The 53,265-nt window shown below is 38.2% G+C and overlaps 4 protein-coding genes across 4 annotated transcripts; 1 reads left to right on the forward strand and 3 right to left on the reverse strand.

Moving 5' to 3' along the window:
* The first annotated feature begins 497 nt into the window (after nucleotides 1-497).
* LOC117660299 (vomeronasal type-2 receptor 26-like) lies at nucleotides 498-10,194 on the forward strand. Its single transcript, XM_087893221.1, has 4 exons — nucleotides 498-659; nucleotides 3,884-3,946; nucleotides 4,242-4,368; nucleotides 9,004-10,194. The coding sequence occupies exons 1-4, from the start codon at nucleotides 498-500 to the stop codon at nucleotides 9,900-9,902; spliced, it is 1,251 nt and encodes a 416-aa protein (XP_087749347.1). The 3' UTR covers nucleotides 9,903-10,194.
* Nucleotides 10,195-17,303: 7,109 nt separating this feature from the next.
* On the reverse strand, nucleotides 17,304-24,631 carry LOC132709853 (vomeronasal type-2 receptor 26-like). Its single transcript, XM_087893222.1, has 4 exons — nucleotides 24,470-24,631; nucleotides 22,420-22,647; nucleotides 20,414-20,540; nucleotides 17,304-18,494 (listed from the first exon to the last, which is right to left on the reverse strand). Exons 1-4 carry the CDS (start codon nucleotides 24,629-24,631, stop codon nucleotides 17,596-17,598), a joined length of 1,416 nt encoding a protein of 471 aa, XP_087749348.1. The 3' UTR covers nucleotides 17,304-17,595.
* Nucleotides 24,632-30,617: 5,986 nt separating this feature from the next.
* Nucleotides 30,618-38,418, reverse strand: LOC132709833 (vomeronasal type-2 receptor 26-like). The gene is made up of 5 exons (XM_060684830.2): nucleotides 38,257-38,418; nucleotides 36,087-36,938; nucleotides 33,910-34,137; nucleotides 33,404-33,530; nucleotides 30,618-31,808 (listed from the first exon to the last, which is right to left on the reverse strand). The coding sequence occupies exons 1-5, from the start codon at nucleotides 38,416-38,418 to the stop codon at nucleotides 30,910-30,912; spliced, it is 2,268 nt and encodes a 755-aa protein (XP_060540813.2). The 3' UTR covers nucleotides 30,618-30,909.
* A 5,449-nt stretch (nucleotides 38,419-43,867) lies between these two features.
* On the reverse strand, nucleotides 43,868-51,816 carry LOC132709841 (vomeronasal type-2 receptor 26-like). Its single transcript, XM_060684835.2, has 5 exons — nucleotides 51,655-51,816; nucleotides 49,478-50,329; nucleotides 47,219-47,446; nucleotides 46,713-46,839; nucleotides 43,868-45,114 (listed from the first exon to the last, which is right to left on the reverse strand). The coding sequence occupies exons 1-5, from the start codon at nucleotides 51,814-51,816 to the stop codon at nucleotides 44,216-44,218; spliced, it is 2,268 nt and encodes a 755-aa protein (XP_060540818.1). The 3' UTR covers nucleotides 43,868-44,215.
* Nucleotides 51,817-53,265: the final 1,449 nt, after the last annotated feature.

The following is a 53,265-nucleotide window of genomic DNA, read 5'->3' on the forward strand; positions in this document are numbered from 1 at the left end:
AAGAATATTTGGTGAGCTGAACTATTTTATTTAAGATCTGCATTATGACTCCTCGCAAAATATGCAAGCAGTAATTGCATGATATTTGTTTAATTTGTTCATATTCTGTTTGTGCTAAACTGAAAGAAAATAAAAGTAGTCGCTTGGAAATAGCTTATTATCCTCTTGGCTATAATGCTTATTTATTGTAAGGCATGGAAATACATGGAAACACTCTATAGATTACTCCAGTATTTTATGATTTGCAATTCTCATTGTCTTACTTCCATCAAATAAAAAAATGTATATTATTCATTTGGAAATGATGCCAAATTATAACCATGTTTAAATGTATTAATCAATAGGATTTTTTAAAACTTATCTGCAGTGTAGTCACCAAATTCTATCAACACGCCCTCGCCTTGGCCTTTGCTGTGAAGGAGATCAATGAGGACTCCAAGATCTTACCTAACGTCACTCTTGGGTTCCATATCTACGACAGTTACTACAATCCAAGGATGACCTACCGAACCACTCTGGACCTGCTTTTCAAATCTAAGGGATTTTTTCCTAACTACAAATGCGATAACCAGAAGAATCTCATGGCCATTATTGGAGGATTAGATGCTTCTACTTCTTCCTGTATGGCAGAAAGTATAAATCTCTTCAAGATTCCGCAGGTAATTTGGGGAGAGCAGTAGGAGGTAAATTGGTCTTCTTTTGTAATGAACGTTAGAGATCATTCTCTAATATTTTTCCCTCCATCGTCATGAATAATGACTCTCTTTCTTTGTTAAGCTGACCTATGGCTCCTTTGCCCAAGAAGAGCTCCAGGTTACTAAGTTCTCTTCACTTTATTACTTGGTCCCAAAAGAGGAGCATCAATACAGTGGAATTATACATCTTCTTCTCCATTTTGGATGGACGTGGATTGGAGTCTTTACATTCGATAAGAATAAGGGAGAACATTTCTTGCAGAAACTGAATCCGTTGCTTTCCCAAAATGGGATCTGTTTAGCCTTCACACAAAAGATTCCACAGCAAGCCCCATTTGAAGACCTATCAGAATTTCTCGAACTAATCTTAACTATTTTTAATAAGCTGATAGATCAGAAAGCCAATGTTTTCCTTGTCTATGGTGAACCATTCACGATGCTGTGGCTCAGAACTATTGTCTTTTTACGTGATTTTGAAAGTAAAGAGAGTGCGTCATTTAGGAAGGTTTGGATCCTGATGTTCCCAATTGATTTCACTCTGACAGGATTTCAAAAGAGCTGGGATCTCCAGATGTTCCATGGGGCTCTTTCCTTTACTGTTCATTCAAGAGATGTTCAAGGCTTTAAAGAATTTGTTCAAGTCATCAAACCTTCAATCCACAAAGATGGATTTCTTCAAGACGTTTGGGAGCAATTGTTTGACTGTTCACTTTCAAATGAAGAATCACCCTCAATGATCAATGAAACTTGTAGTGGAGAAGAGAATTTGGAGAATCTGCCTGGTGCTCTGTTTGAGTTGCAGATGACTGGCCAAAGCTACAGTATCTACAATGCTGTTTATGCAGTGGCACATTCTTTGCATGAGGCAGTGAGATCAAAAGCCCCACACAGAGAAAGTCAAAGGTTTGAATTTCAAGCTTGGCAGGTGATGCCTACATGCTACATTTACATTGTACATCTTACTCAAATTTAATTTAACTCTTAATTTAAGTTATTGTTTAAACAAAAATCTATATTTTGAAAGACATTCTCCATAGCAGTACTATTAACGTCTTTTTTTATGTATCGGAAAATATTAATGTAAATTAGATTAGATTAAATCAGATCTGAATAAGCAACCTGGAATTAAGGGGAAACTTCCTAAGAATGAGGACAATTAACCAGTGGAAAAGCTTGCCACTAGAAATTGTGGGTGCTCCATCACTGGAGGTTTCTAAGAAGAGACTGGACAGTCACTTGTCTGCAGTGGTATAGGACCTCCTGCTTGAGCAGAGGGCTGGTACTAAAAGACCTCCAATTTCCCTTCCAGCTCTATTCTGATGAAAGATCAGACCAAACTAGATTGAGATAGATGATAGATAGATAGATAGATAGATAGATAGATAGATAGATAGATAGACGGACGAGGATGGATGGATGGATGGATAGATAGATAGATAGATAGATAGATAGATAGATAGATAGATGATAGGTAAAATAAGATTATGGATGGTGTAGACTTGATTCATTGTTTAAATAGTGAGTCTATATCATATTCAAAATAGATTGTTTTCATTTTGCTTTTATTGAATGATTCCCCCACCCCTATATTTCCTTAAAATCATTTCTAGAGAAGATCTATACAGTTCCATGCAATATAGATTATCAATTTTCCCCATGTAGTTATTTGCGCATTATTGCAAGAATGGGAATAATGAGTAAATAAAATTTGAATAGTATTGTTAGCTCATTCGAACTCCTCTCTTTCATTCTCTTTGAAGTAGCTCCATCCATTTCTTCAAGGCATTTCTTTCAACAATTCAGCTGGGGAGAGAGTGTTCCTGAATGAGAAAGGAGAAACAACAGGTGGATTCGACATCACCAACTTGATCACTTTTCCAAACAGATCCTTTCAGAAAGTTACACTTGGAGCCTTAGATCCCAGTGCTCCAAAAGGGAAAGAATTATTTATTGATGAAGATGTGATTGTTTGGCACCCAGCTTTTAACCAGGTATGGACACATTTTTTTTTTATAAAAAGTTTTTTTTTTATTTTTTACACAAACACACACACATACAAACATACAATGAATTTTTGCTGAACAGAATATTTGGCCGGTTAACAAATTTAAACAGTTTTTAGTCCTTTCAACTAAAATTACAATTTCTATAGCTCATTTTTGCCATAGTATTTATTTTCATCTATTTTTTTACCAATATTACCCTTCATTTTCATCTCTAATTTTAACCAAATTCCATTTTTCCCTTCTATTCTACATTAAACCCCTTCCCATTGTCATCTGTTTTTGTATCCATCATCAAATTAATTAATTTTGTGGTATTACAGTTGTTCAATTCTTATAGGAATAGTAAACCCACTTATTTTATAGCATACATTTCCTTAAATAATACAGTCCAACATTTTAATATAAATCAATTAATTATGTAACTATATTTTTCATTTATATATTCAAACAGGAAATAAAAATAATATAAATGTAGATATTAATCATTTCTACTTTCACCGCAATATGCAATCAAGGTATTTCATTTATTACAATTTCCTTAATTAAATTTAAAATATTCTAGCTGTTATCCTCTAATCATATAGCTTTCCCTATGTATTATTCCAAATCATTACTTAATCATTTCTACACACACCAACATAAACCATTAAAAGTATTTCAATTATTACAATTTAAACTTATTCATATTTCTAAAAAAACCCTCATCATTATCTAAATTTCAGAAATACAAATGATAATATTCCAATTATTATTCAATTCATTTTCACCATCATATGATTTACCATTATTTCTTACTACAATTCATATTTCAGTTCTAGTTATATGCATCATGCATCATTAGTTATATGCATCATTCCTCTTTCATTTTTTTCTCCTTTTCTCTCTTTTCATTTTTATTTTTACCTTTTTCTTTCCCCCTTTTTCCTTTTGTGCTTTAAAATCCTGATCTCTCCTGTTTTGCCCTATATTTCCCATTGTTTCCCCTCTCTTTTCTCTTTTTTTAATTTCACCACTATTTATCCCACCGTTTATCCCAGTATTATCATTCTGTATTTCAAAGTCCTTGATTCTCCTATTTTGCCCTATATTTCCTGTTGTTTTCTACCTTTTTTCTCTCTTTTTTATCTTTTCACTGTAAATCCCAGTGTAATCATTTAAGTTCTTTATATTCTTTCTGTTCAGGTATGGACACATTTAATGGATTATATTGTGATCGATTATGACATCGTGAAGATGCCTTTTTCCGTAAAGCCATATTGAACATAGTCTCTGTATAAATCTGTACAATTTATAAATGTAATTTCTGTTCTTTGAAAGAAGAAAGGCATTACTCTCCATATATATAAAAGTGACATTACAATGAGAACACATTTCATATTTGTGTTGCAATTATTAATTGAAAAGATGTATACCTTTATAAATCAAGTTTAAGAAAATTTAATAGCCCTTTGAGAAGTCAAATATTGCTTCCTGCCATAATGAAGAATTAGAAACACTTCTAAAAATCTCCCTTTGCAAAACCTTTCATGTTTATGACCAGGTACTTCCAATTTCTCTGTGTAATGACCGTTGCTCCCCCGGATACTGGAAGAAAGGAATGGAAGGAAAACAATTCTGTTGCTACGACTGTGTTCTATGTCCAGAAGGGAAGATTTCAAATCAAAAGGGTAAGTGAGACAATCCATCAACTTTTTAAAAGTTAGATTAAAGCAAATTGTAATGCACGATAGAGGTAGTCTTCCTAAATACAGGCCCAAATTATATATCCATTAAGCTGTAGAACGCAGAAGCACACTAAAGATTGGTGTAGAGTTCAGGCTAATATCTTGTCTTGATGGTAAATGTAGGCAATTCATTTTGTTCGTTTGACCCAACCTTTTATCTATATATATATATAAATGGCTCTCTCTGTCAGGGCATTTATTAATCCCATGTTTGGCTCTGGGACTAATGACCCTGGTTTAGAGAAGGAGATGAATCGAGGCTTATTCCAAGTTGCAATAATCTGAAAAGAAACGCGAGAAAGGTTTCTAATAAAACTCATTTATTTGTTATAAAGAAAATAAAACACCTCACTAACTAAGAAAAGTTAATTGTTACATTTTTGAAAGTAATTCTTGCCGGCTATCTGAGCCGGACCTCTGGCAAGAGAACAAAGGAAAGAGTGTGAAAAGGAATGTGGGTGGATGGACATGTGTAGTAGCTTACTGATAAGGAACTTGGCAAACTACAGTAAGTCTATTAGTCCAAAAATAATGAAGCTCAGCTGGGAAATAAAATAACGCAGTGACATTCCCCTTCTTTGCCAGTTGAGCGAATATCAGTTCATCATCAAATAAAGCACATCTTCTCACGCAGATATTCGTGTTGAGCTGCTGGAAGTGGTTTGTTGAGCATATCAGCAATTTGATCATGTGTAGATACATATTGCATTTTGACAAAACCTTTTTTCACTAAATGTTTTATGTTTTGGTAACGGATGTCAATGTGTCTGGACCTAGAACCTGTGAAATGAGATTCAGAAATATAAACCACCGATTCATTGTCTTCCATCACGGTGATCGGTCGGATCGGGTGTGTCCAGATATCTGTGACTAAAGCATCAAACCAAGTTAGAGAATTACATGCATCTGAAACACAAGCATATTCAGCTTCAGTAGATGAACAAGAAACAAAATTCTGTTTACGTACTTGCCAATAAACAGGACATCCATTTAAGAACATCATATAACCTGAAGTACTTTTACGTGATTTCTTATCACTTGCCCAATCAGAATCTGCATAACAACATAATTCTGCATAATCAGTATGTGTTGGTTCTAACAATAACTTCATGTGTTTAGTGTGTTTTATGTATTTCAATAATTTCTTAATACATGTCCAATGAAACTGTTTTGCCTTACCTACGTGTCGTGATAAGAGATTAACACTAAGTGCAATGTCGGGTCTGGTCCAACTACTAATGTATAACAGTGACCCAATGACTGAACGATAAAGCGTTTGATCCTCGAATTCAGGACTTGCTTCTTGTGTCAAGTTGTGAAAATCTGTTTGCATGGGTGTCTTTGTTGTGTTAGCATCTTTCATGTTGCAATGATGCAAAACTTGTTCAATTTTATCTTGTTGTGAAAGACTAAACCCCTTCTGTGTCTTTTCAATCTGAACACCTAAATAAGTGCTAATGTGACCTAATGATTTCAATGTGAAGTATCTCTGCAAAGCTTTGGCAAAAATCTCACTCATTTGCTTATTTGGACCAATATAAACAATATCATCAACATAAACAAGAACTATCTCATATGCATTGTTAGATCTTTTTGTGAACACGCACTCATCAGTTTCGGACTTAATAAAGCCCATTGAATTTAGTTTGTCAGTAAGACATAAATACCACATTAAACCAGATTGTTTCAGACCATAGAGACTTTTGTTTAGGAACCAGGTATCCCCTTCTTGTTGTCGGAATCCTGGAGGACTTTTCACGTAGATCTCTTCATCTAGGTCTGCATGTAGATAAGCCGTGTCAACATCAAACTGGAAAACTTCTAAATCAAGGATAGTTGCAGTTGCTAAAGCAATTTTTACACTCTCAGTTCTGACTGTCGGTGAGTAAGTATTTGTGTAGTCCTCAGGATAACGTTGAGCAAAACCCTGAGCTACAAGTCTGGCCTTGTACGGTGACTCACCATTTGGTTTCTTTTTGATTCTGTAGACCCATCGAGTGCCAATGACCTTTTTGTTTGCTGGAGGTTTTGCAAGTTGATGTTGACACGGCTTATCTACATGCAGACCTAGATGAAGAGATCTACGTGAAAAGTCCTCCAGGATTCCGACAACAAGAAGGGGATACCTGGTTCCTAAACAAAAGTCTCTATGGTCTGAAACAATCTGAGTGGTTATGTAAGACATGTATAACTTGATCAGGGAGACTTTCATGTGACGTATGCAGTGCTCTTTGCCTTAATTGGCCTGACACAGGATCCACCAGGGGGAGTGTCTTTGGCTCCGAGCAAGAAGACAATATGGTGCTTTTTGAAAAATTTAAGTTATCTCCCATATCTTGCTCAAGCATAGATATAGCCATTTTTGCCTGGGATAGCTGCTGTTCATAGAGTTTTATACGGTCACGAAAGGCTTTCATAGCCATCTCACGCTGGGTGAGCTCAGGGCTTTGAGAAGAGTAATGAATTGTTTCTCTCTCTGTGTGGGAGGAATTTTGCTCAGCAGTGTGCTTTGGCCTTGCATCGAGCATTACAAATTCAGAAGGTTCTGGGGAGACTTTTTCAGAGCTTGGAAGATCAGAAGAAAATGTTACTGACCTCAGTCGTAAATCATCATCTTCAAAAACAGCTTCTGTCTTATCTGTCTCCATTTCTGTTCCCACGGCTTTTTCTTGTTCCAGGCGTGTGGCTGTAGTAAGGGGCTGGAAATCTGGAAACCTCCTTTCTGCCACCTTCTCAGCAAAATACATTTTGTATTTGTTTTACTTCTGTTTCGGCATCTCAGCAATATAATTAGCGTACCTCAGTAGCTAAAAACTAATTGCCTATGCGCTCTTATCAGAAATAACAAAACAAGGAAAAAAAACATAAATCAAACCGTCCGAGAGCTACCAGAATGTCAGGGCATTTATTAATCCCATGTTTGGCTCTGGGACTAATGACCCTGGTTTAGAGGAGGAGATGAATCGAGGCTTATTCCAAGTTGCAATAATCTGAAAAGAAACGCGAGGAAGGTTTCTAATAAAACTCATTTATTTGTTATAAAGAAAATAAAACACCTCACTAACTAAGAAAAGTTAATTGTTACATTTTTGAAAGTAATTCTTGCTGGCTATCTGAGCCGGACCTCTGGCAAGAGAACAAAGGAAAGAGTGTGAAAAGGAATGTGGGTGGATGGACATGCGTAGTAGCTTACTGATAAGGAACTTGGCAAACTACAGTAAGTCTATTAGTCCAAAAATAATGAAGCTCAGCTGGGAAATAAAATAACGCAGTGACTCTCTCTCTCTCTCTCTCTCTCTCTCTCTCTCTCTCTCTCTCTCTCTCTCTCTCTCTCTCTCTGTGTGTGTGTGTGTATGTATGTGTGTATGTTCCAGCATAACTTTGGAATGCCACAAGCAATTTCAACCAAACTTGGTACACAGATGACTTACTCTCTGGAAAAAAATAATGTCAAATCACAGCATTTGTGACAGTGATAGCGTGAATTTTGGATTCAAGTTCTGTTAAGATACAGCCTGTTGTGCCTTAAAATGGTTTCTACTGTACAGCACAGTGGAGTTGCCATGGTAACGGCTTCACAGTACTCCATAAGGGGGCTCCCTCTGTTAAGGGGAATTGGTTCTTAAATACCCGTGCAATGCCAGGTTATCAGCTCATTTTCAAATAAAAAGACTGATGTTTCTTTAGGTTGCTCACATTTTAGAGTTTAAAATCTAGAAGAGGTTAACAAGATTACATTGATTTGTACTTCAGAGTTAGTACTTCTACTTCTTTTACCATCATAACAGTTTTCTTCTCTGTGCTTTGGAAAAATTAATAAAGCAAAAATGGTCCTTAATGAGTTCAATGTATAATTGACCTTCCCACCTTACTTACAAATTCTAAATGATACAGCAGAGGAAAAACCTTCTGAATGCAGCTCCAAATTATGTATGCAATGAGTGATAGATCTTCTATGATTGCATGATGTTCAACCTCATTTGCATTGGCTGTTCTTTTCCTAAGATTGTTCACTCAGTTAAAAAATATTGTAAGGATATATTTCGCATTTTTAAAAGCATTCTTTCCTGGTATTCCCTATATTTTGATGCAGAGGTGGTATTCAGCTGGTTTGAACTGGTTTGCCTGAACCGGTAGCGGAAATCGCAGGTGCCCCCCCTCCCCCCAGCTCTATGCCATCCTATTTAGGCACGTTTTTGAGCCTGGGCACATGCACAGAAGGTGCACATGTGAGCAAAGCATATGGCAGAAGGCAGGCACGCAGGGTGAACTGGTAGTACCATAATGTGAAACCCACCACTGTTATTATGATGTCATCTTGATAACTTGCGATCAGTATCTAATCATTGTAGCCCTGATAAATAATATCTGACCTAATAAATATTTGAGTGGGAGATCACCAGCTAATTTGTACAGTAGCTTGAGAATTAGGGGGGGGGGGAAACTGTGCTGGGAATAGAGAAAAGCAAAGAACATTAGTCTTACCAGAAAACCCACATGTACTTATCGCTCGAATCCATAGGCAGTGATTCAATTCAAAAACTTTTTTATCTGACAAATACTTATCTTTTCTTCCAGATATGGATGACTGTTTTGAATGTTCTCAAGATCATTATCCAAATAAAGAAAAGAAAGGATGTATCCTGAAACTGCTGGTCTTCTTAGCTTTTGCAGAAACCTTAGGAATTGGTTTAGCTTCAGCAGCTCTTTGTTTTTTCTTGTTAACATCTTGGATACTTGGAATTTGTATTAAGCACAGGGATACTCCCATTGTGAAAGCCAACAACCAGTCCCTCACCTACACCTTGCTTGTCTCTCTTCTGCTCTGTTTTCTCTCCTCTTTGCTCTTCCTCAGCCAACCTGGTGAAGCGACCTGCCTTCTTCGACAATCAACTTTTGGCATCACCTTCTCAGTGGCCATTTCTAGTGTCCTGGCCAAAACCATCACTGTGGTTGTGGCTTTCATGGCCACTAAACCAGGATCTCAGATGAGGAAGTGGGTGGGAAAAAAATTGGCCTTTTCTATTGTCCTTTTTTGCTCCCTCTTCCAAGTATGTATTTGTAGTATTTGGTTGTTCTCATTCCCTCCATTCCCTGAGTTGGACATGCATTCACAGTCCCAAGAAATGATTTTACAGTGCAATGAGGGGTCAACTTCATTCTTCTACTGTGTCTTGGGCTACATGGGTATCTTGGCCATCGCCAGCTTTATTGTGGCTTTTTTTGCCCGTAAATTACCAGACACCTTTAATGAAGCCAAGTTCATCACCTTCAGCATGTTGGCCTTCTGCAGTGTGTGGATCTCCTTCTTTCCAGCCTATTTGAGCACAAAAGGCAAAGCCATGGTAGCTGTGGAGGTCTTCTCCATCTTGTCCTCTAGCATTGCATTACTGGGATGCATATTCCTGCCAAAATGCTACATTATTGTTTTGCGTCCTGACCTCAACCACAGGGAGCAACTCATAAAGACAAAATAGGACCTCATATGATCTCTCTTGCTAAGAAAAAATGCTGACCAAAAAGATTAAAAGACCATTTGCTTTTTATAGGAACCATGTAGTTTGATTTTTGCCAAAGGATTTATGGGGGATTATTATTATTATTATGGTTTCTCACATGGTTAGATGTTCAAATTGACTTTGGCAATTTGTTCCCCATATCAAATCCTTCCCAAGGACCTGGGAATGGCGGATGTGAATGTTTGGTGGTGTTTAAATGTATCATTGCATGTTGTAAGCTTTTCTGAATAAAATTGTCTTTTGCAATTGACTGCTGGTGAATTTGTCAATGCCGATGGTGTTTAAGTGAATCTTCACGTGCTTTGGGATTGCACCCAATGTACATATTATTATTACTACTATTACCTTTGCTTTCTTTTGTCACAGACGTTCTATTTCTATTTGCATGTCTTTGTATTTTGCTGTCTTCTCCAGTTCCTTTTCTTCTATTCTGGTATCTCCTTTTGTTCTTTTTCACAACCCTGTAATCCCTTGCATCGGGGTGGAGTCAAGGCCACTTAATGGAGCTGACCATTTACTGGCCAGATGCTATTCCTGATGCCTATGCAGAGCTCACAGCAGATATTTTCTGTTTGTTCCCAGAGAGAGAAGTATCTGTGTGTTCTGAACCAGTTCCCCAAAGACGACAAACTTTCTGTATTTAAATCAATGATTCCTTTATTAGGAGCACCAGAAGCCCCAGCAAAAAGTTTATCTATGAACGCAAGCTAACAAGTCTGTCCGGCAGGGAGATGAATAGTTGTCTGGCACATCTATTCATCTCCGCCCCCTGCCTTTTATTCCCAGAGCTAGGGTGGCACTTCACTAGCAGTGGTGGCTCCTCCGTCCCAAGGATCAGCCCACAGATTTCCACTACTCTCCTCTCCTCTGCTTTCTGAGCATCCATGCTTCAGGCACTGGACTTAGCTGTTCCTCCTCTTCCTCATCAACCACCTCCAGACCTGGGGGCTGTTGACTCTCCATCTGAAGGCTGACGGATGGCCCAGGCTCCTCCTCTGTCTCTGTCTCTGCCAGCTCCATTTCCTCTTCCCCCTCAGAACTCCCAGGTTGCCTTGATGCTGGCCCTGACTCTCATGCCTCCCCCTCCTCTGATTTGGCTGCTGGAGGGGCCAGGAGCTGACAGGCCACAACACTGCCACTACCAATGATTGAACTCATAGCCCCCTGATGGTGATGTGAGAGATCCACCTCCAAGCCACCCTGCCTATTGTTGGCTAATAAGACTAATTTGCTGGTCAGTGGCAAATCCACTAGACCTGTGGATTTAGTAGTCCACAGTAGGCCAAAACCATCAAAGGTTCTCAGCAGAAGGGAATAGGAATGGAGAAACAACCCATATAATTACTTCTAGAGCCACATGAGGGCACAAAGGGGTGACTTCATGAGGTTTATTTCTACAGATTCTCTTCCTCCTGTTTTATCTGCCAGAACTTCTCTTTGACTGAAGTATCAAACATTCTGTGCAGAAGGAAATAGTGCAGTTCAAAGTATTTGCTATTATTCTGTATGCTTAATTCCTTCTATAGGAATATATGGCTGTGTTGAGTTACAGGTAATCCTCAATTTATAACCATTCGTTTAGCGGCTGTGTGAAGTTTATTTATTTATTTATTTATTTATTATTTGGATTTATATGCCGCCCTATCCCCAAAAGGACTCAGGGTGGCTCACAACAATAAAACACACCAAGTCCAATCCTTCCTTTAAAAATACCCAATAAAACTATAAAAACCATTAAAATCCCCTCTAAAATCCCTTCAGTCCAAGCCAGCCAGGCGAAATAGCCATGTTTTAAGGCCACGGTGGAAAGAGCGAAGGTCAGGGGCCACCTGGAGCCCCAGGGGGAGCTGATTCCACAGGGTAGGTGTGCCCACAGAGAAGGCCCACTCAATAGGGGTTGCCAGCCAACATTGTCTGGCTGACGGCACCCCAAGGAGGCCCTCCCTGTGGGAACGCACCGGGCAATGGGGAGCTGTCACTGGCCGCAGATGGTCTGCCAAATACCCCGGGCCTAAGCCATGTAGGGCTATATAGGTGATTCCCAGCACCCTGAATCTCACCCGGAGGGCAACTGGTAGCCAATGCAAGTCCCACAGGAGGGGTGTAACATGAGAGTGTCAGGACACTCCCATCACTACCCGTGTGGCCGCATTCTGCACCAGCTGAAGCCTTCGAGTGGTCTTCAGGAGCAGCCCCATGTAGAGAGCGTTGCAGTAGTCAATCCAGGAGGTGACGAGCACATGAGTGACTGTGCGTAGGGCATCACGGTCCAGGTAGGGGCGCAACTGGTGCACCAGACGAATCTGGGCAAATGCCCCCCTGGTCACGGTCATAACATGATCTTCCAGAGTCAGCCGTGAATTCAGGAGGATGCCTAAGTTGCGCGCCTTATCAACAGGGGGCAACACTTCACCCCCTATAACCAGCGATGGAATATTCCCTTGGAACCGAGATGCCGGTATCCACAGCCACTCTGACTTGGCAGGGTTGAGCTGAAGCCTGTTCCTCCCCATCCAGAGCTGCACCGCTTCCAGGCACCGGGACATCACGTCAAGGGCATCACTGGACTGATTCGGGGTGGATATAAAAGGTTGGGTATCATCAGCATATGATAATACCCCACCCCAAAACCACGGATGGTCTCCCCCAGAGGCTTCATATAGATTTGAACAGAAGGGGAGAGAAGACTGACCCCTGAGGAACCCGGCAAGTGAGGGCCCTCGGGGCAGACCTTTGTCCCCCCGCCAACACCATTTGCAAACGCCCAGAGAGGTAGGAGGAGAACCACCATAGAACAGTGCCTCCCACTCCCAACCCCTCAAGGCGTCGCAGTAGGATACCATGGTTGATGGTATCAAAAGCCGCCAAGAGATCTAATAGGACCAGGACAGAGGAATATCCCTTGTTATAACAATCCTCAAAAAAAATGTGACTATACCCATTAAACCAATCTTTAGATTTCTCATATGATCTCTTACTTTCTTTCTCATTAATCACGTGAAGTGTTAATACCACTTTATAATGCCACACTTGGTAAGGCCACACTTGAAATACTGCATTCAGTTTTGGTCGCTACAATGTAAAAAAGATGTGGAGACTCTAGAAAGAGTGCAGAGAAGAGCAACAAAGATGATTAGGGGACTGGAGGCTAAAACATATGAAGAACGGTTGCAAGAATGGGGTATGTCTAGTTTGATGAAAGGAAGAACTAGGGGAGACATGATAGCCATGTTCCAACATGTCAGGGGCTGCCCCAAAGAAGAGAGAGTCAAGCTATTCTCCAAAGCACCCGAGGGTAGGACAAGAAGCAATGAGTGGAAACTAATCAAGGAGAGAAGCAATTTAGAACTAAGGAGAAATTTCCTGACACTGAGAACAATTAGTCAGTGGAACAACTTGCCTCTAGAAGTTGTGAATGCTCCAACACTGGAGGTTTTAAGGAAGATGCTGGATAACCATTTGTCTGAAGTGGTGTAGGGTTTCCTGCCTAAGCAGGGGGTTGGACTAGAAGACCTCCAAGGTCCCTTCCAACTCTGTTATTCTATTCTATTCTATTCTATTCTATTCTATTCTATTCTATTCTATTCTATTCTATTCTATTCTAAACTTTAGAATTACTTGGTCATTTGGGGGAGGGCTTGGGGAATTACATCCAAGGTTTGTACCCAATCTAGAGAAAAAAACATCGCTGCTGGAAATTATGTGACCTAATCCCAATGTACTATTTTAATTACTATTGTTTGGGGAAAAAGTAATAGTTGTTCCAAATGGTCTTAGATAAAAAAAAATCTTTATATCTGAAGACAATTCAGGAGAAATATGCCGTACATCTAGTGTGGTGTATGTTTGAGCATGTGTCTTAGGAAGGCAGATGAATGACAGCAGTATTTTCATTCAATGCCTGAGCCTTTCCCATAGGCATTGCGATGTTGTATTCATGTCCCATTACTTTTTTCCTTAAGTTGACCAGAAGGAGAGTGATGAATCTGATTCTGGATGCATAGTCAAATGCAATGAATAATCTTCCAGTCTGTTGCATGTTGTCTTGAGCTGACTAGTGATAAAATTAGTGGAAAATTAGTGAAAATGCGGAGGCAATGCTGCAGATATAAATTGCATTTTTTTTAAAAAAATTGATTTATATGCCGCCCTTCTCCGAAGACTCAGGGCAGCTTACAATGTGCTCAGCAATAGCCTTCATCCTTTTGTATATTTATACAAAGTCAGCTTATTGCCCCCACAAACTGGGTCCTCATTTCACCTACCTTAGAAAGGATGGAAGGCTGAGTCAACCTTGAGCCTTGGCGAGATTCGAACCCTGCAGTAATTGCAGGCAGCTGGTCTTAATAAGCTTAATAACAGGGTGCCTTAAACCCCTGTACTACCAAGGCTCTTTATAAAATAGGCATTTGATAAAGTAAGCCACAATCTACTACTTGATAAAAAAGAAAAATATGAGTTAGACAGCATCACCACCAGATAGATTTGTAACTGTCTGATCAACAGCACTCAACATGTAGTTCACAGTGTGGAAGCAGGGACTGGATTTGGGATTTTGATTTACCGAAGGAAAACCCAGAACTCTCAGATTCGGGTTTTCCCAGATGTGCCAGTATACCTACTGATAAATGGAAGATTTATTTATTTATTTATTTATTTTATTCAATTTGTATACCGCCCTTCTCCTAATGGACTCAGGGCAGTGCACAGCCAGAACTAAAACACATACCAATACAAAATTTAAAATTATTAAAAGAATTACATAACTTTGCCCCAAATTTAAAACAATTTGAATTAAAACCTGTTGACAATTTAAAAGCTAAAAAACTAAAAAAGACTAAAAAAGGCTAAAAAGGGGGAGGGCAGGGGCAGGGGCTCACCTTAATAGTTATTGGGACCTCAGTTGATATGAAAGAAAGGAATTCATCTTAAAAATTTTCCAGTTCAGAGAACTTACTTCTGCAAACCCTCTATATGTTGCCTCCTGGGGTCTGATGATAGCCTCAGTTATTTCTTAACATTTTTTCAAGTTTTGTTTTGGCCACAAAATTATTATATTTTTTAATGTATGTTATATTTAATCTAATATATATTTTATATATTTAATGTTTTAGACATGTCTTGAGAGTAAAACATAGGTGAAGTATTTGGCATGTAACCATATATATATATAGTTATAGTAATATTAACTATATATATATATATATAGTTAATATTTCGGGTTTCTTCCCGTGTAATTGTGGATATATCCCTAAAAGGGTAGAAGCGACGTTTCGACAGAATCCCATCTGCTATCATCAGGCTTATGTGAGGAGTCTTTTGCAGTAACTGCCATTACTATTTCAAATCTGGTGCTGGTATTCTGGGATGGCTCCATCTTTTCATTCTGATTGGTTGGGAGTCCCAGTATGTGTTTATTGGCTTGGTTTCGGGTGTATGGTCGGTTTTTCTCCACTAGGTGGCAGGGCTTCATCTTTGTGGCTGGTTTGAATATGATTTGGTTGGGATTTGTACATGTTTTTTGATTAATGCTTGATCTGATTTATATTTGGTGTTAAGATTCGTCCATCTATGAGAGCAGGTTTCCAAATAGTAGGCAGACGTGAAGTGTCATCCCGTTTATTCATGCAATATGGTCTTTTCTCTATTTCAATTGCTTCTCTGATTATTCTGCCATTGAGATGTTCTATTTTTGCAACTGTTTTTGTTTTATTAAAATTAATATTGTGTCCTGTTGTATTTATGTGTTGAGCTAATGATGATGTGTGTTCTTGCTTTTGTATTGAGTTTTTGTGTTCCTCGATGCGCACACTCATTCTTCTGTTGGTCTGTCCAATGTATGTTGATGGGCAGGAAGCACACGGGATTTCGTATATGCCTTGGTTTTCTAATTCTATTTTGTCCTTAGGGTTTCTCAGAATGGACGATATCTTTCTATCTGTGCAAAATATGGTTTTGATGTTGTGTCTATGTAGTACTTTGATAATTTTATCTGTTGTTCCCCTTATATAGGGCAAGATGGCTTTCCCATTGTTTTGTTCCTCTTGTTGTTTTTTCTTCTGTCTAGGTGTTGTATGTTGGATCATATTGATGACTTTATTTCTACAGAACCCATTTGATGTCAGTACATTAGTTAGTGTATATAATTCTGTTTGTAAATGTGCTTCATCAGCCAGACGTTTAGTTCTTGTGGTTAATGTTTTGGCAACTGAGTTTGTTTGTGCTGGATGGTGGTGTGATTTGGCGTTGAGATAGCGGTTCGTATGTGTCTTCTTTTGATAGATGGTATGTCCTAAGGTGCCATCAGATTTTTTATAAATTAATACATCGAGGAAAGGTAACTGGTTTTCTGGTTCTATCTCCATGGTGAACTTTATTTTGGGATGGAGGCTGTTCAAATATACTAAGAAGTTTTCCAGTTTATCTCTTCCATGTGGCCAGATCACAAAAGTATCATCAACATATCTGAGCCACAATTTTGGTTTGTTAACAGTTTTTTCTAAAGCATTGGATTTGAATTCTTCCATGAAAAGATTAGCGATGACTGGTGATAATGGTGATCCCATTGGTGCACCTTCTACTTGTTTATATCTCTGTCCTCTGTGTATGAAATATGTGTTGGATAAACAATGTTCTGTTAAATCTGTGATATGTTTTGGTAGTTGATATTTGTTTTTAATTGATGACAGGGCTTCTTTGACAGGTATTTGTGTGAATAGTGATACAACATCGAAGCTTACAAGAAGGTCATTTTCTTTTATGTGTTGCTTTTTTATTATTTGTATGAAATGGTATGAGTTCTGTACATATGAAACAGCAGATACCTAATTGATGACAGGGCTTCTTTGACAGGTATCTGCTGTCAAACTATTCATTTCCCTGCCAGACAGACTTGTTAGCTTGCGTTCATAGATAAACTTTTTGCTGGGGCTTCTGGTGCTCCTAATAAAGGAATCATTGATTTAAATACAGAAAGTTTGTCATCTTTGGGAAACTGGTTCAGAACACACAGATACTTCTCTCTCTGGGAACAAACAGAAAATATCTGCTGTGAGCTCTGCATAGGCATCACAAATAGCATCTGGCCAGTAAATGGTCAGCTCCATTAAGTGGCCTTGACTCCACCCCGATGCAAGGGATTACAGGGTTGTGAAAAAGAACAAAAGGAGATACCAGAATAGAAGAAAAGGAACTGGAGAAGACAGCAAAATACAAAGACATGCAAATAGAAATAGAACGTCTGTGAGAAAAGAAAGCAAAGGTAATAGTAGTAATAATAATAATATGTGCTTTGGGTGCAATCCCAAAGCACGTGAAGATTCACTTAAACACCATCGGCATTGACAAATTCACCAGCAGTCAATTGCAAAAGACAATTTTATTCAGAAAAGCTTACAACATGCAATGATACATTTAAACACCACCAAACATTCACATCCGCCATTCCCAGGTCCTTGGGAAGGATTTGATATGGGGAACAAATTGCCAAAGTCAATTTGAACATCTAACCATGTGAGAAACCATAATAATAATAATAATCCCCCATAAATCCTTTGGCAAAAATCAAACTACATGGTTCCTATAAAAAGCAAATGGTCTTTTAATCTTTTTGGTCAGCATTTTTTCTTAGCAAGAGAGATCATATGAGGTCCTATTTTGTCTTTATGAGTTGCTCCCTGTGGTTGAGGTCAGGACGCAAAACAATAATGTAGCATTTTGGGAGGAATATGCATCCTAGTAATGCAGCACTGGAGGACAAGATGGAGAAGACCTCCACAGCTACCATGGCTTTGCCTTTTGTGCTCAAATAGGCTGGAAAGAAGGAGATCCACACACTGCAGAAGGCCAACATGCTGAAGGTGATGAACTTGGCTTCATTAAAGCTGTCAGGTAATTTACGGGCAAAAAAAGCCACAATAAAGCTGGCGATGGCCAAGATACCCATGTAGCCCAAGACACAATAGAAGAATGAAGTTGACCCCTCATTGCACTGTAAAATCATTTCTTGGGACTGTGAATGCATGTCCAACTCAGGGAATGGAGGGAATGAGAACAACCAAATACTACAAATACATACTTGGAAGAGGGAGCAGAAAAGGACAATAGAAAAGGCCAATTTTTTCCCCACCCATTTCCTCATCTGAGATCCTGGTTTAGTGGCCATGAAAGCCACAACCACAGTGATGGTTTTGGCCAGGACACTAGAAATGGCCACTGAGAAGGTGATGCCAAAAGTTGATTGTCTGAGAAGGCAGGTCGCTTCGCCAGGTTGGCTGAGGAAGAGCAAAGAGGAGAGAAAACAGATTTGAAGAGAGACAAGCAGGGTGTAGGTGAGGGACCTGTTGTTGGCTTTCACAATGGGAGTATCCCTGTGCTTAATACAAATTCCAAGTACCCAAGATGTTAACAAGAAAAAACAAAGAGCAGTTGAGGCCAAACCAATTCCTAAGGTTTCTTTAAAAGCTAAGAAGACCAGCAGTTTCAGGATACATCCTTTCTTTTCTTTATTTGGATAATGATCTTGAGAACATTCAAAACAGTCATCCATATCTGGAAGAAAAGATAAGAATTTGTCAGATAAAGAAGTTTTTGAATTGAATCACTGCCCATGGATTCGAGCGATAAGTACATGTAGGTTTTCTGGTAAGACTAATGTTCTTTGCTCTTCTCTATTTCCAGCACAGTTTTTTCCCCCATAATTCTCAACCTACTATACAAATTAGCTGGTGATCTCCCACTCAAATATTTATTAGGTCAGACATTATTTATCTGGGCTTACGATGATTAGACACTTTTTTTTTAATTTGATTTATATGCCGCCCTTCTCCGAAGACTCAGGACGGCTTACAATGTGCTCAGCAATAGCCTTCATCCTTTTGTATATTTATACAAAGTCAGCTTATTGCCCCCACAAACTGGGTCCTCATTCCACCTACCTTAGAAAGGATGGAAGGCTGAGTCAACCTTGAGCCTTGGCGAGATTCGAACCCTGCAGTAATTGCAGGCAGCTGGTCTTAATAACCAGCTTAATAACAGGATGCCTTAAACCCCTGTACTACCAAGGCTCTTGACACTGATCACAAGTTATCAAGGTGGCATCATAATAACTGTGGTGGGTTTCACATTATGTTACTACCAGTTCGCCCTGTGCGCCTGCCTTCCACCATGTGCTTTGCTCACATGTGCACCTTCTGTGCATGCGCCCAGGCTCAAAAACGTGCCTAAATTGGATGGCATAGAGCTGGGGTGTGTGGATGGGCCCACCCGCAATTTCCGCTACCGGTTCAGGCAAACCAGTTCAAACCAGCTGAATACCACCTCTGCATCAAAATATAGGGAATACCAGGAAAGAATGCTTTTAAAAATGCGAAATATATCCTTACAATATTTTTTAACTGAGTGAACAATCTTAGGAAAAGAACAGCCAATGCAAATGAGGTTGAACATCATGCAATCATAGAAGATCTATCACTCATTGCATACATAATTTGGAGCTGCATTCAGAAGGTTTTTCCTCTGCTGTATCATTTAGAATTTGTAAGTAAGGTGGGAAGGTCAATTATACATTGAACTCATTAAGGACCATTTTTGCTTTATTAATTTTTCCAAAGCACAGAGAAGAAAACTGTTATGATGGTAAAAGAAGTAGAAGTACTAACTCTGAAGTACAAATCAATGTAATCTTGTTAACCTCTTCTAGATTTTAAACTCTAAAATGTGAGCAACCTAAAGAAACATCAGTCTTTTTATTTGAAAATGAGCTGATAACCTGGCATTGCACGGGTATTTAAGAACCAATTCCCCTTAACAGAGGGAGCCCCCTTATGGAGTACTGTGAAGCCATTACCATGGCAACTCCACTGTGCTGTACAGTAGAAACCATTTTAAGGCACAACAGGCTGTATCTTAACAGAACTTGAATCCAAAATTCACGCTATCACTGTCACAAATGCTGTGATTTGACATTATTTTTTTCCAGAGAGTAAGTCATCTGTGTACCAAGTTTGGTTGAAATTGCTTGTGGCATTCCAAAGTTATGCTGGAACATACACACATATATATATACACACACACACAGAGAGAGAGAGAGAGAGAGAGAGAGAGAGAGAGAGAGCCATTTATATATATATATATAGATAAAAGGTTGGGTCGAACGAACAAAATGAATTGCCTACATTTACCATCAAGACAAGATATTAGCCTGAACTCTACACCAATCTTTAGTGTGCTTCTGCGTCCTACAGCTTAATGGATATATAATTTGGGCCTGTATTTAGGAAGACTACCTCTTAGAATCTTACAGGCAAACTTTGATTCCTGAACAACAGACTGCAATCCGTATGTAAAGAAATGTACGGTATATTCAGCCTGAACAACTTGTGAAACCATTAATTATACACATCCACACATCGTGCATTACAATTTGCTTTAATCTAAGTTTTAAAAAGTTGATGGATTGTCTCACTTACCCTTTTGATTTGAAATCTTCCCTTCTGGACATGGAACACAGTCGTAGCAACAGAATTGTTTTCCTTCCATTCCTTTCTTCCAGTATCCGGGGGAGCAACGGTCATTACACAGAGAAATTGGAAGTACCTGGTCATAAACATGAAAGGTTTTTGCAAAGGGAGATTTTTAGAAGTGTTTCTAATTCTTCATTATGGCAGGAAGCAATATTTGACTTCTCAAAGGGCTATTAAATTTTATTAAACTTGATTTATAAAGGTATACATCTTTTCAATTAATAATTGCAACACAAATATGAAATGTGTTCTCATTGTAATGTCACTTTTATATATATGGAGAGTAATGCCTTTCTTCTTTCAAAGAACAGAAATTATATTTATAAATTGTACAGATTTATACAGAGACTATGTTCAATATGGCTTTACGGAAAAAGGCATCTTCACGATATCATAATGGATCACAATATAATCCATTAAATGTGTCCATACCTGAACAGAAAGAATATAAAGAACTTAAATGATTACACTGGGATTTACAATGAAAAGATAAAAAAGAGAGAAAAAAGGTAGAAAACAACAGGAAATATAGGGCAAAATAGGAGAATCAAGGACTTTGAAATACAGAATGATAATACTGGGATAAACGGTGGGATAAATATTGGTGAAATTAAAAAAAGAGAAAAGAGAGGGGGAACAATGGGAAATATAGGGCAAAACAGGAGAGATCAGGATTTTAAAGCACAAAAGGAAAAAAAGGAGAAAGAAAAAGGTAAAAATAAAAATGAAAAGAGAGAAAAGGAGAAAAAAATGAAAGAGGAATATGATGCATATAACTAGAACTGAAATATGAATTGTAGTAAGAAATAATGGTAAATCATATGATGGTGAAAATGAATTGAATAATAATTGGAATATTATCATTTGTATTTCTGAAATTTAGATAATGATCAGGGTTTTTTTAGAAATATGAATAAGTTTAAATTGTAATAATTGAAATGTCTGCTGTCGGCTGTCGGCCCCTAGGGGGAGAGCCTTCTCTGTGGGGGCACCTACGATCTGGAACGAGCTCCCCCCGGAGATACGGAGGATCCCGGATCTGCACACCTTCCGCCGCACGCTTAAGACTCTTCTATTTCATCAAGCTGGCCTGGCCTAAATCTTCCACCTTTTTAAATGTGGAAATTTTAAATTTATTTTAATTATAGGGTCATGGGTAAGGCGTTTTAAATTGGGGAGCCATTTTGGATTTAATTTTGTTTTAAATGTATTTTAATGTTTATATTGTATGTTTTTTAATCTTGGCTGTTCACCGCCCCAAGTCCTTCAGGAGAGGGGGCGGTATAAAAAAATAAAAAAATAAAATAAATAAATACTTTTAGTGGTTTATGTTGGTGTGTGTAGAAATGATTAAGTGATATTTGGAATAATACATAGGGAATTAGAGGATAACAGCTACAATATTTTAAATTTAATTAAGGAAATTGTAATAAATGAAATACCTTGATTGCATATTGCGGTGAAAGTAGAAATAATTAATATCTACATTTATATTATTTTTATTTCCTGTTTGAATATATAAATGGAAAATATATTTACATAATTAATTGATTTATATTAAAATGTTGGACTGTATTATTTAGGGAAATGTATGCTATAAAATAAGTGGGTTTACTATTCCTATAAGAATTGAACAACTTAATTAATTTGATGATGGATACAAAAACAGATGACAATGGGAAGGGGTTTAATATAGAATAGAAGGGAAAAATGGAATTTGGTTAAAATTAGAGATGAAAATGAAGGGTAATATTGGTAAAAAATAGATGAAAATAAATACTATGGCAAAAAGGAGCTATAGAAATTGTAATTTTAGTTGAAAGGACTAAAAACTGTTTAAATTTGTTAACTGGTCAAATACTCTGTTCAGCAAAAATACATTGTATGTTTGTGTGTGTGTTTGTGTAAAAAAATAAAAAAAAACCTTTTTATAAAAAAAAATGTGTCCATACCTGGTTAAAAGCTGGGTGCCAGACAATCACATCTTCATCAATAAATAATTCTTTCCCTTTTGGAGCACTGGGATCTAAGACTCCAACTGTAACTTTCTGAAGGGATCTGTTTGGAAAAGTGATCAAGTTGGTGATGTCGAATCCACCTGTTTTTTCCCCTTTCTCATTCAGGAACACTTTTTCCCCGGCTGCATTGTTGAAAGAAATGCCTTGAAGAAATGGATGGAGCTACTTGAAAGAGAATGAAAGAGAGAAGGAGTTCGAAGGAGCTAATAATACTATTCAAATTTTATTTACTCATTATTCCCATTCTTGCAATAATGCGCAAATAACTACATGGGGAAAATTGATAATCTATATTGCATGGAACTGTATAGATCTTCTCTATAAATGATTTTATGGGGGGGGAATCATTCAATAAAAGCAAAATGAAAACAATCTATTTTGAATATGATATAGACTCACTATTTAAACAATGAATCAAGCCTACATCATCCATAATCTTATTTTACCTATCATCTATCTATCTATCTATCTATCTATCTATCTATCTATCTATCCATCCATCCATCCATCCATCCATCCATCCATCCTCGTCCATCTGTCTGTCTATCTATCTCTCTATCTATCTATCTATCTATCTATCTATCTATCTATCTATCATCTATCTCAATCTAGTTTGGTCTGATCTTTCATCAGAATAGAGCTGGAAGGGACATTGGAGGTCTTTTAGTACCAGCCCTCTGCTCAAGCAGGAGGTCCTATACCATTGCAGACAAGTGACTGTCCAGTCTCTTCTTAGAAACCTCCAGTGATGGAGCACCCACAATTTCTAGTGGCAAGCTTTTCCACTGGTTAATTGTCCTCATTCTTAGGAAGTTTCTCCTTAATTCCAGGTTGCTTATCCAGATCTGATTTAATCTAATCTAATTTACATTAATATTTTCCGATACATAAATAAGACGTTAATAGTACTGCTATGGAGAATGTCTTTCAAAATATAGATTTTTGTTTAAACAATAACTTAAATTAAGAGTTAAATTAAATTTGAATAAGATGTACAATGTAAATGTAGCATGTAGGTATCACCTGCCAAGCTTGAAATTCAAACCTTTGACTTTCTCTGTGTGGGGCTTTTGATCTCACTGCCTCATGCAAAGAATGTGCCACGGCATAAACAGCATTGTAGATACTGTAGCTTTGGCCAGTCATCTGCAACTCAAACAGAGGCGCAGGCAGATTCTCCAAATTCTCTTCTCCACTACAAGTTTCATCAGCCATTGAGGGTAATTTTTCATTTGAAAGTGAACAGTCAAACAATTGCTCCCAAACATCTTGAAGAAATCCATCTTTGTGGATTGAAGGTTTGATGACTTGAAGAAATTCTTTGAACCCATGAACTTCTCTTGAATGCACCATAAAGGAAAGAGCCCTGTGGAACAACTGGAGATCCCAGCTCCTTTGAAATCCTGTCAGTGTGAAATCAATTGGGAACATGAGGATCCAAACCTTCCTAAATGACGCACTCTCTTTATTTTCATAATCATGTAAAAACACAACAATTCTGAGCCACAGCATCGTGAATGGTTCACCATAGACAAGGAAAACATTGGCTTTCTGATCTATCAGCTTATTAGAAATAGTTGAGATTAGTTCGAGAAATTCTGATAGGTCTTCAAATGGGGCTTGCTGTGGAATCTTTTGTGTGAAGGCTAAACAGATCCCATTTTGGGAAAGCAACGGATTCAGTTTCTGCAAGAAATGTTCTCCCTTATTCTTATCGAATGTAAAGACTCCAATCCACATCCATCCAAAATGGAGAAGAAGATGTATAATTCCACTGTATTGATGCTCCTCTTTTGGGACCAAGTAATAAAGTGAAGAGAACTTAGTAGCCTGGAGCTCTTCTTGGGCAAAGGATCCATAGGTCAGCTTAACAAAGAAAGAGAGTCATTATTCATGATGATGGAGAGAAAAATATTAGAGAATGATCTCTAACGTTCATTACAAAAGAAGACCAATTTATCTCCTACTGCTCTCCCCAAATTACCTGTGGAATCTTGAAGAGATTTATACTTTCTGCCATATAGGAAGAAGTAGAAGCATCTAATCCTCCAATAATGGCCATGAGATTCTTCTGGTTATCGCATTTGTAGTTAGGAAAAAATCCCTTAGATTTGAAAAGCAGGTCCAGAGTGTTTCGGTAGGTCATCCTTGGATTGTAGTAACTGTCATAGATGTGGAACCCAAGAGTGACATTAAGTAAGATCTGGGAGTCTTCATTGATCTCCTTCACAGCAAAGGCCAAGGCGAGGGCATGCTGGTAGAATTTGGTGACTACACTGCAGATAAGTTTTAAAAAATCCTATTGATTAATACATTTAAACATTGTTATAATTTGGCATCATTTCCAAATGAATAATATGCGTTTTTGTATTTGATGGAAGTAGGACAATGAGAATTGCAAATCATAAAATACTGGAGTAATCTATAGAGTGTTTCCATGTATTTCCATGCCTTACAATAAATAAGCATTACAGCCAAGAGAATAATAAGCTATTTTCCAAGCGACTACTTTTATTTTCTTTCAGTTTAGCACAAACAGAATATGAACAAATTAAATAAATATCATTCATTTACTGCTTGCATATTTTGCGAGGAGTCATAATGCAGATCTTAAAAAAAAAGTTCAGCTCACCAAATATTCTTTTTTAAAAAAAACTTCTTTTGGCAAACATTTAATGTGTGAATGAAAAAGACTTTAAGACTTTAAAGCATTTTCACGAAACAGATATTAACTTAAAGAAAACATTTCTTCTTCATTCAGTTTTGGTCGCCACAATGTAAAAAAGATGTTGAGACTCTAGAAAGAGTGCAGAGAAGAGCAACAAAGATTATTAGGGGACTGGAGGCTAAAACATATGAAGAACAATTGCAGGAACTAGGTATGTCTAGTTTAGGGGAGACATGATAGCAGTGTTCCAATATCTCAGGGGTTGCCACAAAGAAGAGGGAGTCAAACTATTCTTCAAAGCACCTGAGGGTAGGACAAGAAGCAATGAGTGGAAACTAATCAAGGAGAGAAGCAATTTAGAACTAAGGAGAAATTTCCTGACAGTTAGAATAATTAATAAGTGGAACAACTTGCCTGCAGAAGTTCTGAATGCTCCAACATTGGAAATTTTTAAGAAGAAGTTGGATAACTATTTGTCTGAAGTGGTGTAGGGTTTCCTGCCTGGGCAGGGGGTTGGACTAGAAGACCTTCAAGGTCCCTTCCAACTCTGTTATTCTATTCTATTCTATTCTATTCTATTCTATTCTATTCTATTCTATTCTATTCTATTCTATTCTATTCTATTCTATTCTATTCTTCCACAACCAGATATGCTCAAAAGACAAAAGAAGATACAAAATCTGCATTATGCTCATACAAACTTTTAATCATATAAGAAATATTTGGGGAGTTCAGGAAAATTGGGGAACACATCTGAAGGAAAAAAAATTACATTGGCAAGGGATAATGTTTTAGAGAAGGATGGTCCTTTAATTCAATTTCATAAAACTGGTAAAAAATGTGAGACACCATCCCACCGATGAGGAGGTCACCAGGCTGGAACCACTCATGTGGAACAAGGAAAGCTTCACTTGCAGGGCATCTTAGAGTAGCTACTCTGTGCATGGAGAACATCAAAAGGAACAATATCTTCATTCTATTGTGATGGAGAAAATGTCTGGGTCTGTCATTCAAAGAGAAGTTCTGGCAGATAAAATAGGAGGAATGAATCTCACAAAGTCAGCATTATCCTTTACTGCCTCCATGCGGCTCTAGTGACAGAGAATCTGTGCAAATAAACCTACGAAGCCACCCCTTTGTGCCCTCATGTGGCTCTAGAAGTAATTATATGGGTTGTTTCTCCATTCCTATTCCCTTCTGCTGAGAACCTTTGATAGTTTTGGCCTACTTCGATAACAGACTGATTTCAGTTATTTGCAAGGTATATAATTTACCTTTGAAACATTGGCAAGCTGGCATTGTTTTCTTTGCATAGCTGACCGACATCTTTCTCTCTTTTGTTGGGTCACCTAATAATTGACTGATTGCTTTGAAAATACTTGAAGAAGTAGAATTTGGAAGATATTTTGGAGATATCCTTTTTCACTTTTCTATAGTTCATCAAATATATTCAGTAAGAAGTTATATATTCATTTCTTAGATGTCTTAATTCCTACTTCTGGAGGCTTTAATTTTTACTAGTATTTATTCACTTTTGCTCATGATATGCTATATTAGAGAATAACCTGGCAAAAATAAACCAGGCAAGATTCACCCTGCCTTCTTACTTCCTGTCTCCAACAAGGCAGCAGGGCCTCCCTAATCTTCAGCTTCCTCTTTAGCACAATATAGTCATCCATTTCAACATAATTACTTCACTTGTTGTAAGTCACCTTCCAAATCCTCATCCTGTTGTCCTTCTGAATTCTTTTTTTTTAAAATAGCTAGTTGTGTTTCCATCCCAGTTAAAATTTCCACCCAGAAATGAAAATTGACAAATAGTAGGGGGTGTTCTGCAAGTTTTATTTATTTATTTATATTTTATTATTGTGATTTATATGCCACCATTCTCCCGAGGGACTCAGGGCGGCTTACAAAAACAATATCCAATGCAAATCACAATAAAATTAAAATCAACAACCCAATTAAAACAATTTAAAATTATAACAATGTACACCCATAATGGATCACTTAAGTATTAAATATTTGTTTTACAGGGAGGATACATGAGATGAGGGTGTGGCTAACTGATGAGGCCTTATAAGGCCGAAATAGATCTATCTTAGTCTCCTAATGGGCAGCAAAAGGTCTGCTGGCTGCCAGAAGGAAAAGAAAAAAAAGCCCAGAAACTAGTGAATTGTGATTTCACTGAACTCGGGCTGCATAACATCTTGGTTTACGTAGGGAGAACCTGGCTAAAGAGAAAGACACATAAAACCTACGAAAAAGAAAGAATATATATGTGTGTGTGTGTGTGTGTGTGTGTGTGTGTGTGTAGGTCTTTGGTTATTCGGGTTTTCTCCCGCGTAAAATTGGAGGTTTCTTGGCAACGTTTCGACAAAGTCTCATTCGTCATCTTCAGGCTGGTCTTCTCGGCTTCGTGCTTCTAGGAGCAATGTGTATGATCGCAGCTGTTTCTTCCTTTTAACTGCCAGTAGGGGTGTGAACTGATTGGGTGGGAGCTTGGCTGTGTTCTGATTGGGCGAAGGTGTGTTCTGATTGGTTGGGGGTTTGGCTGTGCTCTGATTGGATGGGGGGTTGGCTGTGCTCTGATTGGATGGGTGTGTGTTCTGTTTAGGTGGGGGCTTGGTTGTGCTTGGGTTAGTCTGAGTAGCAGGGGGATTTGATCTGGTGAGCTGTGTTGCTGTTGTTTGGCTTCATGTTCGTGGCCGTGCCAACTCTTCATGGTGGGTGTCAGTCTGCTTCATGTATGGATTGGAGGGGTTTAAAGAGGCTAATGATGCAGCTATGGTCTGGCTTCTGGTCTGGGGTCATGTGGGTTTGAGTCTGCTTTCTGCGTGGATGTGTGGAGGTTGCATCCTGTGTGGCTCTCAACAGTCTACACCCCAAAATACAGTTCACCATGGAAACAGAAGCGAACAACCAACTTCCCTTCCTGGGTGTCTTAGTCTACAAAAAATCCAATGGCTCCCTAGGACACACCATCTACCAGAAGAAAACACACACAAACCGCTATCTGCACGCACTCTCACACCACCACCCAGCACAGATCAATTCCGTAGCCAAGACACTCATTTCCAGAACAAAACGCTTAGCTGACGAACAACACCTAAAAACCGAACTACACACTCTCACTAACATATTAACAACCAATGGATTCCAAAGAAATAAGATTACCAACCTAATCCAAAAAGAAACCCCCACTAAAATCCAAGACAGAGAACAAGAAAACGGCAAAGCCCTCCTCCCATACATAAAAGGCACCACAGACAAAATCAGCAAGATCCTCCACAAACACAACACCAAGACAGCATTCTGCACAAACCGAAAAATATCCACCATCCTAAGAAACCCCAAAGACAAAATTGAGTTAGAAAATCAAGGAGTATATGAAATCCCATGCACCGCCTGCCCCACTACATACATCGGACAAACCAACAGAAGAATAAGTGCACGCATTGAAGAACACAAGAACTCAGTCAGGAAAGAGGAACCAACTTCTTCCCTGGTCCAACACCTCAAAGCCACAGGACATGATATTGACTTTAAAAAGACCAGAACTATCACCAAAACTGAACACTTTAACAACAGAATAATCAGAGAAGCCATCGAGATAGAAAAACGTCCACACAGCATGAATAAACGAGATGATACTTCCTGCCTACCAGCCATTTGGAAACCTGCCCTTATTGACAAACGAATCCCTAACACAAAGAATGACACCAGACCCACACTCACGAGAGCCACACAGGATGCAACCACCACACATACACGCAGAAAGCAGACTCAAACCCACACTAATGATGAGACACGACCCCGGACCAGAAGCCAGACCACAGCTGCATCATTAGCCACTTTAAACCTCTCAATCCATACATGAAGCAGACTGACACCCACCATGAAGAGTTGGCACGGCCACGAACACGAAGCCAAACAACAGCAATACAGCTCACCAGATCAAATCCCCCTGCTACTCAGACTAACCCGAGCACAACCAAGCCCCCACCTAAACAGAACACACACCCATCCACTCAGAGCACAGCCAACCCCCCATCCAATCAGAGCACAGCCAAACCCCCAACCAATCAGAACACACCTCCACCCAATCAGAACACAGCCAAGCTCTCACCCAATCAGTTCACACCCCCACTGGCAGTTAAAAGGAAGAAACAGCTGTGATCACACACATTGCTCCTAGAAGCATGAAGCTGAGAACACCAGCCTGAAGATGACGAATGAGACTTTGTCGAAACGTTGCCAAGAAACGTCCAATTTTACGTGGGAGAAAACCCGAATAACCAAACAAATATATATATATATATATATATATATATATATATATATATATATATATACTGTTCTTATTTTTTTTTTGTAGGTCTATATGTGCATTATTGTTTCAGCCAGGGTTTTTCCTACATAAATCAAGCTGTTTCTATAGCCATAGTTCAGTGAAATCCCAATTCACTATTTTCTAGGCTTTATCAGACATTCACAAGCATTTTGCTGTCTGTTGTAAGACGTAAGGGAGACTAAGATAGATCTATTTCGGCCTTATAAGGCCTCATCAGTTAGCTGAAATAGAGCGCTTTAGAGCGCTCCATGGCTTAGGACCTGGCTACTTACGGGACCGCCTACTACCAAAAATAGCCTCCCACCGGCCGGTACAGTCTCATAGAGAGGGACTCCTCCGGGTGCCGTCAGCCAAACAGTGTCGACTGGCGGCCCCCAGGGGGAGGGCCTTCTCTGTGGGGGCACCCACTATCTGGAATGAGCTCCCCACAGAGATACGGAGGATCCCGGATCTGCGCACTTTCCGCCGCACTCTTAAGACCTTCCTATTCCAACAAGCTGGCCTGGCCTAACCTTTTCCCCTTTTCTTTTAAATTGAAAATTTTAAATCTGTTTTTAAATTATTGGGATGTTTTAAATTTGTCTCGGGCTAAATTGTTTAATCTGGTTTTATTTCTGCTTTTAAATTTTGTATTTATGTATTTTATTTTGTGCCTGTTCACTGCCCTGAGTCCTTCGGGAGTAGGGTGGCATATAAATCTAATAAAACCAACCAACCAACCAACCAACCAACAAACAAACAAACATTAACAGATAGCATGGTGGCCTAAAGGTGGACCTGACTTTTCACAATCAGGAGGCTATGATTTTAATCCTAGGTAGCGGGAGATAGTTCTCTCTCTGTTGGGGACAGACAAAATATCTGCTGTGAGCTCCATGTAGGTGTCAGGAAGGGCATCCGGCCAGTAAATGCTCATCTCCATTAAGTTGTCTGAACTCCATCCAATGCAAACGATTACAGGATTGTTAAAAAGAAGGAAAAAAATGACTGGGGCAAAATAAATCTAAGATAGTACCAACGGTAATAGGCACTTTGGGTGTTATCCCAAAACATCTGGAGATTCACTTATACAACATTAGTATTGACAAATTGACCACGAGTTCATTGCACAAGATGATTTATTCAGAACAGCTCACACCCTACAAAAAAATAAAACAACCCCCACCCCCCAAATAAAATCCACATCTGCCAATCCCAGGTCCTTGGAAAGGATTTGATGTGTGAAGAAAACCTGTCAAATCCACTCTGAACACCTAACTTGTATGATAAACTGTAATAAAAATAAACCTCCATATATCCCCTTAGGCCAAAATCAAAACTACATGGTTTCTGTAAATAGCAAATGGTCCTTTTATTCTTTATTGTCAGCATTTTCTACTAGGAAGAAAGACAACATTGGGTACTAATTTCTCTTTATGAGTTGCTCCCTGTGGTTGAGTTCAGGCCGCAAAACAATGATGTAGCACTTTGGTAAGAATATGCATCCTAGTAATGCAGCGCTGGAGGCCAAGATGGAGAAGACCTCCACAGCTACCATGGCTTTGCCTTTTGTGCTCAGATAGGCTGGAAAGAAGGAGATCCACACACTGCAAAAGGCCAACATGCTGAAGGTGATGAACTTGGCTTCATTAAAGCTGTCAGGTAATTTACGGGCAAGGAAAGCCACAATAAAGCTGGCGATGGCCAAGATACCCATGTAGCCCAAGACACAGTAGAAGAAGAAAGCTGACCCCTCATTGCACTGTAAAATCATTTCTTGGACCTCTGAGTATATGTTCAACTCAGGGAACGGGGGAGATGTTGACAACCAAATTATACAAATACATACTTGTAATAGAGAGCATGAAAGGACAATAGAAAAGGCCAATCTTTTCCCCACCCATTTCCTCATCTGAGATCCTGGTTTAGTGGCCATGAAAGCTACAACTACAGTGATGGTTTTGGCCAGGACACTGGAAATGGCCACTGAGAAGGTGATGCCAAAAGTCGGTTGTCGGAGAAGGCAGGTCACCTTGTCAGGTTGGCTGAGGAACAACAAAGAGGAGAGAAAACAGAGCAGAAGAGAGGCAAGGAGGGTGTAGGTGAGGGACCGGTTGTTGGCTTTGACAATGGGAGTATCCCTGTGCTTAATAAAAGTTTCAAGTACCCAAGATGTCAAGAAGAAGAAACAAAGAGCAGTTGAGGCCAAACCAATTCCTAAGGTTTCTTCAAAAGTTAGAAAGACCAGCAGTTTCAGGATGCATCCTTTCTTTTCTTTATTTGGATAATGATCTTGTGAACATTCAAAACAGTCATCCATATCTGGAAGAAAAGTGAAGAATTTGTCATCTATGCCATCCATGTGTTTGAAAATTATAGTGGATGCCGTTGTGATTCATCTTGACTTGTTTCCATTAAGCACCATTTGTGATCATTTGTCAATGAAAATGCAGTTCTTCCTCTGCTGTATGCTTTAGAATTCACAAGTAAAGTGGGAAGGGCAATTATCCATTGAAATCATTAAGGATCATTATTGCTTTATTAATTTTTCCAAAGCATAGATAAGAAAACTGTAATGATAGTAAGAGGAGCAGAGATACTAACTCTGAACTAAAAAGGTAAAGGGTGGGTTCCCCTTGTACATATGTGCTAGTCGTTCCACATTGAGTCATGTGGCTGGCATGACTCAATGCCAAAGGCGCACGGAACACTGTTACCTTCCCACCAAAGGTGGTCCCTATTTTTCTACTTGCATTTTTTACATACTTTCAAACTGGTAGGTTGGCAGAAGTAACGGGAGCTCACCCTGTGATACGGCACTAGGGATTTGAACCGCTGAACTGCTGACATTTCGATCAACAAGCTCAGCATCTTAGCCACTGAGCCACCCCGTTCCTTAACTCTGAAGTACAATCAATATAATCTTTTTAACTTCTTCTAAATTTTAAAATTCTAAAATGTGAGCAAGCTAATGAAAAATTAGTCTTTTTATTTGAGAATAAAAGGTTGGGTTGAACGAACAAAATAAATCACCTACATTTACCATCAAAACAAGATAAAAGCCTGAACTATAGCCCAACCTTTTGTGTGCTTCTGAGTTCTATATAGAAAGTATTAATTGGTTCTAAAAACACCCACTCTATATCCCTTTGAGGTTGGAATATCTAATCCATTTGCAAATCTTAATTTGTTTGCTGAAGCTCTTTTCTCTTACTTTCAGGTTTTAGTGGAAGATAAGATCTAGAAAATGGCAGATCAAGAAGGAAAATGTCTTAGTTCTCTCATGGTTAAAATGGACCTCATCATCTCAAAGGGTTTGGTTGCAATTTTATACTATCATTTGTAAAAAAAAAAAACCATCTGTCATTGTTTATTTCAATTTGAAGTAGAGTCTTTGAAGAGTGGACATTAGTGGTCCTTCAATCATACTTTTAGGGGATGTGGTGGCTCAGTGGCTAAGAGATGAGCTTGTTGATCAGAAATGTCAGCAGTTTAGCAGTTCGAATCGCTAGTTCCACGTAACTCTGGCAGGTCGGCAGAATTAGCCTGCAACGCTACATTCTAACCACTGCACCATCACAGCTCAGTCTCGCCTATCAATTTGCTAACAATCTTAGGGAAAAGAACAGCAAATGAGGTTGAAAATGTGAAAAGTAAATAAATAGATAAGAGATCACGTGATGATAGACAGTCTATGGCTGAATGGATATATATTTTGGGCCTCCATTTGGAAAGACTACCTCTTAGAATCTTATAGGCAAACTTTGACTCCTGAACAACGGACTGTAATCCACAGTGCAGAAATATATTTCCAGCCTGAAGAATTTGTGAAAACTATTCTTTATATGCATCCCAATGTAGTGCATTACAATTTGCTTAAACCTATCTAATGAAACTTGATGGAATGTCTAACTTACCCTTTTGGTTTGAAATCTTCCCTTCTGGACATGGAACACAGTCGTAGCAACAGAATTGTTTTCCTTCCATTCCTTTCTTCCAGTATCCGGGGGAGCAATGGTCATTACACAGAGAAATTGGAAGTACCTGATCATAAACACGAAAGCTTTTGCAAAGGAGGTTTTTAAAAGAGTTTCTAATTCTTCTCCAATATGGCAGGAAGCAACATTTGACTTCTTAATGTGTTAGTGAATTTTATCAAATTGATATACAATTTAAATAGATTCAACATCTTTTCAATTGATAATTGCAATCCAAATTTGAAATGTTTTCTCATTGTAATGTCAGTTTTGTAAATGGAGAGGGTTTTTTTTTCAGAATATGCCTTTCTTCTTTCAAAAACAAAAAATAGGTTTATAAATTATATATATTTATACAGAGATGATATTCAATATGGCTTTACAGATGAAGACATTTTCCTGGTATCATAATGGACTATAATACAATCCATTAAATGTGTCCATACCTGATTAAAAGCTGGGTGCCACACAATCATATCTTCATCAATGAATAATTCTTTCCCTTTTGGAGCACTGGAATCTACATTTCCAACTCTAACTCTCTGAAAGGACCTGTTTGGAAAAGTGATCATGTTGGTGATGTCGAATCCACCTGTTGCTTCCCCTTTCTCATTTAGGAACACTCTCTCCCCAGCTGAATTGTTGAAAGAAATGCCTTGAAGAAATGAATGGAGCTACTTGAAATAGAATGAAAGAGAGAGGGAGCATAGAACAGTATAATAGAGAAGAGACCATCATATTCAAGTTTCATTCACTCATTCTTCCCTTTCCTACAGTAATGCTCAAATAACTACATTGAGATTATTGATAGTCTATATTGCATGGAACTGTACAGATCTTCTCTATTAATGATTTTAAGGAAAGATAGGAAAAATTGTCAATCAATAAAAACAAAATGGAAACAATCTATTTCTAATATGATTCAGATTTATATTGACTATTTAAACAATGAATCAAATTGATGATCGTATACTCTACATATCCTTCTTCATTGGTACAAAGGTATTTGAAATCCTAGGATATAATAAATTTCCTTTAACCAGCTTTTAGTATCTGAGACTCAAGAGGTTCTTGGTAAACTTATATGGAGCAAAAGTATTCTCCCCCCTCACTTGTCTATGTGCCTGTCCATCCATCCATTCAACCATCCATCCATCCATCCATCCATCTATCTTCTATCTATCTATCTATCTATCTATCTATCTATCTATCTATCTATCTATCCATCCATCCATCCATCCACCCATCTATCTACCTATCTCAATCTAATATGATCTGATCTGATCTAATCTTGAACTATACGTAAAACTAATAACCCCAAAACCAGGAAAAACAAATTACCCATAATTACCCATAAGGAAGCTTCAATTAAAAAAAATATATATCTTTGGCGAAAAAACAAAACTTGGCTACTGGCTTGAAATATGGAAGAAAAACTGTTGACTCACAAAGAAATATCCATAATTGTGATATGTGACTCTGTTTTGTTTTATTAATTAATGATTAAGAGTACTTTAAAGCACAAACTCAACAATTCTCTTGGTAGTTTATCCTGTCTCAAAACCAATACCCCTTCCTGGAAATAATAAAGGTATAGTAGCAGAAGTCTTCATAAATTCTAAGTCCTCAGCCTAAAAGCTCTGACTTAACTAAATTGCAAAAAAATAGTTAAGAAGAGTGAAATATTCATATTAACAATAAAAAAGAAAGAAAGAAAGAAAGAAAGAAAGAAAGAAAGAAAGAAAGAAAGAAAGAAAGAAAGAAAGATTGCTTTCAAAGATGTCCCCATTTAATTTTTCTTGGAACCAGGCTGAAAAAAATCTAAAAGAGAGGAAAAGTCTACATACAAATAAAATGGTTATTTATGGAATCAAGGATGATGTAAAACCACCATTGGCTAGACTGAAATTTGCAAAAGGCATGTTTTATTTTTATCTCTACCCCACCAGGGATTATAGGGTCATTAAATGAAGATGATGATGTTTTATTTTTATCTCCTTTTATTCTGTAACACAGAATGACCTCTTAAATTAATCACAGTGTTTCTTTGACGACAGCAAAATGAAAACAATCTATTTTGAATATGATTTAGAGTCACTATTTAAACAATGAATCAAACCTACACCGTCCATAATCTTGTTCTTCAGATATCCTTATCTATCTATCTATCTATCTATCTATCTATCTATCTATCTATCTTCTATCTATCTCAATCTAATCTTTCATCAGAATGGAGGTGGAAGGGTCCTTGGAGGTCTTCTAGTCCAACCCTCTGGGATTCGAACTGCCCACCAGCTCAACCAGGAGATCCTATACCAGTGACCATCCAGTCCCTTCTTAGAAACCTCCAGTGATGGAACGCCCACAATATCTAGTGGCAAGCTGTTCCACTGGTTAATTATCCTTGCTGTTATGAAGTTTCTCCTTAATTCCAGGTTGCTTATCCAGATCTGATCTAAGCTTATCTAGATTAATATTTTCCGATACATAAATAAGACATTAATAGTACTGTTATGGAGAATGTCTTTCAAAATATAGATTTTTGTTTAAACAATAACTGAAATTAAGAGTTAAACTAAATTTGAGTAAGATGTACAATGTAAGTATATCATGTAAGCATCACCTGCCAAGGCTTCAGAGTTTGAAATTCAAACCTTTGATTTTTTCTGTGTGAGGCTCTTGATCTCACTGCCTCATGCAAAGAATGTGCCACTGCATAAACAGCATTGTAAATACTGTAGCTTTGGCCAGTCATCTGCAACTCAAAGAGAGGCGCAGGCAGATTCTCCAAATTCTCTTCTCCACTGCAAGTTTCATCAGCCATTGAGGGTAATTTTTCATTTGAAAGTGAACAGTCGAATATTTGCTCCCAAACTTCTTGAAGAAATCCATCTTTGTGGGTTGAAGGTTTGATGACTTGAAGAAATTCTTTGAAGCCTTGAATGTCTCTTGAATGAACAGTAAAGGAAAGAGCCCCATGGTACAACTGGAGATCCCAACTCCTTTGAAGTCCTGTCAGTGCGAAATCAATTGGGAACATCAGGATCCATACCTTCCTAAATGACGCACTCTCTTTGTTTTCATAATCACATAAAAACACAATATTTCTGAGCCACAGAATCGTGAATGGTTCGCCATAGACAAGGAAAACATTGGCTTTCTGATCTATCAGTCTATTAAAAATAGTTGAGATTAGATCAAGATATTCTGATAGGTTCTGAAGTAGGGCTTGCTGTGGAATCTTTTGTGTGAAGGCTAAACAGATCCCATTTTGGGAAAGCAACGGATTCAGTTTCTGCAAGAAATGTTCTCCCTTCTTCTTATCAAAAGTGAAGATTCCAATCCACGTCCATCCAAAATAGTGGAGAAGCTGTATAATTCCATTGTATTGATGTTCCTCTTTTGGGACCAGGCAATAAAGTAAAGATAACTTAGTAGCCTGGAGCTCTTCTTGGGCAAAGGAACCATAGGTCAGCTGAACAAAAGACAAAGAGAGAGAGTCATTATTTAGGACAAGTATTATTATTGGTTAATCTTTAGTGAGATTCACAGCCTTTGAGGCTGGTTAATAGCTCAGCAGCTCGAGTCCTAACCAAGGACCTAGGAACTGTTAAGGTATAATGTTAAGACAAGTATTATTATTATTATTATTATTATTATTATTATTATTATATTTTATTTGTCAAGCACCTATTAGATAACAGATATAAGTATAAACATCATTATGAATAGATGAAATGGATATGAATACAAGGGGACATTAGGACAGGGACAGTAGGCATGTTGGTGAGCTTATGCATACCCCTTACAGACCTCTTAGGAATGGGGTGAGGTCAACAGTAGACAGTCTAAGGTTAAAATTTTGGGGGTTTTGGGATGTAACCATAGAGTCAGGTAGTGAATTCCAGGCATTGACTACTCTGTTGCTGAAGTCCTATTTTCTGCAATAGAGTTTGGAGCATTTTACCTTAAGTTTGTATCTATTGTGTGCTCATGTATTGTTGTGGTTGAAGCTGAAGTAATCATTGACATGTAAGATGTTGTAGCAGATAATTTTGTGTACTACCGTTAGGTCAGACTGAAAGCGGCGTAGTTCTAAATTGTCTAAGCCCAAAATTTCAAGCCTGGTGGCATAAGAGCCTTGGTACTACAGTGGTTTAAAGCACCCTGTTATTAACACAGCTGCCTGCAATTTACTGCTGGTTCGAATCTCTCCAAGGCTCAAGGTTGACTCAGCCTTCCATCCTTTCTAAGGTAGGTTAAATGAGGACCCAGTTTGTGGGGGCAATAAGCTGACTTTGCATAAATATACAAAAGTATGAAGGCTATTGCTTAACGCACTGTAAGCCGCCCTGAGTCTCCGGAGAAGGGCGGCATATAAATCAAATTAAAAAAAAAATTAAAAAAATAATAATAATAAGGTATTCTGTTGTAAGCAGAGGAGTGGAGGACTCTTCTCATGAAATATCTCTGGACTCTCTTCAATTGTATTAATGTCTAATATGCAGTGCGGGTTCTGGCAGATGAGCTGTACTCAAGAATTGGTCTAGCAAAGGTTTTGTATGCCCTAGTGTGCAGTACAATATTACCAGAGAAGAAGCTTCGCAAGATTAGGTTAACTACTCTTAATGCCTTTTTGGCAATGCTGTTACAGTGAGCTCTGGCACTTAGATCATTAGAGATGAGTACTCCAAGGCCCTTGACAATGAAGGGGAAAATCCAGAAATGGAATGATCTCTAATGTTCATTACAAAAGAAGACCAATTTATCTCTTCCTGCTCTCCCCAAATTACCTGCGGAATCTTGAAGAGATTTATACTTTCTGCCATATAGGAAGAAGCAGAAGCATCTAATCCCCCAATAATGGCCATGAGATTCTTCTGATTATCGCATTTGTAGTTAGGAAAAAATCCCTTAGATTTGAAAAGCAGGTCCAGAGTGGTTCGGTAGGTCATCCTTGGATTGTAGTAACTGTCATAGATGTGGAACCCAAGAGTGACATTAAGTAAGATCTGGGAGTCTTCATTGATCTCCTTCACAGCAAAGGCCAAGGCGAGGGCATGCTGGTAGAATTTGGTGACTACACTGCCAATAAGTTTTAAAAAATCCTATTGATTAATACATTTAAACATTGTTATAATTTGGCATCATTTCCAAATGAATAATATGCGTTTTTGTATTTGATGGAAGTAGGACAATGAGAATTGCAAATCATAAAATACTGGAGTAATCTATAGAGTGTTTCCATGTATTTCCATGCCTTACAATAAATAAGCATTACAGCCAAGAAAATAATAAGCTATTTTCCAAGCGACTACTTTTATTTTCTTTCAGCTTCGCATAAAACAGAATATGAACAGATTTAACAAATATCATTCATTTACTGCTTGCATGTTTTGTGAGGAGTCATAATGCAGATTTTTTTTCTTTTTTTAAAAAAATTCTATTCCATTCACTGAATATTCTTTAAAAAAACTTATTTTGGCAAACATTTAATATATGAGTGAAAAAGACTGTTAGACTTTAAAGTATTTACACAAGAAAGACATTAACTTAAAGATAATATTTCTTCTCCCACAACCAGATACACTCAAAAGACAAAGAAATTACTTTAAAATAGATACAACATCTGCATTATGCTCATACAGCTTTTAATCATATAAGAAATTTTTGGAGAGCTGGCTAAAATTGGGGAAACACTGAAGGGAAAAAATATTACACTGGTAAGGGATAAGGTTTTAGAGAAGGATGGTCCTTAAAGTCAATTTCATCAAAGTTGTAAAATATTTGAGACACCATCCCACCAATGATGAGGTCACCAGGCTGGAACCACTCATGTGGAACAGGGAAAGCTTCCCTTGCAGGACATCTTAGAGTAGCTACTCTGTGCACCAAGAACATCAGAAGAAACAACATCTCCACTCTATTATTATGGAGAAAATGTCCGAGTCTATCAGTCAAAGAGAAGTTCTGGCAGATAAAACAGGAGGAAGAGAATTTGTGGAAATAAACCTACAAAGCAATCCCTTTGTGCCCTCATGTGGCTCTAAAAGTAATTAAATGGGTTGTTTTTCAATTCCTATTCCCTTCAGCTGAGAACCTTTGATGGTTTTGGCCTCCTTGGATAATAGATTGATTTCAGTTATTTGTAAGTTATATAATTACGTTTGAAAGATTTGCAACCTTGCAATTTTTATTTATACACCTGATCAGCATCTTTCTCTCTTTTGGACCATCTAACAAGTGACTGATGGTTAACCTATTTTGAAAATATTTGGAGAAGTAAAATTGGGAAGATATTTTCACTTTTCTATACTTCTTCAAAATTGTGTGTTTGTGTGTGTGTGTGTGTGTGTGTGTACTTACAGACAGACTTACATACATACATACATATACATACATACATACATACATACATACATACACACACACACACACACACACAAAGATATATATATATATATATATATATATATATATATATATATATATATATATATATATTCTTTTTAATTCATAGGTTCAAATGTATGATATTTTTGTAGTCAGGGTTTTTTTCCTATGTAGATCAAGTTGTTAAATGGCCATAGTGGGATGATATCTCAAATCATCACTTTCCGGCTTGTCATATATATCTATATATCTATCCCTCAAGACAGACACACACACTAACAAACTCCGAAGAGTACAAGAACACCAGAAACAAACCTCTCCCCCCCCCCATAGCCATACATGAAACAAACAGTGCATAACATCTCAGATAGGATCCTCACCACAGCCGAAACCAATGTCCTTTCCATAGGTTCAACTTTGCAGTCGCTCCCAAACACATCCCCACTGAAACCATTATATGCAGAGTTGAAACCAGCCTGACCAAAGTCAACCCCGACGATGCAAACAGAATCAGACTCGAAATCACCAATATCCTCTGCACCAGCAAGCCACCCAAAAGTAACTTACCCAAAGAGGAACAGACAGCACTACTTAACCTGAAAGAAGACACCAGCATAATAATCCTACCAGCAGACAAGGGCAATGCCACGGTGGTTATGAACACATCTGACTACCAAACCAAATTAACCAACCTACTCCAAGACTCCATATACAAACCCCTAAACACAGACCCCACCACCTACCTGGAAAAAACCACCAGATCCAAAATAAAAGCCTCCCCCATCAGCGAAGAGATTCAGCAAAGAATCATACCCAGAGAGAAATCATCCAGATGCCCTAAGCTTTATGGTCTCCCCAAGATACACAAAGAAGGAACCCCACTTAGACCCATAGTCAGCTCCATAGGCTCACCTCTACAAAACCTAGCCAAATTTCTCGCCAAACAACTACAGCCCTATGCAGAATCCATCACCTCATACATATGAGTAAAAAACTCATTCCAGTTCATAGACATCATAAAGCAACAAAACTTACAGCCCAGTGACCTACTCGTGAGCTTTGATGTCATATCCCTCTTCACCCAAGTACCAATCAAAGAAGCCTTGACAGTTATCCAAAACAAATATAACCCCCCCACCAAGCACATCTTAGATCTGACCAACCACTGCCTATCCAACACATACTTCATCTATAATGGACAGAAATACAAACAAACAGAAGGAGCACCCATGGGATCACCCCTCTCACCTGTCATTGCCAACCTCTATATGGAATAATTTGAAACCCAAGCTCTAGAAAAATCCGATCACAAACCCAAACTCTGGCTCAGATATGTGGACGACACCTTCATAATCTGGCCACATGGGAAAGAAAAACTGGACAACTTCCTCACACACCTCAACAGCCTACACCCCAAAATACAGTTCACCATGGAAACAGAAGCGAACAACCAACTTCCCTTCCTGGATGTCTTAGTCTACAGAAAATCCAATGGCTCCCTAGGACACACTATATACCAGAAGAAAACACACACAAACCGCTATCTGCACGCACTCTCACACCACCACCCTGCCCAGATCAACTCTGTAGCCAAGACACTCATTTCCAGAACAAAACGCTTAGCTGACGAACAACACCTAAAAACCGAACTACACACTCTCACTAACGTACTAACATCCAATGGATTCCAAAGAAATAAGATCACCAACCTAATCCAAAAAGAAACCCCCACTAAAATCCAAGACAGAGAACAAGAAAACGGCAAAGCCCTCCTCCCATACATAAAAGGCACCACAGACAGAATAAGCAAAATCCTCCACAAACATAACATCAAGACAGCATTCTGCACAAACCGAAAAATATCCACCATCCTAAGGAATCCCAAAGACAAAATTGAGTTAGAAAATCAAGGAGTATATGAAATCCCATGCACTGCCTGCCCCACCACATACATCGGACAAACCAGCAGACGAATAAGTGCACGCATAGAAGAACACAAGAACTCGGTCAGAAAAGAGGAACCAACTTCTTCCCTGGTCCAACACCTTAAAGCCACAGGACATGATATTGACTTTAAAAAGACGAGAACTATCGCCAAAACTGAACACTTTAACAACAGAATAATCAGAGAAGCCATCGAGATAGAAAAACGCCCACACAGCATGAACAAACGAGACGATACCTCCCGCCTACCAGGCATTTGGAAACCCGCCCTTATTGACAAACGAGTCCCTAACATGACGAATGACACCAGACCCACACTCACGAGTGCCACACCTGATGTCACCATCACACATCCACGCAGAAAGCAGACTCAAACCCACACTGATAATGAGCCACGACCAAGGACCAGAAGCCAGACCGCAGCTGCATCATTAGCCACTTTAAACCCCTCCAATCCATACATGAAGCAGACTGACACCCACCATGAAGAGCTCGCACGGCCACAAACACGAAGCCAAACAACAACAACGCAGCTCACCAGCTCAAATCCCCCTGCAACTCAGACAAAGCTGAGCACAACCAAGCCCCCACCCAAACAGAACACACCCCCAGCCAATCAGAGCACAGCCAAGCCCCTAACCAATCAGAACACACCTCCACCCAATCAGAACACAGCCAAGTTCCCACCCAATCAGCTCACACCCCCACTAGCAGTTAAAAGGAAGAGACAGCTGCGATCTCACATTGCTCCTGGAAGCACGAAGCCGAGAACACCAGCCTGAAGATGACGAATGAGACTTCGTCGAAACGTCGCCAAGACACTTCCAATTTTACGTGGGAGAAGACCCGAATAACCAAAGACCTACATACAAACACCCACGAAAACCTGAGAAAACAAATATATACATATACATATACATATACATATACATATACATATACATATACATATACATATACATATACATATACATATACATATACATACATACATATATATATTCTGTTCTTTTTTTTTTTTTTGTAGGTCTACATGTGCATTATTGTTTCAGCCAGGGTTTTTCCTACATAAATCAAGCTGTTTCTATAGCCATAGTTCAGTGAAATCCCAATTCACTATTTTCTAGGCTTTATCAGACATTCACAAGCATTTTGCTGTCTGTTGTAAGACTTAAGGGAGACTAAGATAGATCTATTTCGGCCTTATAAAGCCTCATCAGTTAGCTGAAATAGAGCGCTTTAGAGCGCTCCATGGCTTAGGACCTGGCTACTTACCGGACCGCCTACTACCAAAAATAGCCTCCCACCGGCCGGTACACTCTCATAGAGAGGGGCTCCTATGGGGTGCCGTCAGCCAAACAGTGTTGACTGGCGGCCCCCAGGGGGAGGGCCTTCTCTGTGGGGGCACCCACTATCTGGAATCAGCTCCCCCCGGAGATACGGAGGATCCCGGATCTACGCACTTTCCGCCACGCTCTTAAGACCTTCCTATTCCAGCAAGCTGGCCTGGCCTAACCTTTTCCCCTTTTCTTTTAAATTGAAAATTTTAAATCTGTTTTTAAATTATTGGGATGTTTTAAATTTGTCTCGGGCTAAATTGTTTAATCTGGTTTTATTTCTGCTTTTAAATTTTGTATTTACGTATTTTATTTTGTGCCTGTTCACCGCCCTGAGTCCTTCGGGAGTAGGGTGGTATATAAATCTAATAAAACCAACCAACCAACCAACCAACCAACCAACCAACCAACCAACAAACAAACATTAACAGATAGCATGGTGGCCTAAAGGTGGACCTGACTCTTCACAATCAGGAGGCTATGATTTTAATCCTAGGTAGCGGGAGATAGTTCTCTCTCTGGTGGGGACAGACAAAATATCTGCTGTGAGCTCCATATAGGTGTCAGGAAGGGCATCCGGCCAGTAAATGCTCATCTCCATTAAGTTGTCTGAACTCCATCCAATGCAAACGATTACAGGATTGTTAAAATGAAGAAAAAAAATAACTGGGACAAAATAAAGCTAAGATAGTACCAACAATAATAGGCACTTTGGGTATTATCCCAAAACATCTGGAGATTCATTTAAACAACATCAGTATTGACAAATTGACCATGAGTCGATTGCACAAGATGCTTTATTCAGAACAGCTCACACCCTACAAAAAAATAAAACAACCCCCCCCCAAAAAAAATCCACATCTGCCAATCCCAGGTCCTTGGAAAGGATTTGATGTGTGAAGAAAACCTGTCAAATCCACTCTGAACACCTAACTTGCATGATAAACCGTAATAAAAATAAACCTCCATATATCTTCTTAGGCCAAAATCAAAACTACATGGTTTCTGTAAATAGCAAATGGTCCTTTTATTCTTTATTTTCAGCATTTTCTACTAGGAAGAAAGACAACATTGGGTACTAATTTCTCTTTATGAGTTGCTCCCTGTGGTTGAGTTCAGGCCGCAAAACAATGATGTAGCACTTTGGTAAGAATATGCATCCTAGTAATGCAGCGCTGGAGGCCAAGATGGAGAAGACCTCCACAGCTACCATGGCTTTGCCTTTTGTGCTCAGATAGGCTGGAAAGAAGGAGATCCACACACTGCAAAAGGCCAACATGCTGAAAGTGATGAACTTGGCTTCATTAAAGCTGTCAGGTAATTTACGGGCAAGAAAAGCCACAACAAAGCTGGTGATGGCTAAGATACCCATGTAGCCCAAGACACAGTAGAAGAAGAAAGCTGACCCCTCATTGCACTGTAAAATCATTTCTTGGACCTCTGAGTATATGTTCAACTCAGGGAACGGGGGAGATGTTGACAACCAAATTATACAAATACATACTTGTAATAGAGAGCATGAAAGGACAATAGAAAAGGCCAATCTTTTCCCCACCCATTTCCTCATCTGAGATCCTGGTTTAGTGGCCATGAAAGCTACAACCACAGTGATGGTTTTGGCCAGGACACTGGAAATGGCCACTGAGAAGGTGATGACAAAAGTCGGCTGTCGGAGAAGGCAGGTCACCTTGTCAGGTTGACTGAGGAACAACAAAGACGAGAGAAAACAGAGCAGAAGAGAGACAAGGAGGGTGTAGGTGAGGGACCGATTGTTGGCTTTGACAATGGGGGTATCCCTGTGCTTAATAAAAGTTCCAAGTACCCAAGAGGTCAAGAAGAAGAAACAAAGAGCAGATGAGGCCAAACCAATTCCTAAGGTTTCTTCAAAAGTTAGAAAGACCAGCAGTTTCAGGATGCATCCTTTCTTTTCTTTATTTGGATAATGATCTTGTGGACATTCAAAACAGTCATCCATATCTGGAAGAAAAGTGAAGAATTTGTCATCTATGCCATCCATGTGTTTGAAAATTATAGTGGATGCCGTTGTGATTCGTCTTGACTTGTTTCCATTAAGCACTAGTGGGATCATTTGTCAATGAAAATGCAGTTCTTCCTCTGCTGTATGCTTTAGAATTCACAAGTAAAGTGGGAAGGGCAATTATCCATTGAAATCATTAAGGACCATTATTGCTTTATTAATTTTTCCAAAGCATAGATAAGAAAACTGTAATGATAGTAAGAGGAGCAGAGATACTAACTCTGAAGTAAAAAGGTAAAGGGTAGGTTCCCCTTGTACATATGTGCTAGTCGTTCCACATTGAGTCATGTGGCCAGCATGACTCAATGCCAAAGGCGCACGGAACACTGTTACCTTCCCACCAAAGGTGGTCCCTATTTTTCTACTTGCATTTTTTACATACTTTCGAACTGCTAGGTTGGCAGAAGTAGCGGGAGCTCACCCTGTGATACGGCACTAGGGATTTGAACCACTGAACTGCTGACATTTCGATCAACAAGCTCAGCATCTTAGCCACTGAGCCACCCCGTCCCTTAACTCTGAAGTACAATCAATATAATCTTTTTAACTTCTTCTAAATTTTAAAACTCTAAAATGTGAGCAAGCTAATGAAAAATTAGTCTTTTTATTTGAGAATAAAAGGTTGGGTTGAACGAACAAAATAAATCACCTACATTTACCATTAAAACAAGATATTAGCCTGAACTATATAGCCCAACCTTTTGTGTGCTTCTGTGTTCTATATAGAAAGTATTAATTGGTTCTAAAAACACCCACTCTATATCCCTTTGAGGTTGGAATATCTAATCCATTTGCAAATCTTAATTTGTTTGCTGAAGCTCTTTTCTCTTACTTTCAGGTTTTAGTGGAAGATAAGATCTAGAAAATGGCAGATCAAGAAGGAAAATGTCTTAGTTCTCTCATGGTTAAAATGGACCTCATCGTCTCAAAGGGTTTGGTTGCAATTTTATACTATCATTTGTAAAAAAAAAAAACACCATCTGTCATTGTTTATTTCAATTTGAAGTAGAGTCTTTGAAGAGTGGACATTAGTGGTCCTTCAATCATACTTTTAGGGGATGCGGTGGCTCAGTGGCTAAGAGATGAGCTTGTTGATCAGAAATGTCAGCAGTTCAGCGGTTCGAATCGCTAGTTCCACGTAACTCTGGCAGGTCGGCAGAATTAGCCTGCAATGCTACATTCTAACCACTGCACCATCACAGCTCAGTCTCGCCTATCAATTTGCTAACAATCTTAGGGAAAAGAACAGCAAATGAGGTTGAAAATGTGAAAAGTAAATAAATAGATAAGAGATCACGTGATGATAGACAATCTATGGCTGAATGGATATATATTTTGGGCCTCCATTTGGAAAGACTACCTCTTAGAATCTTATAGGCAAACTTTGACTCCTGAACGACGGACTGTAATCCACAGTGCAGAAATATATTTCCAGCCTGAAGAATTTGTGAAAACTATTCTTTATATGCATCCCAATGTAGTGCATTACAATTTGCTTAAATCTATCTAATGAAACTTGATGGAATGTCTAACTTACCCTTTTGATTTGAAATCTTCCCTTCTGGACATGGAACACAGTCGTAGCAACAGAATTGTTTTCCTTCCATTCCTTTCTTCCAGTATCCAGGGGAGCAATGGTCATTACACAGAGAAATTGGAAGTACCTGATCATAAACATGAAAGCTTTTGCAAAGGAGGTTTTTAAAAGAGTTTCTAATTCTTCTCCAATATGGCAGGAAGCAACATTTGACTTCTTAATGTGTTAGTGAATTTTATCAAATTTGATATACAATTTAAATAGATTCAACATCTTTTCAATTGATAATTGCAATCCAAATTTGAAATGTTTTCTCATTGTAATGTCAGTTTTGTAAATGGAGAGGTTTTTTTTTCAGAATATGCCTTTCTTCTTTCAAAAACAAAAAATAGGTTTATAAATTATATATATTTATACAGAGATGATATTCAATATGGCTTTACAGATGAAGGCATTTTCCTGGTATCATAATGGACTATAATACAATCTATTAAATGTGTCCATACCTGATTAAAAGCTGGGTGCCACACAATCATATCTTCATCAAGGAATAATTCTTTCCCTTTTGGAGCACTGGGATCTACTTTTCCAACTCTAACTCTCTGAAAGGACCTGTTTGGAAAAGTGATCATGTTGGTGATGTCGAATCCACCTGTTGCTTCCCCTTTCTCATTTAGGAACACTCTCTCCCCAGCTGAATTGTTGAAAGAAATGCCTTGAAGAAATGAATGGAGCTACTTGAAATAGAATGAAAGAGAGAGGGAGCATAGAACAATATAATAGAGAAGAGACCATCATATTCAAGTTTCATTCACTCATTCTTCCCTTTCCTACAGTAATGCTCAAATAACTACATTGAGATTATTGATAGTCTATATTGCATGGAACTGTACAGATCTTCTCTATTAATGATTTTAAGGAAAGATAGGAAAAATTGTCAATCAATAAAAACAAAATGGAAACAATCTATTTCTAATATGATTCAGATTTATATTGACTATTTAAACAATGAATCAAATCAATGATTGTATACTCTACATATCCTTCTTCATTGGTACAAAGGTATTTGAAATCCTAGGATATAATAAATTTTCTTTAACCAGCTTTTAGTATCTGAGACTCAAGAGGTTCTTGGTAGACTTATATGGAGCAAAAGTATTCTCCCCCCTCACTTGTCTATGTGCCTGTCCATCCATCCATTCAACCATCCATCCATTCATCCATCCATCCATTCATCCATCTATCTTTTATCTATCCATCTATCTATCTATCTATCTATCTATCTATCTATCTATCTATCCATCCATCCATCCATCCATCCATCCATCCATCCATCCATTTACCTATCTCAATCTAATATGATCTGATCTGATCTAATCTTGAACTATACGTAAAACTAATAACCCCAAAACCAGGAAAAACAAATTACCCATAATTACCCATAAGGAAGCTTCAATTAAAAAAAATATATCTTTGGCGAAAAAACAAAACTGGCTACTGGCTTGAAATATGGAAGAAAAACTGTTGACTCACAAAGAAATATCCATAATTGTGATATGTGACTCTGTTTTGTTTTATTAATTAATGATTAAGAGTACTTTAAAGCACAAACTCAACAATTCTCTTGGTAGTTTATCCTGTCTCAAAACCAATACCCCTTCATGGAAATAATAAAGGTATAGTAGCAGAAGTCTTCATAAATTCTAAGTCCTCAGCCTAAAAGCTCTGACTTAACTAAATTGCAAAAAACAGTTAAGAAGAGTGAAATATTCACATTAACAATAAAAAAGAAAGAAAGAAAGAAAGAAAGAAAGAAAGAAAGAAAGAAAGAAAGAAAGAAAGAAAGAAAGAAAGAAGGAAGGAAGGAAGGAAGGAAAGATTGCTTTCAAAGATGTCCCCATTTAATTTTTCTTGGAACCAGGCTGAAAAAAATCTAAAAGAGAGAAAAAGTCTACATACAAATAAAATGGTTATTTATGGAATCAAGGATGATGTAAAACCACCATTGGCTAGACTGAAATTTGCAAAAGACATGTTTTATTTTTATCTCTACCCCGCCAGGGATTATAGGGTCATTAAATGAAGATGATGATGTTTTATTTTTATCTCCTTTTATTCTGTAACACAGAATGACCTCTTAAATTAATCACAGTGTTTCTTTGACGACAGCAAAATGAAAACAATCTATTTGAATATGATTTAGAGTCACTATTTAAACAATGAATCAAACCTACACCGTCCATAATCTTGTTCTTCAGATATTCTTATCTATCTATCTATCTATCTATCTACCTATCTATCTATCTATCTATCTATCTATCTATCATCTATCTTCTATCTATCTCAATCTAATCTTTCATCAGAACGGAGGTGGAAGGGTCCTTGGAGGTCTTCTAGTCCAACCCTCTGGGATTCGAACTGCCAAACTGCCCACCAGCTCAACCAGGAGATCCTATACCAGTGACCATCCAGTCCCTTCTTAGAAACCTCCAGTGATGGAACGCCCATGATATCTAGTGGCAAGCTGTTCCACTGGTTAATTATCCTTGCTGTTATGAAGTTTCTCCTTAATTCCAGGTTGCTTATCCAGATATGATCTAAGCTTATCTAGATTAATATTTTCCGATACATAAATAAGACATTAATAGTACTGTTATGGAGACTGTTTTTCAAAATATTAATTTTTGTTTAAACAATAACTGAAATTAAGAGTTAAACTAAATTTGAGTAAGATGTACAATGTAAGTATATCATGGAAGCATCACCTGCCAAGGCTTCAGAGCTTGAAATTCAAACCTTTGTTTTTTTCTGTGTGGGGCTCTTGATCTCACTGCCTCATGCAAAGAATGTGCCACTGCATAAACAGCATTGTAAATACTGTAGCTTTGGCCAGTCATCTGCAACTCAAACAGAGTCGCAGGCACATTCTCCAAATTCTCTTCTCCACTGCAAGTTTCATTGATCATTGAGGGTAATTTTTCATTTGAAAGGGAACAGTCGAATACTTGCTCCCAAACTTCTTGAAGAAATCCATCTTTGTGGGTTGAAGGTTTGATGACTTGAAGAAATTCTTTGAAGCCTTGAATGTCTCTTGAATGAACAGTAAAGGAAAGAGCCCCATGGTACAACTGGAGATCCCAACTCTTTTGAAGTCCTGTCAGTGTGAAATCAATTGGAAACATCAGGATCCAAACCCTCCTAAATGACGCACTCTCTTTATTTTCATAATCACGTAAAAACACAACAATTCTGAGCCACAGAATCGTGAATGGTTCGCCATAGACAAGGAAAACATTGGCTTTCTGATCTATCAGTCTATTAAAAATAGTTGAGATTAGATCAAGATATTCTGATAGGTTCTGAAAAAGGGCTTGCTGTGGAATCTTTTGTGTGAAGGCTAAACAGATCCCATTTTGGGAAAGCAACGGATTCAGTTTCTGCAAGAAATGTTCTCCTTTCTTCTTATCAAAAGTGAAGACTCCAATCCATGTCCATCCAAAATAGTGGAGAAGCTGTATAATTCCATTGTATTGATGTTCCTCTTTTGGGACCAGGCAATAAAGTGAAGATAACTTAGTAGCCTGGAGCTCTTCTTGGGCAAAGGAACCATAGGTCAGCTGAACAAAAAACAAAGAGAGAGAGTCATTATTTAGGACAAGTATTATTATTGGTTAATCTTTAGTGAGATTCACAGCCTTTGAGGCTGGTTAATAGCTCAGCAGCTCGAGTCCTAACCAAGGACCTAGGAACTGTTAAGGTATAATGTTAAGACAAGTATTATTATTATTATTATTATTATTATTATTATTATTATTATTATTTATTTTGTTTGTTAAGCACCTATTAGATAACAGATATAAGTATAAACATTATTATGAATAGATGAAATGGATACAAATACAAGGGGACATTAGGACAGGGACTGTAGGCATGTTGGTGAGCTTATGCATACCCCTTACAGACCTCTTAGGAATGGGGTGAGATCAACAGTAGACAGTTTAAGGTTAAAATTTTGGGGGTTTTGGGATGTAACCATAGAGTCAGGTAGTGCATTCCAGGCATTGACTACTCTGTTGCTGAAGTCCTATTTTCTGCAATAGAGTTTGGAGCATTTTACCTTAAGTTTGTATCTATTGTGTGCTCATGTATTGTTGTGGTTGAAGCTGAAGTAATCATTGACATGTAAGATGTTGTAGCAGATAATTTTGTGTACTACCGTTAGGTCAGACCGAAAGCGGCGTAGTTCTAAGTTGTCTAAGCCCAAAATTTCAAGCCTGGTGGCATAAGAGCCTTGGTACTACAGTGGTTTAAAGCACCCTGTTATTAACACAGCTGCCTGCAATTTACTGCTGGTTCGAATCTCTCCAAGGCTCAAGGTTGACTCAGCCTTCCATCCTTTCTAAGGTAGGTTAAATGAGGACCCAGTTTGTGGGGGCAATAAGCTGACTTTGCATAAATATACAAAAGTATGAAGGCTATTGCTTAACGCACTGTAAGCCGCCCTGAGTCTCCGGAGAAGGGCGGCATATAAATCAAATTAAAAAAAAAATTAAAAAAAAATAATAATAAGGTATTCTGTTGTAAGCAGAGGAGTGGAGGACTCTTCTCATGAAATATCTCTGGACTCTCTTCAATTGTATTAATGTCTAATATGCAGTGCGGGTTCTGGCAGATGAGCTGTACTCAAGAATTGGTCTAGCAAAGGTTTTGTATGCCCTAGTGTGCAGTACAATATTACCAGAGAAGAAGCTTCGCAAGATTAGGTTAACTACTCTTAATGCCTTTTTGGCAATGCTGTTACAGTGAGCTCTGGCACTTAGATCATTAGAGATGAGTACTCCAAGGCCCTTGACAATGAAGGGGAAAATCCAGAAATGGAATGATCTCTAATGTTCATTACAAAAGAAGACCAATTTATCTCTTCCTGCTCTCCCCAAATTACCTGCGGAATCTTGAAGAGATTTATACTTTCTGCCATATAGGAAGAAGCAGAAGCATCTAATCCCCCAATAATGGCCATGAGATTCTTCTGATTATCGCATTTGTAGTTAGGAAAAAATCCCTTAGATTTGAAAAGCAGGTCCAGAGTGGTTCGGTAGGTCATCCTTGGATTGTAGTAACTGTCATAGATGTGGAACCCAAGAGTGACATTAAGTAAGATCTGGGAGTCTTCATTGATCTCCTTCACAGCAAAGGCCAAGGCGAGGGCATGCTGGTAGAATTTGGTGACTACACTGCCAATAAGTTTTAAAAAATCCTATTGATTAATACATTTAAACATTGTTATAATTTGGCATCATTTCCAAATGAATAATATGCGTTTTTGTATTTGATGGAAGTAGGACAATGAGAATTGCAAATCATAAAATACTGGAGTAATCTATAGAGTGTTTCCATGTATTTCCATGCCTTACAATAAATAAGCATTACAGCCAAGAAAATAATAAGCTATTTTCCAAGCGACTACTTTTATTTTCTTTCAGCTTCGCATAAAACAGAATATGAACAGATTTAACAAATATCATTCATTTACTGCTTGCATGTTTTGTGAGGAGTCATAATGCAGATTTTTTTTCTTTTTTTAAAAAAATTCTATTCCATTCACTGAATATTCTTTAAAAAAACTTATTTTGGCAAACATTTAATATATGAGTGAAAAAGACTGTTAGACTTTAAAGTATTTACACAAGAAAGACATTAACTTAAAGATAATATTTCTTCTCCCACAACCAGATACACTCAAAAGACAAAGAAATTACTTTAAAATAGATACAACATCTGCATTATGCTCATACAGCTTTTAATCATATAAGAAATTTTTGGAGAGCTGGCTAAAATTGGGGAAACACTGAAGGGAAAAAAATATTACACTGGTAAGGGATAAGGTTTTAGAGAAGGATGGTCCTTAAAGTCAATTTCATCAAAGTTGTAAAATATTTGAGACACCATCCCACCAATGATGAGGTCACCAGGCTGGAACCACTCATGTGGAACAGGGAAAGCTTCCCTTGCAGGACATCTTAGAGTAGCTACTCTGTGCACCAAGAACATCAGAAGAAACAACATCTCCACTCTATTATTATGGAGAAAATGTCCGAGTCTATCAGTCAAAGAGAAGTTCTGGCAGATAAAACAGGAGGAAGAGAATTTGTGGAAATAAACCTACAAAGCAATCCCTTTGTGCCCTCATGTGGCTCTAAAAGTAATTATATGGGTTGTTTTTCAATTCCTATTCCCTTCAGCTGAGAACCTTTGATGGTTTTGGCCTCCTTGGATAATAGATTGATTTCAGTTATTTGTAAGTTATATAATTACGTTTGAAAGATTTGCAACCTTGCAATTTTTATTTATACACCTGATCAGCATCTTTCTCTCTTTTGGACCATCTAACAAGTGACTGATGGTTAACCTATTTTGAAAATATTTTGGGAAGTAAAATTGGGAAGATATTTTCAGTTTTCTATACTTCTTCAAAATTGCGTGTTTGTGTGTGTGTGTGTGTGTGTACTTACAGACAGAGTTACATACATACATACATACATATACATACATA

This window comes from Pantherophis guttatus, chromosome 4 (genome assembly GCF_059756535.1).
Source record: "Pantherophis guttatus breed Tessera chromosome 4, ASM5975653v1, whole genome shotgun sequence".
In the NCBI taxonomy this organism is placed as follows: Eukaryota; Metazoa; Chordata; class Lepidosauria; order Squamata; family Colubridae; genus Pantherophis; species Pantherophis guttatus.

Coding starts and splice junctions, on each gene's coding strand:
- LOC132709853 (XM_087893222.1), bottom strand. CDS start 24,631: ATGACCTACCGAAACACTCTGGACCTGCTTTTCAAATCTAAGGGATTT. Junction 20,541..22,419: donor GGCACCCAGCTTTTAACCAG/GTATGGACACAT, acceptor GTTTATGACCAG/GTACTTCCAATTTCTCTGTG. Junction 18,495..20,413: donor GAAGATTTCAAATCAAAAGG/GTAAGTGAGACA, acceptor CTTTTCTTCCAG/ATATGGATGACTGTTTTGAA.
- LOC132709833 (XM_060684830.2), bottom strand. CDS start 38,418: ATGACCTACCGAACCACTCTGGACCTGCTTTTCAAATCTAAGGGATTT. Junction 36,939..38,256: donor ATCTCTTCAAGATTCCGCAG/GTAATTTGGGGA, acceptor TCTTTTGTTCAG/CTGACCTATGGTTCCTTTGC. Junction 33,531..33,909: donor GGCACCCAGCTTTTAATCAG/GTATGGACACAT, acceptor GTTTATGATCAG/GTACTTCCAATTTCTCTGTG.
- LOC132709841 (XM_060684835.2), bottom strand. CDS start 51,816: ATGACCTACCGAACCACTCTGGACCTGCTTTTCAAATCTAAGGGATTT. Junction 50,330..51,654: donor ATCTCTTCAAGATTCCGCAG/GTAATTTGGGGA, acceptor TTTTTTGTTCAG/CTGACCTATGGTTCCTTTGC. Junction 46,840..47,218: donor GGCACCCAGCTTTTAATCAG/GTATGGACACAT, acceptor GTTTATGATCAG/GTACTTCCAATTTCTCTGTG.
- LOC117660299 (XM_087893221.1), top strand. CDS start 498: ATGACCTACCGAACCACTCTGGACCTGCTTTTCAAATCTAAGGGATTT. Junction 660..3,883: donor ATCTCTTCAAGATTCCGCAG/GTAATTTGGGGA, acceptor CTTTCTGTTCAG/GTATGGACACATTTAATGGA. Junction 4,369..9,003: donor GAAGATTTCAAATCAAAAGG/GTAAGTGAGACA, acceptor CTTTTCTTCCAG/ATATGGATGACTGTTTTGAA.